At 33.6% G+C, this 61,482-nt stretch overlaps 6 protein-coding genes and 1 long non-coding RNA gene across 9 annotated transcripts; 3 read left to right on the forward strand and 4 right to left on the reverse strand.

The window, feature by feature from the left end:
• Window positions 1-823: 823 nt before the first annotated feature.
• Window positions 824-3,558, reverse strand: LOC122587237 (WAT1-related protein At5g64700-like). The gene is made up of 6 exons (XM_043759349.1): window positions 3,383-3,558; window positions 3,106-3,285; window positions 2,233-2,479; window positions 1,892-2,050; window positions 1,317-1,468; window positions 824-995 (listed from the first exon to the last, which is right to left on the reverse strand). The coding sequence occupies exons 1-6, from the start codon at window positions 3,556-3,558 to the stop codon at window positions 824-826; spliced, it is 1,086 nt and encodes a 361-aa protein (XP_043615284.1).
• A 7,721-nt stretch (window positions 3,559-11,279) lies between these two features.
• On the reverse strand, window positions 11,280-12,664 carry LOC122595164. Its single transcript, XR_006323205.1, has 3 exons — window positions 12,463-12,664; window positions 11,965-12,016; window positions 11,280-11,647 (listed from the first exon to the last, which is right to left on the reverse strand). It is a non-coding gene; the product is annotated as an uncharacterized LOC122595164 (long non-coding RNA).
• A 1,781-nt stretch (window positions 12,665-14,445) lies between these two features.
• On the forward strand, window positions 14,446-18,586 carry LOC122606772 (protein TIC 20-I, chloroplastic-like). The gene is made up of 3 exons (XM_043779631.1): window positions 14,446-14,537; window positions 15,892-16,086; window positions 17,815-18,586. Exons 2-3 carry the CDS (start codon window positions 15,912-15,914, stop codon window positions 18,453-18,455), a joined length of 816 nt encoding a protein of 271 aa, XP_043635566.1. The 5' UTR covers window positions 14,446-14,537; window positions 15,892-15,911; the 3' UTR covers window positions 18,456-18,586.
• A 7,487-nt stretch (window positions 18,587-26,073) lies between these two features.
• On the forward strand, window positions 26,074-30,351 carry LOC122582094 (CBS domain-containing protein CBSX6). The gene is made up of 2 exons (XM_043754451.1): window positions 26,074-26,845; window positions 29,121-30,351. The coding sequence occupies exons 1-2, from the start codon at window positions 26,496-26,498 to the stop codon at window positions 30,028-30,030; spliced, it is 1,260 nt and encodes a 419-aa protein (XP_043610386.1). The 5' UTR covers window positions 26,074-26,495; the 3' UTR covers window positions 30,031-30,351.
• A 1,014-nt stretch (window positions 30,352-31,365) lies between these two features.
• On the reverse strand, window positions 31,366-38,298 carry LOC122582790. The gene is made up of 8 exons (XM_043755231.1): window positions 37,776-38,298; window positions 35,784-35,875; window positions 34,419-35,119; window positions 33,726-33,796; window positions 33,350-33,439; window positions 32,697-32,879; window positions 32,298-32,394; window positions 31,366-31,898 (listed from the first exon to the last, which is right to left on the reverse strand). Exons 1-8 carry the CDS (start codon window positions 38,163-38,165, stop codon window positions 31,732-31,734), a joined length of 1,791 nt encoding a protein of 596 aa, XP_043611166.1. The 5' UTR covers window positions 38,166-38,298; the 3' UTR covers window positions 31,366-31,731.
• A 6,466-nt stretch (window positions 38,299-44,764) lies between these two features.
• LOC122585870 (ALBINO3-like protein 2, chloroplastic) lies at window positions 44,765-52,933 on the reverse strand. Of its 2 annotated transcripts, none has more exons than XM_043757985.1 (15): window positions 52,376-52,933; window positions 51,813-51,919; window positions 51,136-51,263; window positions 50,953-51,024; window positions 50,563-50,664; window positions 50,416-50,475; window positions 50,054-50,119; window positions 49,475-49,522; window positions 48,924-49,091; window positions 48,777-48,832; window positions 48,062-48,179; window positions 47,880-47,969; window positions 47,356-47,465; window positions 46,404-46,593; window positions 44,765-45,078 (listed from the first exon to the last, which is right to left on the reverse strand). In XM_043757985.1, exons 1-14 carry the CDS (start codon window positions 52,858-52,860, stop codon window positions 46,437-46,439), a joined length of 1,767 nt encoding a protein of 588 aa, XP_043613920.1. In that variant the 5' UTR covers window positions 52,861-52,933; the 3' UTR covers window positions 44,765-45,078; window positions 46,404-46,436. The 2 variants fall into 2 exon arrangements, with proteins under 2 accessions (XP_043613920.1, XP_043613919.1); XM_043757984.1 differs by having other exon boundaries at window positions 50,935-51,024; window positions 52,376-52,927.
• A 967-nt stretch (window positions 52,934-53,900) lies between these two features.
• Window positions 53,901-58,207, forward strand: LOC122582177. 2 transcript variants are annotated; one of them, XM_043754539.1, is made up of 5 exons: window positions 53,901-54,331; window positions 54,471-54,521; window positions 56,827-56,960; window positions 57,236-57,336; window positions 57,813-58,207. In XM_043754539.1, the coding sequence occupies exons 1-5, from the start codon at window positions 53,993-53,995 to the stop codon at window positions 58,001-58,003; spliced, it is 816 nt and encodes a 271-aa protein (XP_043610474.1). In that variant the 5' UTR covers window positions 53,901-53,992; the 3' UTR covers window positions 58,004-58,207. The 2 variants fall into 2 exon arrangements, with proteins under 2 accessions (XP_043610474.1, XP_043610481.1); XM_043754546.1 differs by lacking the exons at window positions 53,901-54,331; window positions 54,471-54,521 and adding an exon at window positions 54,676-54,746.
• Window positions 58,208-61,482: the final 3,275 nt, after the last annotated feature.

Here is a 61,482-nt window from a genome sequence, read left to right on the forward strand (position 1 = left end):
AAAAAAATTAATGTATTTCTAAAAATTTACACTACGTGAGTTGAGTGGACCCGTAGCCCGGGCTACCCCTTTGTTAAGTATAGTTCCGCCCCTGGAGTCATGGTTAAGTAACTTAAGTTGGTACTGATGTAGCACGAACATTAAATAAACACCAATGTTTATATAATTGTCACCATGTTATCTAACACCGGTCGCTTGTGATTTTTTATAATTTGTAAAACATTTAATTTATATTAGTTTAATTAATTTATCTTGGGATGTCTGTTAAGCACCTATTCATATTGTTAATGATGAACGATGACAGTAATTTCGACTAGACGAACGAGACTATTAATTGTCTTTAGAAATGCCATAAAATATATTTTAAAGTGACAGATTGAACGACATTGTAGTGTTTCAATTTATGAAGGTTAATTAGTTGATTTTAAAATAAATGGATATATTAAATTATTTAAACTCGCAAGACTTATAAATCCTCTAACTCTGTGAACCACAAACTCGCAAAATGTATCTCTCTTAAACTCGCAGGATTCTAAACTCATATATAAGCTAGCATATGGGTGGATTACTTACTTTTTTGGTATTGATTTTGTGAGAATGTTTTCTTTCACTTAAATTATGTTTATTAAACCAATATGGGCTAAACTTCTTGAACATCTAACTACGTCTTCTTTTCCTTTAATTATGTTTATTAGCCCAATGATTTCTCTTACTTAAATTATTTGTATTGCCTGACCCAGTGACCCATTACCAATTTTGGCATTATAAAAATTCGTAACAAGAATATTGTTAGTGAAACAAAGTAAAAACCTATTTAAAAGTATTAAGGTTCCATTTTATTTAAGTGTTTCGGCGAATCATTATCGTTATTGGTACCAATTTCTGAAGTTTTATCCTCATTCTCAATCTGCTTGTCTAATTCGAAAAACTTGTCTTCACTTTTTCCCCAAAGTACGCAATAAAGTCCAAAAATAATGATCAATGCTCCTATAATGCTGCATCATTGCAAAAGAAGATTGTAGATTAGTAAAATTACTACTAGTTTTATTTTGGGTTTAGACATATTCTTTCGATCTATAAGAAACTAAAACATCTTTTTTAAAGTTGTTACAATTAAGTTAGTGATATGAGAATTACCCTTATTATTGGACTAGTGATTCGGTTTGTAACATATTCATTATATAGTATTTTGATTCTAAACACTTTACTAGTTATAACATATTTATTATATAGTTATTGAGGTGACCGATTATAACAAGTAATTAGCTCGAATTGAAGGTACTAAGCTAAATGTCATTTTATAAAATGGTATTTACCTTCCTATATGAAGTCTTTCGTTAAAGACAATGGCTGAAAAGATTCCGACGATTGGAAGCTGTAATGGCGTGAACATGGCCGCAAACACCGGGCCCCTCTTGCTTATTGACCATAAGACTAGGTAGCCTGTTAATCCTGATACCACAAACCCCTTCATAAAATTTGAAACCAGCCCATACGTTTATCAGTATACATACATTATATGTAACTTGTACAATTTTCCTATTATGTAAAAAAAATTTATTCGGTTCATTGTATTTAATTAACTTACAAATTTACACGAATCGTGTAAGCAATAGGCTACATGTTAATGTGGGGTCACTCATTGTGCCACCGCCATGTTAGCATCAAGATGAGTTTTTACACGAGTTGTTCACTTTTGCATGTTAATTACATATAATGAGCCGAATGATAGTTTTTTTTCACATAATAAAAAGAAGTGTACAAATGAGATATTTAACCCAATACGATAGTCTTTTTTGAGTTATGGGTTGTAGGTTCGTAACACAATCTTGCCAAGATATATGTTTTATTTTGTTCCTAGTTTATAGCATAAAAGCAACAAACAACTCACCCCATATATAATTGTCAATATATTTACATCCCACTCGAGCTTCCACAAAGTGGCATCTCTAGCGAAAAATATAGCAAGGAAAGAAGATTGCAATATTGCAAAGAGGCAAATCATGGTGTTTATAGAAAACGGAGCCGGATATGCCTTGTGTATCAATCCCTACAAAACAATTAACATAATAATATATAGCTAATTAAGTTAGGGAAAATGATCTGAAATGTTGCTGCCTCACAAAGGGGCCCCTTAAATATAAGGGCTGCAGTTCAGATCTTCCAAATAGCAACAGTCCGTACGATTTCTCCATTAATAATAGGCTCTAAAATTTTTTTATGTTAAGTTACCTGAAAGATGAGCCACAAGCTCCATGCCACTTTGCTAGTGGATATTAAGGTTGCTCCTTTGACCCAATTTTGTTTAACATGACCAGAGAAACCATTAGAGTCATAAATGTCAATTAGTGGCTTCTTTAAAATCTCTTTGACTTGGAATCCTCTCCAAAAAGTAAAGACAAGTGTTCCCGTTATGCTTATAAGAGTCCCCAAAACTTTGGCTTGTCCTTTGGAACTTGTAAATTTCACTTTCTCCATTCTATAGTCAATGTTCAAGTTAGTGGAAGTGTAGACGACAAATCAGTGTTTAATACGAGTAAAAGTAATTTCATCAATAAGAACAATTTATAAAATCATTTCAAAAGGGGTTTAATCTTGAGAAGTGAGCCTTCAATATTAATCCCATAAGTATGATGCTAAAGTTGATGTCGATGAGAAGATGCTATCATGGGCAGAGCCACATTGGAGTAGGAGGGGTTAGCTGTCAGCCGACCCCATAACTTTTTCCAATCCTATGGGAAAAATATGGTTACTAAAGAAAGTCAACTTCTTCAATTATACAACGAAACCAGGAACATACATAAATTATATTGATCTTTGTGAAATATGTCACCCTTGGCGCGCTAGAAATTTATGTCTAGATGGTAAACATTTTACGAGATACTTAGGCCCGGCTTTAAAGGTGTTTAACCCGTAGAGAGCTAGAAATTTATTATTGTACACTGTTAGTTCATTTTATATCATTGTGTTAAATCTTCTTTCTTGAAAATTAAACTCGAAGTAGTAGTAAAAATATTTTTTTTAAAAATGGAAAGAGAGGCAAAAATAGTTCCTAGAGGTTGAACCTATCATTTCCCCTTATATAATAAGAACAATTGTAAGTACCTTAGGATAAACGCCATGAGGAAGGTTAAGCTTGGGGTGAGACAATCCAAAGCACTCGCCACCGTTGGAGATGTGTAAGTTAAACCATAACACAAAGCATTAAGATGGATTGTCGCACCAAGTGATGACAGACCAAAAATCTTGAATATCACTCCAAACGTGAGGGCTGGTCGTTCTTTCCTATACGTTGTATCGACTTTCATGTTATAACTGGTTTTTCAAATTAAAATTGAGTGACTAGTAGTTGATTTAGTTGTGAACGAGTTTAATTAATTACCTTTCAAAAACGTATGCAAAAGGACAAAAGAGAATCATACTAACTAAATGGCGATACACCACATACACAAGCTGATGAAGTCCATTAGCAAATCCAATTTTAATTGTGATACTTGCTCCTGCAAAAAGAAACTGAGCAAACACCATTGCAAAGTAAGGCAAAATGTTGGTCTTCATGATATGTTTACTACAGAGAGATCATTGGCCCATCTTTGTTTCAAACATACTAGAAAGTGAAACCATGATAAATAATAATGGCCTATGTGGTTGGAACTAATGATTAACATATAACTAAAAGATAATAAAAAGGTGAATACCTATAAATCATTTAGACCATTAACGTTCAATAGATTAGACGAAAATACATGCGATATGGCAGGGACAATGGTAGTGGTGGTGGTGATAGCGGTGTGGTAATGGCTGCGACGGGTGATGGTGACAGTGTGGTTATTGATATAAAGGTAATTGATATAAAACGGTAATGTAACTTTTGTTAAAGTTGAAAGATAGATGTAGTTAGTTATTTAATTAAAGATATTTTAGATATACAAGTTAAGGGGAAAACATTAATAGTTGTATATAAATTACGTACTTCAACAACTTAAATTCATTAAAATAATTTTGAATTTTTACGTTCATGGTTTTCAGAATTAACAAAAATTAACCCTCCATACACCTTTGTTGTACACATCTTGTGCATAGCCTAGAGATGGCAAACAAACTCGTACCTGATGGAGAAACCCGAACCAGAGAATTTTGGGATGGGTTTGGGTCCGGCTAAACGGGTTTAGGGGTGCGTATGGGGATAGTTTTATTTTTTCTTACGGGTATGAAAACTCGCATACCCGACCCGTATACCCTAAACCCGGTCCCCGTTTACGCGACCCGTATATATTGCATTACATGGTAGTATGTTTATTTCCAATTGTTTGAATAGGTATAAATGCCAACTTACCAAATGCATACTAGTTTAAAAAGATCAAATAAATATTTATAGAAAGTAAATGATTTTCCACATAAAAGGCACGAAGGGTTAGACTGTATAATGAAGTTAGTTTTAGTTCCACATTGACGGACGGTTTCAATGATTTCAGTTAACATTGTTATTATAATCAAATTGTTGAAATGGTTTATTCATACTTTGCTAGAAAAAATCATAAAGCTAGATACAGTATTTATGTTTCAGCGATAGAGGCTATAAAGATAGAAAATCCAATTAAGTTGATTCTTTTGTAAAAAATACGATACAAATCTTTATATAACCAAAAAATAAAATAAAATTCAAAAGGTATTAATAATAACGGATTCCCGATTACTTGTGAGGAAACCCGTTACCCGATGGTTAGTAAATAAATAGGGACTAGTCGGGTCCGGGTCCGGGTTTGAGACGGAGAATATTAATCTTCAAATCATGTTCCATCTCTTTGTCCTTGTCCCTTTTCTCCCTTTCCTTTTCCCTTTCATCCTTTTCCTTCTTCAACCTCAAAATCTTCAAATCATGTTACCGGGATTGATATTGGTATTACGTGGGTTACGGGGGTGCATTTTTACTAATAATGTTAAAGTGGTGTTTATGTAAGAAAATGAGAGGAAGATGGAGAAATTTGATAGTAAAAATGTATGTGTGTAAAAGGGTGAATATAAAATGTATATATATATATATATATATATAAAGGTAAATGGGTATTTAAAAAAGAAAACTTTTTTAAATTTTTGGTCAAAGTAGCTGTTGAAACGGCTAAATATCTTGATCCCCACAAAACTTCAAGGCGATCAATATTGATCGCTAGAGCCCGGTTTCAACGATTGCCGCTCGCCGGAGCAGTGTAGACGGCAACGAATGGGCGGCGAAGGGGGGGCGTCGGGGCCAAAGCCCCCCACTCTGAACAGCCTAAAAGGTATGGAGCGGTAAAGATGGCGGCTTGGCTCCATGCCGCCTCCAAAATAACATGAACACCGCCTCCTAGACATATTGGGAGTAGACGTCCCACACAAAACGCTACCATGTTACATCAATTACATTTAAATCAATATACATCATTTGATGTTGTCACAACCACCAATAGTCGTTGTCATTGCCACTGATCGTCGCCACCATCAGACCGCTGTAACGACCATTGTCGACGCATTGCACGTATACCATGCTAGTATTGTTCCATGAATTTGTACACTATTCATCACTTACATTCACTTTAAAAATTGATTATCTTAATAATAATTAATGTATTAATTAATCGAATAAATTACAATTTATGTTGGAACAAAAAGTGTTTTTTTTTCCTCTATCATTAAAGCTTTCATGTTATAAACTTTCTACAATCTTATTTTGTGAAATTTGAAAAAAATATATATATGAGAAAGATAGGACTATAAAAAAGATGAATAAAACTAAATACAAAATAACAAGAAATAACATGATGTATTAATAAATCCTTATGACATGCAAGTTGAAACGCATCAATATATAACAGAAGTATAAAACTTATGTATGGGAGAGTATGTTATGTGAATTTATAATAACTTTACTGCATCGAAAAAAGAAAATAAAGCGAGACGATCGTACATGCAAAGTCGCTTTATATATTCAAATATAAAAAAAATGTAAGTGAACCAATTATAAAAGTTGATTACCATAGTGGAATATTAATTGTAATTCCACTTTATAAAGGGTTCAATTAGGAGTTGTAATAAGCACTCACTTAATAATACATACTTAAAAATTTCATATGTAAAGATGGATTAGGGATAAGCTCGATTAAAAGACAAGTTCGTATTTAGGAAAGATCAAATATTGAAAAAGTGTAAACCAGGTACGGGATTACAAGGTTGGCCTGATTTCAAGACATAACTCATCCTATTAAATTTGGTCTAATTTTAAATTTTGGTGACTCTGTTTGGAGTTCTAAAAATAACACTAAAGAAGGAAATAAATCGTTTCTAATTTTCAATGTCGGGCCATAAATATAAAGTTGGGAATTGTAAAATTATGGTCCGTGCATTTTGTTTAAAAGGTTTTGCTAACTATGTATATGTGGTTGCTTGTTATCGTTTATATAAGAGATTAATCACGGGAAGACTAATGTATTTTTTCATTTGTACACAGTTGTTCATTATACTTTTTTATTGATGGGGTTTACCTACATACTTTTTTTTTGTACACGGTTGACCAATATTACCGACTATCACAGGTAAACCGGTCAACTTTGGGTCAATCGTGTACAAAAAAAAAGTATGTGGGTAAACCTTATCAATAAAAAAGTATAATGGGCAACCGTATACAAATGGAAAAGTACGTTGGTCTTCTCGTGATTAATCCAGTTTTAATCAACGTTCGTAAACATGTACTTTTTAATCAACACAACTATATATTATATTATCAATCGTTTCCTTACATTCTATCTTCATAATTATGTCCATATTTTAACTATACTCTTACACACAACTCAACATCGTTTTAATATAGATCATTTTTAAACCACACGTTAAAAATGAAAATAATATAGTTCATCCCGGACGTACAATGCACGGGTCTTAAGACCTCGTTACAAAGAAGAAACAAGTTTTGAGGTCGGACACCAACATTCATTATTATTGGGTTGCAATAATATGCAACATCCACAACGTCAAAATGTTCAAATTTTTTGTATTTTGGGTTTCGTATGAAATATTTGGTTGTTAGTCCTTTTTTAGTAAGAAAGATTCGCATGTATTAAGTATGCGAGATCATCCATAAGATATTTTTTTAGCCATACATCACTACTTTGGTTTTTTTTATTAATCACGAAAAGTACTTTTTCATTTGTGCACGGTTGCCCATCATACTTTTTATTGATTGGGTTTACCCACATACTTTTTTTTTTGTACACGGTTGACCCAAAGTTGACCGGTTTACTTGTGATAGTCAGTAATATTGGTCAATCGTGTACAATAAAAAAATATGTGGGTAAACCTCATCAATAAAAAAGTATAATGGGCAACCGTGTATAAATGGGAAAGTACGTTGGTCTTCCCGTAATTAATCCCTTTATATAATTATCAACGAGCATGGTACCCGCGTAATGAGCATGGTACCCGCGCAATGTGGTGGCGGTAGTAGCAAAGGCGGTTTAGACGTTTAGTGGTGTCGGTGATGGTACTATTGGTGGTTGTGGCGGTGTCAAGTGGTGTAAGTTGATGTAATTGTGATAGTAGAAATTTTTAGAAGATAAGGGCTTAAAGTATTAATTATTAAAATAAAAGTTTAGAGTGTAAATTATAATTCATTAAGAATAAAACATAAAAAATTAAAGATAATTCTGATAATTCTGATAAAAAATCCACACATGATATGAGCACCCCGAAGGCTCGAACCCACGTAATTAAGCTTAATTCACATGTGGGCTCAAACTTCATTGGTACCAAACAGAAATCGAAACTAAGACCTTAAGTTCATCAAATATTTTCCTTACTACCAAGTTAACTCCTTGTTTGTCTAAAACTCATTATGCCTGACTAGTAAATCTCTTCTTTTTTTTTTCCAATTCGAAAACAAGTTCTAGAAAAGGGTACATTTTTAACTTTTTTTCCTCACATTTAAAAGGATCGTATTTCAATCTTTCATCACAAAAGAAAAACGACAACAACGTCGCCGCTAGTCTAAGCTAGTTAAGTTGCCAAGTAGGTGGATTATGATTTATGGATGACTTGGTTATTTTCATATGTGATGGTACTGTTTAAAATAGCCAAGTGGGTGGATAACTGGATGACATGGTTACTTTTTTGAATAAAATAAATTTAAACTTGACTAGGTTGATGTTGTTCCGTTTAGACTTTTTCAACAAGTATAGTGAACGATGAAGTTTTATTGCACTTGAAGAATATCGCTCAACTCTGATACTGTGGCTAGAACGTTGATGTCATGTCAACCAAGATATAATAGCCTCTGTAGCTGTTAGTAGCTACTAGAGTATAGGAGGTGATCTTTACACAACATAATTTTGTCATATACAACAATACATGCATCAGACAGTTGTACTGTGCAATCTTTTAATGCATATATTGTTGTGTATGGTAAAGTTGTATTGTGTAGAGATCATTTCCCCTAGAGTATATATCTTAATATATTCCAAGATCCTACATAAAGATTCTGTAAGTAGATGATTAATCTAAAAATAACAAATTCATTTTTTAACAATTAAATTTAACGTCCTAGTGTTCGAACTTAAAGTTAAAAACGATATTGTACACGAATTGCCCTCGTATGTAATTGTCTAATGCTAGTACTCTCTTGATTTAAACATTTAAAACTCCATTTACACATCAGATTTATTACATCTTAGTATCATGTTGTCATAAATATCATACATATAAGCCTTTTGTCCATCTATCAAAACTTTTAAAATAAATACAATACCCCTTTCACATCAATCATAACCGTATTTTTACTGACGCCACCGTCATCTGTCACGGCCACTACCCACACCACCGTCACTATCGTCGGCCCGTCACACTGTCACATCGCACATGCAAATGCTTGGTTTTAATATGTATGGTTTAGTTTAAATAGGGGCCATGTGGTGTTGAAAGGACAATTCATACACTACGATTATCAACGATATGGCTGTTAAAAGATACATACAGGTTGACATAAATGAGAAATATTAAGTGAGTTAGTTGTGACATTTAGTGAGGTAGGTGTGAAGTATTAAATGGGGTAGCTGTCAAACATTAATACAAGGTTTCCTTCTTTATCTTCTTTACATTTCAAATTTTCATTTGCACCATGACATAATCACTAAGGAAACATCCTCATTGGTGTTCATATTTTTTTCTTTACAAATGTAGTTTTTTTTATGAAACCGACCCAAATCAATATGATGAAAGCGATCCAGGTACAAGTGATGGATATGGCGATTAAGATTTTGAGCTTGATTACGACCTTAGAGCATTCTATATAGATACCGCATAAAGTATATGAATTTGTTCGTATTTTTTCTATTTATTACTGGTGTGAATAATATGATATTTTATTTGTGTTTACTATTTCATAAGTTTGACTCACGTGAAGCATTAATGAACTGGGATAAAGAAATGGAAGCGAGCTCGGTTTGTGATAGCAAAACAATGATCTAATAGAAAGGCCAGTAGTAGTGTAGTTTGGAAAGTCAAAGTTTGCTTGTCATGGTGGTTGAACATATGATAAGAGGAAAGAAAAAATAAAGGTTGAGGATCAAAAAAACTAATTGCCCATTTATGCTGGAAGGTCATTTGAATATAAATAATTGTTGGAGGATAAAGATGATAGACCATAGACATAATCACCACCCATTAGGTTACGATGAGGGTCATCCCATCTAAGGCGTATGTCCGTAGCTAAAAAAGAGTTTGTGGAAAGAGGGGTGAGCTAGGTGGTAAACCGAGTCGAATTTTAGTTCGGGTGAAACATCAGAAAAACAAATCCAGAATGAAAGATATATACAACATAAGAAAAAGACGCAAAATGATGGTTGGGGAAGCAAGGGAAACGCCAATGCTGGTTAAGTGTCACTTATACATAATTAGGTTATTTGAAGTGACATGGAAATCTCATATTCTATGCATGCAACGCAGGTTATGTTATAGATGCAACAAGATGCTCAATACATGTATCATTACATCACGGATGGTATATCAGGATGATTGGAGAGTTTATTCTTCGTACAATTATTCATATGTGGTGTAATGATATGAAACGCCCGAGAAATTTTTTTTTTTTTTATTTAAAAAAAACATTTATATTCTGTTATTTTTCTTTTATAAACTGTAACTATTATCGACTAGTGTATAATCTCAAAAATAGAACTTGGTGCATGACTTGTTACTTACACGTGTACCATTCTAATGACCAAAGCTCCAGACATGAGACCTTTACATAATATAAGATGAAGTTCTAAACACAAGACTGAAACTAATGACTCAAGAGTTATGACCAGGGGCAGAGTGTAGTTACCATGTAAACCCGATGAACAGATTTTACATCAACTATTGAAAGACGACTACCACCTGATCTTTGGTAACAGAGTAATTAGTCTACAAACCATCAGGTGGTTTGACATGAGCCAACAATAAAGATCATCTAAAGTTTGCTAATAAGTATTGATTGTAACTAAAAGCTAGATATAATCTGGACAGAAAGCATCAGAAGGTTTTGACATAGACCATCAAATAGTTTCAACATAAACCCCGAATTGAAACTGTAGGAGGCTAACTAATAAAATTCGACTCTTGTTAAATGATCAGGAACTACGATATAATTTGGACAAAACCATTAGTAGAGTCTCTTTGTACAGAGCACCAAAAAGGACCAGAAATATTGAGCTCACTCATGTAATAACACTGCTAGAGAATAAGATCTTTAAAATACCGGACTAGTAAAGACTCGCGGGTTTTGACCAGGAGTATAGTTATATTATGATGTAAACTCACTAGAAAGATTTTTCCTGATCCAATCACTAAGAACAACTACCACCCGACACACTTTAATATGTAACCATTATTATATAAAACCATCCGGTGGTTTAACATTAACTTGAACCAGAGAAACGTATCCAAGCTACCTATATATTTACTTTTCATTTTATGACCAAAAGCCGAGATATAACTGGACAAAAAGCATCAGGTGGTGGTTCTGGACATGGACTACCAAGGGGAAGCTATACAACTAACATATGCAGCTCGTATTTTATAATCAAACGCTAAGGGTATGAACTGGACAAACGATCAGGTAGTTTTTCTTTTGGTTTTGGAGTGACCAAGAAGACCAACCATACAAGTAGTGAATCTGCTCACTAGTCGACTCAACCCTTGGCGTATCTCAGCCTAAAACAAAACATTTAGTACTACTTTCAACATCATATTTACATACAAAATGACGATCCAGGTTCAAGATACATGAGGTTTAAGCTTGACCAAGACCAGGCTGCAAGCTGATGCAAACACTACTTTCTTACTTGTTTCAAAACGACTATTCATACTTTACTAGGACCTGCTTGCAAAAACCCTTTTACAAACTGATATGGATAGAACTACATATTTACTTACTTACAATATGACCCTATATAGTTACCATAATATGTTTCAAAAGCTGGTTTACAAACTGGTTTAATTTGCAACTTTATAAGTTGCACAAAAAGGGCGTAACTAGTATCAAAGGAAGGCATAAGAGATACTCGTTACCCATCCAACGAGCAACACCGCTAGTGCTAAGCTATACCCTTCCCTGGATCTTTTCGGGCTCCACTTGTCTCACCTAAAAAAAAACATATATAACGGTAAGTATAAATACTTAGTGAGTAAACGGGTTCTAGCATATAAAGAATGCATAATCTAAATTCTTTCTGTTGTGATCTGAAACAAATTCAGAGTCACATTCTAGTATGTAAGGAATTCCTGTTCTGGTAATTCTATGCATTCAACATTCATGAAATAAATGGCATACTCATACGAGAGATATCTAGATCAATCCCGTATAAAATAACCTTCTGGTAATGTGATAAGTACATACCCTCATACATATCTAGACGCATTCCGGATATTACCTATCATTCTATTATATCCGTTACTCACCTTATAATCACCGTTAGCTTTTAAGTAAAACTTGGTTGATCTCTTGTATCACCTATACACAAAGCATAATACACGTATCACTTAAAGGTTAAAATACAACTATCTATTCTTTTTGGGCTGTTTTCCATCAGCTTCTAACTACAAAATATCCCATAGCTAATATGACCTTTTTCTGAAAATCGAATTTTCTTTGAGGCTCTACATCAAACACCTTGTCTACATGATTTTATTCACTATAAAAATTACTTCTTTTGTTTAAGTAAACATCCATGTATCTGCTACATCAATTCCAATCAACTTGTTGCAAATCACGAGTAAATTATATAAAGCAAAACTTGTATAATCAAATCTTATAAAAACATATCTTTCTCTTTTTGACTAAAACATGGTGGTATAAGATTACCACACCATCTTTATCTATAATATCTCAACTAGTAAGTTGAGTCTCAGATCTTCTACAAAAATCAAGTTGATTATATCTAGTAGAAAAATTCATACCTTGATTTACTCCTGATTAAAGATCAAAAGCACTCTACTTTACTTTCTAGTTAGCTAAAATCAAGTTTCTCTTTAATCTTGAGCTAGATATCTTCACGAGAGGGACACATACTCACGACACCATGTTTTCACACACTAAGTATATGTCGTGTTTGTAGAAGGAGCTCCCAGATACTTCTGTTAACTTCCCTTTTGTTTTTCTTTCACTTTTTCTTTTAAATTTCTACATATATATCTGTTTGATTAACTTTATCTAATAATAATAAATATGAACTTTACATATATGATACATTAGTCCCTAAAATAACTTATTGTGTACAATAAAGGCACTAACTAGTTGACTGGTACTTTAGGCATATAATAGATATACTAGATATAACTTATATATCATAATGTTTATATTTTAGTTCATATAGATTAAAAATACCTATTTGAATTACCTTAATTTATGGGGTGTTACATGATACACGTATGACCATCATGTGCCATCTAGAACATAACCTGCATTGCATGAATTAAAAAATGAGATTTTCATGTCACTTCAAGTACCCTAATTTAAGGTAGAAGTGACAACTTAACCTAGAGTTTTCCTTGCATCTTCGGACCTTATTTTCCTTATGTTATATATATCAATTATTGTGGATTTGTATTCTGGAAATTCCTGTATTCACGTACTAAAATTCGGCTCGATTTACCACCTAGTCTTACTACCCTTTCCACAAACTCTTTTCAACTACAGACATATGCCTTAAATAGGAATGACCCTCATCATTCCCTAATGGATGGTGATTATATACGGTCTATCACCTTTACCTTATAACCATCATCTTACATCTATATTCAAATGACATTTCAACATAAACGGACAATTAGTTTTTCTGGACCTAGAACCTTTGTTTTTGCTCCCCTTCTTATCATATGTTTCACTCCTTTGTTTTTGCTCCCCCTCTTATCATATGTTTCTTTACAATGACAAACAAACGAGACTTTCCAATCTACACCACTTGTCTTTCTATCAGATCTTCGCTTGTGTATCACCAAAACCGAGCTCACGTCCTGTCTTTGAGCCTAGTTCGTAAGTGTTTCATGTAAGTCGAATGTATGAAATATAGTAAACACAAATAAAATATTTTATTATTCACGAAAAATATCTATGAAAAAAATATATGAACGATATCGTATACATTATACCTTATTTTTATATAATGCTTCGGGGTTGTAGCCAAGCTTAAAATTTGAATCGTCGGATTCATCACTTGATTGGATCGCTTTCATCGTATTGATTCAGGCCAACCTATCATCCTAATAAGAAGAAAGGGGCAAGGCAAAACCTAGTCCTAACAAGTTGCTGGGTTTCCATCAGCCCGAAAAGTAATCTATTGATTCTCTCTCAATTGGTTGGGGTTGTTTTCATTAAAAAAACATCATTTGAAAAAGAATAAATATGAACACCAAGGAGGATGTTTTCTTGGTGTGGATATGATAGATACAGAAGGAGACCTTGCATTAATTTTTCTCACAAACCTCAATTAGTGTTTCACCCTTACCTCGCTTAATGTTTCATATTTATGTCAACATGTACAAACCTTTTAGCCCTAATATTACTTTCATATTTATGTCAACATGTACAAACCTTTTAGCACTAATATTACTGCTAAAGGTAGTGTACGAGTTGTCCTTTCCGACACTTATTTTTTAGCAACGATATTGTTGCTAAACGTTGTATCAGAAAAGATAAAATCGTTGCTAAAGATCGTAGGTAGAAAAGACAAAATTACTGCTAAAAATATCATCTCTGTTAAATGTTGTATAAGAAAAGAAAAAATCGTTGCTAAAGGTTGTAGGCTAAAAAATAAAATTGTTGCTAAAAGATATGATCGGGTGAATAAAAAAGTGATAGGGATTAGGAAGTTCCCTTTGAATAATATGAGGGCTTTTTATGTAAATGCCGCGGGCAACAAAAGTTGTAGACTTGTAGTAATATTTCATTTTACATTATCTTTTTCTGTGTAAAACAAAAAACCCACCTTCAGCCAGGTCCTGCTGGGATATTTGGCCGTCACAACCGCCGGCCGGTAAGTTCCATTTTCTTATTTTTATATCACTTTTAATTATATCGTTGCTTTTTATTATGAGATTTTATTTGTGTTTTTTTATCGAAGTTTCTTAATGTTAACAAATATTATCATTTTAAGATAATGTATTTTCTAATGTACAACAGTTTATTGATTAGTAAGTTTTGTAAAGTGATTATTATGGGTTTAATATGTGCATTGTATAGAAAAGAAAAACCCATGTATTTGGTTGGTAATTAAATTGTAAGGTATTTTTAGTTTTACTATGACAGAGATAAGAGTGAAAATTGAAGTAAGTCGTCATGATTCAACCATAGGTCGTATAATTTATAGAATTCGCAACAAAGATTCGAAAGATTAGGTGTTTTTAAACCACCTGCTAGGTAGCCTAAGTGGGTAGGCGTCCTCAAGTCGTTACAAGAGGTCGAACCTCCCTAGGTAAAATCTTGAGAAAGGAACCCAAAGCTGCCACTGGAATAATGGAATACCTGGTTACGCTGTACATTCTGTGCCAAAAGATTTGTCCTTTTCCGCATAACCTGAATAGGGAAAAATATCTAGCTTTACTCGTTTAATGAATAATGAGGTCTGGTTTGGCCAATATCGAATTTTGGTTAAACTTTTGGCATGATGGGAAAATAGTTTGGTTCTCAATGGATAATAATCTAAGAGAAATAGAGTGAACGACCTGAACTTGAATCGTTATATCAGGATTATTTTTATTTCTTTTTTTCCTTTATTAGGCTGGGTAATGTTGTATCGTTCTAATATCCACTGAAAAGTTTATTTAGGGGGATACTTGTTGAATAACCGTGTGAAATGAGTATATGAGAATAAGGATAAGAATCACTATCTAACAATTTTTGTTAGGAAAGTGTACATAAGGTAAGTTTATTTAGAGGTAAATCTCCTACCGGCATCCTTGAAAGCTTTTAACTGCCTTCATGATTCAGGTCTAATGATATGCATATACAATTTTTATGTGAACATGTTTTTTAGTTTTCCCATATCTTGAAAAACATCTGATGAACTATTTATCTAAGATGCTACGTTCAGTATTTTTCTATTGCCAAGTTGGCATAAGTTTTGTTGAAAATTGAAGACCCATGTTGTTGAATTTAGTACTGCATGCAGTTTGCATTACTTTTTGGAAAATAATGTCTTTTTTGAGATATAATTCTGAAGTGTCGAACTTTTGTTAAACTAAAGCTATGATACTTTAATTCAAAGTGTTTTGTTTAATAATGTGGGTAATTTGTAATGTATTACGTAAATGAACATTGTCAGGTTATTCTCAGTTTTTTTTAGCTTTTATGAATTCTAATACAGCTTTTATTGCATGTTTTTTGTATAGGTTCATACGAAAGTCTCAGTATGATTTTAAATGGTTACTCCATATATGGGGGGCAGTTAGTTAAATATCAGACCTGTAAAACCAAGCCTTTGAAGTCAATGTCTATATGTGCTCTTCGTCCGCAGGCACTCTCACTTTTGAGGGTTAGGAGTTCTTTGAAATCTCATCAGGAGCACAGATCTTTCTCTTCCCTAGGTTTGTGTATCCTCTAACTAGTTTTACTTCGGCTGAAGTTTTGAATAAGTCCATTTGTAACATGCTATATTCATGATCAAAAAATCGATTATTGAAGTTGTGAAAGTAACAAAAAGTGTTTTTACTGGACATAATCTCTTAAAGATTATTCCATACTTGACTTGGACCTTTTCAGTATGAGAAGAACTGTTATCGTAAGAATGTATCATTTGTTCGATGCACGGATAGGGGAATGACTGTCCATATCATACCTCCTCAATACCCTTCACACCATTGAGATTGGGTATTGTTGCTTATGTGGTGATTCAACTAGGCATGTTGAAATCTTCTAGAATTTGAGAAAAAGTATTGTCGTCTATTTTTGTTAGTCCTTTGAGATACCCAATGGAAGGGAAGAACTTGCAATTCTAAGAAGACCCTTTATGCAGTTCATGATGCTCTCAAGATAGTAAAGCATCTTCAGATGCATTCCACTTTTTAATCATGCTGCTTCTGGATTAGGATTGACTGAAAACTCATCATGTAATCAAGAAAAAATGTACTCTTCGAGAAAAAGCTAACATTTTTGGAGTTTGGGCTACCTTAACTTATCGCATACAACCCACGGACATGGGTTTAAGAATATATACATGTTTGTATGTACAATAATTAGTCTAAAATCTTTTCAAATAGATTACTTATTGCTGAATATCCTTTTGCTGTCTGTTTCACCGTTTTCTCACTTAGATCAAAATTGCATCTTGGTATGACAATTTTCCTTGGGAGATAATATTATATTAAACTCTTTGGCCCATAAAACCACTTGTGTGTGTGTGTGGAAGTTCTAAAGATCATATTGTCATGGTGGTGAAAACTTCCTTTAGATTGTTCTCTAGAATGAGAAATGAAAAGGGTGGTTATACATATTCGTAATTTTTGTATTAGAGCACTCTTAGCCGGCTTACCTTTAACCTAACTCTCTAGTTTATGGCCTGGTAAAGAACCTAGTTATATCACTGTTGTGAGACCTTCTCATGATAAAGATGTCTTGTTTCCATTGCTCATAACTGAATCTTATTACTTATTTTTTTAGCAGATAAAACAATACTTGAAGGTACTGTGGTATAATTGCTAATTAGGATTTTTATACAGTATATACATATTAGATGTGTACATAAAAGTTGTAATTGCTAAAGATTATGCTCTAGGATTTATATTTACATGGAATAGTTTTCTGCTTTCCCTCAATACAAATAAATATCACATGAACTTAATAAATCTGTTTTTACAAGCTTATGCCAAAGCATTCTGTTCCTTGAGTAGTGTAGTTGGAATGTCTGATCCTACAACCATGACTAGTTTGATTATTTTTTCTGCTAGTAGTAGCAGTTTTGACTCATTTATGGATAAACAGATCATTGTGGTTACTACTTTTACTCTAAAGGTCAAATGTGAAACATATAGTTCTCAAGCTAAAATGGAGCAGGTCAAACATAACAGAAGTTTACCTCTAAATTGTTATATCTGAGAATCGAATTATCATTTGAACAGCATAGTTTTGTAATCATATTTGTCTGTAAAACAAATGAGAAACAATAGACCAAGTGCTGACTCAAATTGACCCGGTCTAAAATCATCCGATTTGATGTATTGCACTTTTGCCCAACTTGCCTGTTGTGCCACCTCTGGTTTTCGATCAAATCAAGTTTATTTTAACTTTCTTCTTCTTTTTCGACATTTTTGATGCAGGAGCCCCACTTGTGAATCTCTCTGCCGTATCATCTCCGCTATACGGGCATCTAGGCCATTTCACATCCAAAACACCAGCCAGATTGTCTCGAAAACGTCATTCTACTGTCTCTCCACAAGCATCAAAAGATACCGGTGCATTTAGTTACAAATTTCCCCCAATGGAGAAAAAACCAAAATGGTATTGGAGAACTTTAGCATGCTTACCATACTTAATGCCACTTCATGAAACATGGATGTATGCAGAAACCGCCTTTCACCTCCACCCTTTCTTGGAAGATTTCGAGTTCCTAACTTACCCTTTTTTGAGTGCTCTTGGGGGTTTACCAAGTTGGTTCTTGATCGCATATTTCATAGTTGCTTACCTTGCAGTTGTTAGAAGAAAAGAGTGGCCACACTTTTTTAGATTTCATGTGGTAACGGGGATGCTACTGGAAATTGCTCTTCAAGTGACAGGAACTGTATGGCGGTGGCTGCCGGGTGCCTGGTATTGGGGTAAGGTTGGAATGCATTTTTGGACGGCTTTCGCGTTTGCTTTCCTGTTCACGGTTTTGGAATGTATTCGGTGTTCTCTTGCTGGGATGTATGCTGATGTTCCATTTGTTTCGGATGCAGCTTATATTCAAATCCCATATGAATAAGGTGTCTTGATCGACGTTAATCATGTTGTTATTGTTAGTACTTGACAATTCTCTCCTTTTGGTCCTTTTTAGAACTATGAGGTGCTATTTTGATTCTCTTGGCTAATGTAAGAAATGGTTTGAGTGTTGTACTGCTGTTTGTACATTTAAATTACAGCATACATAACGTGATGCTTAACCATGACTTCCTTACAAACAAATAGCAAGTTGAAAAGTCTGTTGGTGATCTAAAATAAAATGGCATAAAGTTACAGCATGTAACATGGTTATTCTAGTAGTTGCTTATATAGTATACCTGATTACTCTTTGTTTGCTCCACCAATAGATGCTCAAGCATAACTACCACCTCAGCAAACACATCATTAAAAAATTATAGTACATTGAAGTATTCAGCTCATGTTGCCTGAGTTGTCCACTTTGCGGGGTCCTATAGGTAGTGTCACCAAGGGTTTGCCCCTGAAGGACTATAGACAAGGATTATCCAAGAACTAATTCTGTAAAACATTCTCAATGTTAAGACTAGTCTAAGACCCACTACTAATACCTTAAACATTCCACCTACACTTATTTATTGCAGTGACGAGTGGCCAAGGACGAGCCCCACTTAATGGTGTTGACTCGTCCCTGGGTTAAGGACAAAAGGAACGAAGAGCGTTGGGCACCTCGTAACCAAAAGTTCAATAACTTGGTATAATGGGTAACTAACATTGGCTTACTTTTTTTGTGTGGTGGTGGTCACTTTGGAAACATAGGAACCATGTCATTCACCAAGCAAGTGAAGAATCAGGCAGTGATGTGTTTCAGTTTATTGTATCTCTATCTTATTTTTTGGATTTCAACTCGTGATAATGAATCTAATATATCATGGTCAATTTGGGCGATGAGTCCATCTTTTCTTTTGTACTTTGGCACCATGCCGAAACTTTTTTTAAAAAAACTTCAGTTGTTCAAAAAAAAAAAAAAACATTGGCTTACTTTAAGTTTCTAGTTTCCTAACATAATGATTTTCTTGTTTCCTAATATAATGATTTATTGACAACGAAGGAGGAGAAATTTTCATAACAATCTTGGTTGAAATATTATATCTGGTTTTTTTTTTCTTTAAAAATGACAAAACGGTTTGAGTCACCTGGTCAACTGGGAACCATACCAGTTTTTGGAAAACAACTCAAAGGAAAAAAAAACGAAGACAAAAAAAAATGACCTGATTGAACTTGTCTTCAACCATGCACTGATATAATGGTTAGGTTGACTTAGGTTATAAACATTGTTTCACGATGATCACTGAGTAGATTAGTGACTGCTTTGATCAGGGACTCCAAGTTGATCAGCGACTATAATGACTTTTGCCTATTTAGTTTTTTTTTTTTAAGTAAATTTTACCTCAGACGCGTATGATGTGTGTTAATCGCACAACGAAATGAGCCCGCACTAAATAAATTTTACCTGAGACGCCTATTTAGTATATTTAACTAATTGTAATCCATGAAAGATCATTTAATCTATTTTGAACTGTTGTATCTTGCAAAAATATTGAGTTTTTAAGATATATATATGTAATACAAACACAAATTTTAGGCTCTCTTGCAATCCGATTTTGTAGTTTGCAGGAGTATGCGGCTTTCAACTTTTTGTACACCTTGAATGTTATTATTGGGTTCAAAACCTTAACCTCTAAGTGGCTCTAACACTTGTTGTTTTTTAAAAAAAAAATTTGAAAAAATTAAAAAACTACTTCTTGTCTCGATATGAAACCCGTACAATTCATACATAACAATATAGTTTATATGAGTTACATATCATCATCTGAATATATCTATTGATAAAATTTTAATAAGTTATTTTAGTAAATTTTTAAATGCCGTTCAAAGAAAATATAGCTATATAGAAATATCTTTAGAGTCTAAAAAAAACTTAGGAGAAAACCATCTCACATGTTAATTTTTTAATTCAACAAGAAACAATAACTATATAACAATATTCAAGATATATTAAAAAGTTAGCATAAGAGGGTTTTTCACCCGACTTGTATAAAACAACATCATTCTCACTTTCCTTATAATTGAAAAAAGATTTTTTTTTCCATCCAAAAAGGTTACTTGGAAAACTTATTATCATTGAAAACAATGAATTATTTCACCAAAGTTTTTGCTTTTTTCAAGTGATGGAAAGTTTAAATTAAACAACTTTTTTTTGTTTTGTTTGTTTAAGACTTAACGAACTTAATAAAAAATACCTAATCTATTAAGTCAATCAAACATATTTGTTTCTTGACTTATAAAATAAAAAATAACTATATTAACTTAACCACACCGACATTATATATTCAATCGGTCACTTTATCCATTAATTACTTAATGAATAAATAAACAAACGGGTCTTAGATAACTGTTTATAAATACGGTTAGGTTAAGATAAAGAAGTTAAAATTTCAAAATTGTTTGACGTTTACGTACATTATTTATTTAAAAATCCTTTCATTTTTAATTAGGTACATAATTTAGAGTTGAATAATAACTATTTTTGATATTTTGATGGTGATGCATGGTGACAGTGGTAGTGGTGTGATTATTAATGTAAAGGTAGTTAATATAAAAGAGGATAGTGTAGTTATTTTTAAGATATGAAAAATGTGTGTTGTAAATAAATTTATTAAGGTATTTATAAATATATAAGAAAAGATATTTAAATTAACGAATAAGGTAAGTTGAATATTTTAAAAGTTTAAATATTAAACAAGAGATTGATCAATGGAGTACAACAGATGTGCATATTTGTTCATCACACCATCAGCATGGACATTTCATATAAAGGACAAGATTTTTCTAAAGGGATAAGTATCCTGCAATGTAATAAACTTTGGATGAATGTCTATAATAGGAAATAACTAAAGTTGTGTGTATTGTATGTAAACAACTTTAAAAAATGTTTTTTGTATGTAAGAATACATACGTGGCAACCATATAGAGGTGTCACTTGTCTAATTTTAATTGGTTGAATATATTTTCTTACATACAATAAACATTATTTTCGAGTTGTTTACATACAATACACACAACTTTAGTTATTTTCTACTACAGACATTCGTTTAAAGTTTGTTACATTCCAAGATACTTATCCCTTTTCTAAATTAATGATTAATTATTGGGATAAGTATCTTGTAATGTAACAACTTTGAACGAATGTCTATAGTAGGAAATAACTAAAGTTGTGTGTATTGTATGTAAACAACTCGAAAATAATGTTTATTGTATGTAAGAAAATGTATTCAATCAATTAAAATCAGACAAGTGACACCTTTATATGGTTGCCACGTATGTTTTCTTACATACAATAAACATTTTTTAAAGTTGTTTACATACAATACACAAAACTTTAGTTATTTCTCACTATAGACATTCGTCCAAAGTTTGTTACATTCCAAGATACTTATCCCTTAATTATTTCGTCAATAAGCTTATGAAATTTAATTAAAGTTTAAATCTATTGATTGATAATGATATAATACTCAATCTAAAAATAAAATAGACGAGTGGAATGATATTTAAAAATGACCGTAAAACAACAAGTAAACAGAAAATTGAAACGTGGATGTGTATAATGTTAATATTAGACAATAAAGATCCACAGGCATACAGTCTTTCTCGCATTTCATGTGTTCATTTTTTAGATTTTAAACAAAAATATTTCCATCAATCATGATTTTAAACATGATCAACGACTTACTTTTGCAATCAAGGTAATCCATTACATAATTTGCTACATATACTATTATGTAATCACTTTCCTAATTGGGGTTACTTAGGCCTATACTTATAAGGAACCACTTCTAACCCACTTCTAACACTATTCATCACTTCCAGACACACCAAAAACACCCACTCCTTATAACTTCCACTTCTAACCCATTTCTAACACTATTCATCCATTATTATATTATTTCATTTTTATTTTTCACAAAACTAAACAAACGCATTTTATTATAATTAAAACACATTACATTACTTAAAAATAAAAGATACTACAATAATAAAAAAGACAGTACTGGAAAAAAAAAAGAAATACATAATAATGATACGGTTACTCTTCGTCGTCTTTGATTAACATTTTTCCGATTCAACGGTGAACCGTTTCATTGGCCCACCACTTGTCGTGTTCTGGACATTTCACTTCCCATGTTGATTTGCCTTCACCGCAGTTGTCGTGAAACGATTTTGCCCAAGTGCATTGGTCGGTCAATGTATGACCGGCCTTAAAAACATGATTGATTGCCCTCTTCACAATTTTGCTCTCCGCCTGCAGATAATACGAATATGTCTCTTCGTATTTCGAGACCGTGCGACCTGGTGCTTCCATTTCCTGAACTTGTTGGTCGCATAGGTGTCTCTTCTTCCGTAGGTAAAGCAGTTCCCTAGAGAGTTCATTTTGAAGGAGCGTGTCCTCTTTGACATGTTCCAGGATTTGTGCTTTCATCTCCTCTTCAGTAAAACGAGGTCGGTGAAGTTCTTTTTTGATGATGATGATGATGAAGCCATTTGGAATTGTAAGTGAGTTAGCAGATGAAACAAGTTTGAAGATTAATAATGTGATAATCTGATGAAGCCATATGGGTTGGTATTTATACATGAAACAAGTAGGTAGCCGTTAAGGGATTTTAAACGAAAATTTTTGAATTTTTGAAGGACTATAAATGTAAATATTTTTTTGGCTGTTGGAGGGACTGTAAATGTAAATATTTTGAATTTTGAACGTTGGAGGAGCGTCTGTGACTTCAGCTATAAATATTGTCTCACTACCAGATAGTTCATTTCAAAACTCACACTTTAATACATCTGCAATGGCTTCTTCATCAAATGCCCCTAACCTAAAACCACAAATGACTGCCGACCAAGTGAATGACAGTATCATGGCTGATATCCTCGAAGACAACCTTGTTGAAATTGGTCTAAAACTTCAAGCGAAAAAAAAATGGTGTGCAGAACAAATCAAGTATATACAAACAAGGCATTGCACTGAGCTTGAGTGTCAATACTTTACCTATTTGCAGGGGAAGTTTGACAAGATTAAAGAAGCTGTGGAAGAAATTGCTTGTGCAGTCATGACCCTGGATGAGTCCATCAACATGGCCAGAGCAGTTTATGCCCAAAAGAAATAAGTAGGTTGTTTTAATGTTATGTTGTACGTTTTTCTTTATTTCCGTTTGTAATGTTTTTAAAATTATGAATAAACTTATGCTCTGAATGTAGACTTATTTTATTAAAATACTTAAAAACATTACAATAGTAGTAGAAAGAAAACACACAATTCAAACTGCTAAAACACACTTAATCAAACTACAAAGTCTACTTAAAAATCCAAAACAACTTAAAACGCAACAAAGATAAGCTACCTGGAAGACATGCTCGTATCTGAATCCTCTGCCATGCTTCTCCTGATACATCCGATGCGCCCTTGCATATTGTTCCTCATCGTCTTCGTTCCTCACTTGTGCATTTAACTGCATTCAAATTACCTCAAACTCTTTGCATTCCCTCCTCATCTTGCTCCAGTGACCTTGCAGTTGAGCTTTGCTTTGTGGTCCTCCATTGGTCTCCTCGTTGAACATTTCAGTAACATCAGTCCAAAAGCAGTTGCTGGGATTATTCGTTTCAATCCTACCCGTAACAGGGTCGGGTCTCCTCGTCACCCAACATCTTGACAAACAAAGATCTTCTTCTTGAGTCCACAGAGTTCTAGACATTCTGAATGGTTTATGGAAAATGGGTTATGAAATGGTTTATTGAAGTTGAAAAGGAGAAGAAAGAAATTAAGTTGTGATATGAAATGAAAGTGTGAAGTTGAGAATAAATAAGGGTTTAAAAAAAAATCATTTTGAAAGTAGCCGTTGAATTCAAAATCTTGGATTAAAAAATAGTTTTTTTTTTCGAGCTCCACACGCACTCCTTCTCTGCGTCTAATATCAAACGTAGTAGCACCAGACGCGGATAGACGCCGCTGGTGCTACTAGCATCTTCTTCGTTTTGTGCGTCCGACGCCGTGAAGACGGCTTATAAGTATAGGCCTTAGACAATGACACTAAAAGAGTTTGTTTGATAGTGCATGATCGGTAGCAAAATTCAATTTTGGATCTTATACAACTCCATCAATGATAGTCTATCCAACTCAACTCAATAATTCCATATAAAAAATGAAAAATAAATATGCTCAACATTGATAGTTTGATAATAATAATTTCCTAGATGTGCTTACACATGGATGTGAGAATTTTTATTAATAATATTATCAGTTTGAAAATTATCAAAAATATATTATTGACCTTGATTACATATAAATTAGTATCAATACGAAACCAATACTGTATAAATACATTAATTAGCATTTTTTTGGTAAGTCAAAAAAATTTTGGTACCCAATAATCATCAAAGGTTAATATAAATTCTAGGCTCGAATGAAATTATCTAAAATATTTAATTTTATAATTAAGATCTTTTAAGTTATTCTTAATAAAATTGAAGATTTTAATCATTAAACTAAAATTAAAGATAAAGACTCAAAAAGTATTGAAATCAAAGAGTCAAGATGTCTCTGACTTTATTGGTAAAGTTAAAAACAACTTAACAATTTTTTTTTATAAGTTAGAGCAACTTTAATTATCACAAATCGTCCATGTGGTTTGCACGATTCGCATTTTCGTCCCTCGACTTTTTTTTTATCACTGATTGTCCCTGGGCTTTTCCATTTTATTACCAGACGTCCCTGACACTAACAATCGTTAAAAAAGCCCCGTTAAATCCCTCAAGTGCCATACATGTGAGTGCCATACACGTGAGGGTATAATTGTCCAGCCTCTTTAAATCAGAACCACAGGGACGAATCTCATCTTATTTATCCCCCAAAAAACTTGTTTTACCCCATAACACTTTATTCCAAACACCTAACTAAATTAAATCTCTATCTTCTTCGTTTCTAACTCATCTCTCTTCTTTCTTTCTAACCCAACAACCATCAATGGTTTATTGTTTTTGTGGTAACCCAACAACACTTCGAACATCATGGACACCTCGTAACTCAGGTCGAAGGTTCTATGGTTGTTATTGCAAGGTAAATGGTTGTGGGTATTTCCGATGGGTTGATCCTCTTATGTGTCAAAGAGCTGTCGATATAATCTCTGGTTTACTAGGAGCAAAAAATAAGATTTGTCCCTGTGGTTCTGTTTTAAAGAGGCTGGACGATTATACCCTCACGTTTATGGCACATGAGGGATTTAACGGGCTTTTTTGACAACTGTTAGTGTTAGGGACGTCTGATAATGAAATGAAAAAGTCCAAGGACAATTAGTGATAAAAAAAGTTGAGGGACGAAAATGCGAATCGAGCTAACCACATGACGATTTGTGATAATTTCTCTTAAAATTAATATAAAACCTCAACATTTAACTTTTTCTTTTAATCTAAAATTTTAATCTAAAAGTTAAAAGCTTAAAAACGTTTAATACAAAAACTGGACTAAAAAACAGAATTTGGGAAAAATTTGATGTCCCTACTTCTCCCTCCGTTCTCCTCGAAACAAAACAAAACAAAACCGTGAGACACACACTAAAAAACACACACTAACCTTATCATTCTTGAAAAACCACACCTAAATTTCCATCTAACAAAAAAAAATTCAATCTTTTCATCATTTCATGGGCTTTCTTTTAAACCCAATTTGTGCTACTTCATGGCCAATTCTTTCACTTACTCTCACTTCATTTCATCTTCTTCACTAAAACCACTTCTCAAATTACCAATTACTGCTTTCCACCTTCTTTTAATTTTCTTGCATACCCTTTTATAACTTTAGGCCAACTTTGACTCAAAATTCCCCAAAGGGGTTTCTTGATTTCAAAACAAATCAATAAAATTCTCAAAAGGGTCATCAAAAGTTTCAATCTTTATAATCTGGGCCAAATTTGACTCAAAATTCCCAAAAGGGGTTACTTGATTTTAACACAAATCAATCAAATCCTCAAAAGGGTCATCCAAAGTTTCAATCTTTATAATGGCATCAGTGTTTTTGTATCATGTAGTTGGAGATCTGACTGTTGGAAAGCCAGAAATGGTTGAGTTTACTGAAAATGAGACAGTTGAGGCTGCAATAAGGGCAATTGGTGAATCAACAGATTGTGGGATTGCAGTTTGGAAAAGAAGATCAAATGTGCAAAAGGGGTTGTTTGAAAATGCAGAAATGAGACATCAAAGATTTGTGGGGATTTTGAATCCACTTGATATTGTTGCTTTTTTGGCTAAAGAAGATTGTTTGAATGATCAAGACAATGCCTTGAAAACACCTGTTTCTGAAGTTGTTATTCCTGATAATACTTTGTTGAAAGAAGTTGATCCTGGCACAAGGTTAGATATATATATATATATATATATATATATATTTGTCTTTGTTTTTTTTACTCTGGTTAGGTAACGGGCATTTGAGTAAAAAAGGCCGCCTTTCCCGGGTAACCTGAATTGGAAAAACCTCGTTTGTTTACATGTTTTTCTTCTTGTGTTTTTGTATGTTTGGTGTTTGGGATAGCAATTTTTTTATGTGCTTTATTAAACTTAAGATGTAGGTTCCGAGTTTTTGGATGAAAAAGAAATATCAGTACTTTATTTTTGCTGATTTTACTTTGATCAAGTAAATTTGAAAGTGGTTAAAAATAAGCTTTTGTTATATAATATGCAATCACAGTTGATCTGTTTGTGTGAATTAGTTGAGTCGATATGAAAAGATTAGGGCTTACGTGTATCGTGAATGGTATGAATTAGTTGAGATTTTTAATATATGTTTTACGTGTTTAGATGTGTTGGATTTAAGGTTTGGTAATGTGAATTGTAAAATTTGCTTATTAATAGTGATGGGATTGCTTTTAATTCAACTTACTGGAATCTAGTACTTTAGGATTTGAGGGATGTATTCTTTCAGGCTTTGAGTTGAATGGATGTTCTTTCTGTAGAACATAATTACGTTTTTGGCATCAAAAAGGAAAATGCGGATCACTGGAGGTAGTGTATTCGAGGAGTCGAGGACATCATGCCACCGAGACTAGATCTGACAAATTATTTAGTAATAATAGTCGGACATTTTTGTAAAATGCTCTGAAGACCGTGTAACTTTTCAATATTAATCCGTTTGTTAACTTGGTCCATGTGTTGCCCTAGATCTGTCTGTGCCTATTTAATTAGATCTGTGTATATGTTTTGTTTTATATATTGGATTTCTGTGTTTACCTTTTGAAATTCAGAGGTTGGAATGTTAGTCTGTTTATGGTAAAACAGGTTCATTAGTATATTTTTACTTCGGGTCGAACTAGTAAAGGGGTTGATAACTTTATTATCACTAAAAGTGTATTCAAAAGCTTAAAACATCCTACTTTGCCTGACATGTGTGAATACTGAATAGCATATGGTTTTGCCCATTGTTGTAAAACTCGTCCCTGACTCGTAGTCTCGAACCTTAGGGTCCAGCCAAAGCGATTTTGATATGCTAGGACTAAAAAGTCTGTCAACAGGTCAAACTCGGAAGAATCGGAAAAATCGAATCAGGTCAAACTCAAGTCCACCCTTCTATTTTATTTTTATAAAATAATGAAATCTCAATAACTAATATTTATCTTCGATATACCAATGTGTTGAAGTATTTGAAGGATTCTGTTTATGTTTCTAAACAAGTACGGTAATGTTTCTAGCCTATTTTGCAACCAAGGGAAGTCCGAGTTGTGAATTTTGCAACCTTGGGTTAACGCTAATCATTGATAAGAGTCAATTATTTATGAACTTATATTAGTTGGACAAAAGAGTAACGATAGGTCATGCCAACCCAGATGTTTCTTATCCAAACCGTCATATTTGCCACCTGTACAATGGTTTGATTGGTTGGTTGGAAATATCTATGCTTGTGTATTTGTCACTTGGTTCACGAGTGAATTTAAGTGTAATCTTAGTTCCCTAGTGTTGGTTTAATTTGTACTGCTGCTGCTGCATATGTATTCCATACTATTTCTTGGATGTTGTTACTTTTCAAATTCCGAGGTGGCAATTTCAATTTGTTTACTTGAAGACAGGTTGATTTGGGTTATTATTTGTGTTCAACGGGTCAAATGGGTAAGATTCCAAAAGCTGGCCAAAATATTAAACCTGTTGGCCAAGGATCAAGCCTAGTGGTTACCACAGTTTATCTGATGAAACCACCAATCAAATTTAACATTAGAGGTGGTAAAATTAGCTTGTCAGGTGAGTTGCCTAACGGGTCAGGCTGGGTTGTTTGTTCATGCCAAGTTGCCAACACTTTGTATCCATTCTTAAAAGTTATTTTACAACTAATCAATCTTGTATGGTTACATAAGTTATATTACTAGGAATGATGCTAAATATACAACTAAAATCATCTACATTTGACCTGTTTACTGTGAGCTATATTTGTTTTATTTTTTGACCTGTTACTGATAAACCATAAACCTGAACTACGCAATCATAAGTTAATGGGTTTAAACTCCACCTTATCTCTAGGTAATCAATGATATATGTGTATCCTTTAAGATTTCCAGGCTTTTCTTTTTCTTCATAAAGACTGAGGACACCACACAAAAAAGGATGAACAATCTAAATTAACGAACATTTGTTATTATTCTAGGTTAATAGATGCATTAGAGATAATGAAGAACGGGGTGAGGCGTCTTCTTGTTCCAAAAAGCATAGGATGGCGTGGCATGAGCAAACGTTTCTCAATTCTTTACAACGGAAAATGGCTCAAAAACATTGACAGTAATCCAAACATCGCCATTCCCAATATTAACCGAACTTCATCTTCTACACCCACCACCATAATCCGTGATAAATATTGCTGTCTTTCAAGAGAAGATGTTATCCGCTTCTTAATTGGTTGTCTTGGAGCATTAGCCCCTCTTCCTTTATCTTCAATCACATCCCTTGGTATAATTAATCCAAACTACTGCTCCATTGAAGCATCATCTCCAGCAATTGAAGCCGCCCTTAAAATTCCCCGTGAACCAAGTGCATTTGCAGTTGTTGAGCCGACACCTGATGGTCAACAGAAAATTCTTGGAGAGATTTCAGCTTCCAAACTATGGAAATGTGATTATTTAGCTGCTGCTTGGGCTCTTGCTAATCTTTCTGCAGGTCAATTTGTAACGGGTGTTGAAGATAATGTCTCTTCAAGGTCACTTCCCGATTTAACGGCGGCAAATGGTGCAAATTTAGCCAATGGCGGTGGTGGAGGCCGGATAAATAGGCAAAGGACTTTTAGTAGCAGGAGTATTGGGTTCTTTAACCTTAACCCTTCAAGTCAAAGTTTTGGGACTAATAGGAGCATGTATAGGGGTAGAAGTGTCCCTTTGACGTGTAAAGCTACAAGCTCATTAGCTGCAGTTATGGCACAAATGTTGTCTCATCGTGCAACACATGTTTGGGTGACGGAAACTGAGAATGATGATGTTTTGGTTGGGTTGGTTGGGTATGCTGACATATTAGCCGCAGTGACCCGGCCACGTACCGGCCCTTATCAAGAAGCTCAATCGACTTAGAGTCAAAAAGGTATAATGGGTACATGGTATTTTGGAATGCATCAAGAATATGCATGCTAAGATAATTGGACTCATCGAATCAGGTGTTCTTTGGTTCTATTTTTTGCTCGTGTCACTTCAGTTTTGTTAAAGGTCTGTTTGTTCTCGTGTCGGTTATTGGTTGGGTTTCTTTCGCAGCAGTGTGAGTAGGTTGTACAATATGTTGACCTTTACTTGGTATTTGTTGTAGATTCACAGTCATAAATGTATGTATACATATGGAGTTTTAAGCTGTACATTGTCTCTTTCTGGAGTTATTCTTTTCATTGACGTTTTTGCAAACCTGCCTTGGTGAAGTCCCTGAATTTAAATTTGAATGCCTCAAATTTTTAACAAAATGGGAATATATATATAGGGTAAAGATCCGAAGGTTCTTAACCAGAGAAGGGAGAGAAGTTCCGTCTTTTATTTATTTTAGCTTGTTTTTTTTTGTTTTATTTTTTCATTCTTTTTTTAATTAACTCAATCCATTAAAAATATTTTAAAAAAGTAAAAAAATTTATAACCTGAGTTAGTGAATTGTACGTGTAAGGATACGATACGGGCTTCACCCTTAAGTATACTAATGGGGGTGGAGGGGATCTACTTAATGAGGTTCGCCCTTAATCATCATGGTTTCGCCTATAGCTTACGGGCTACGCCCTTTGAGAAAAAATATCTGTAATTTTTTTTAACGAGTGTTCTCTCTTCTCTCCTAAATGTACCTTCTCATTTGATCTCTATCCTCTATATATATATATATATATATATATATATATATATATATATATATATAGCATGCAACAAAGTACATACTAATAGAACTAATCCAACTACAGATTGGGTATATCCAAGCCAAACTTTCTGTGTTAAGTTATTACAGGTAAACAAATATTCAGGTTTTTTTGGGATCACGAGATTTATTTTTATTCTTTGCAATAACAACAACAACATATAAAACATAAACCAAGATATAAAAAGTTACATCTTTGGTTTTACAATCTGATTTCTTCAAATATTAACTTTTTACATTTTGGTTTGATAGTTTCTTTGAATTATTGCAGTTATATTAAATTAGGTATTTATTTATTATTAGAGGGTCAAAAGAAGTAAATGACTAGAATTTTAGTAAGTGGTAATCAGACATGGCTCAGGCCTAATTCAGTGGCAGTCCAACCCGTCCATCCAAAAACGACGCTCTCCAGATTGAGCTTATATAAGACGACATCGAGTTTAGGACATTTGTGAACTGGGGTGATCTGAATACAGATACGGAACTCACAAAAAGACAAGCATTCTATCTGAATATAACAAACATAACCAATAATCTAATATGGATTAATATGGAGCAAACAGTACAGTTTGAGTCGAACACTAACATTTTTTTTCCACCAAAACTCCGAGATGGAATACAAAAGAAAAAAAGAATGACCACGCCCCATATTTGGGGGTGTGGTTAACACTATAGTCACACCATCTAAGTTTTGGTGTGACATTCATCATCCACTAAAATTTACATGCACCAAACATAAAACAAACTTTACAAAGCAAAATGCTCGATGTACAGAACCCACACGCAAAATTTCATTTCTTTACCCTTACGGAAATAACTACTCCAATGACTAAGATGAATTACAACATCTGAATCCAGCAGCCTAGCAGTATTTGATAAGAAAATGATGGCTAATTGTGCCTCTGATCTGATGAAGATTCGGAAGCTTTTGACGTTAGAGCATTTATTGTAGATTGAGTGATAACCAACTTCTCGTGAAGCATCACGTTGTATTCATAGAGGTTCTTAAGGTTTTTTTGGATTTCGGAAATGCTAATGTCAGAACCAGGCCTGATTTCTGCAACACAAAGAATTATGCAAAATTAAAGGTAGCAATTAAAATTTAACTCAAGGTGATATGAGGTTCACCTTTCAGAATGGGTCAAAACGGGCCTAGTCATGTAGGGTTTACCACATACACAACGTTGTCCATTTCCAATTAATAACAAAATATTTAAAAACAAGTTTATTACAGAACAAAATTAGTGTAAATAGATCCGAATAGAAACGAATGACATTGTGTGCATTTGAAATAAAGTTGGGTGACTTCCAATTTCTTCGACCCATTTGACTCCTTTGGTTAAATATTTTGATTTGACCCTTTTGACTTGTTTACCAATTAATAACGAAATGGGTGAAAGTAGCCGCCACTTTTACACATTCAACATGCATTGATGGCTTAGAATTTAAATGTTACCTAATGACGGCGGCAAAGGTATATCAGCAGCAACTGTATCTGCATTATTAGAATGCATATGATTGTTTCCATTCTTTTCTTCTGCATGTTTCACATCCTGTACCACCCGGAGTTAAAAAAAAAAAAAAATTCAGAAAGTTGACTCATTGGTTTTCCAGGAATAAAGTGAATGTCTCTGGTTAACTATAATAGTTCATGTTAGACTACTGAGTGTCAGTCGTGTTTTACTTTTCAAGAGACAGTTGAGTAATATTTTAATCTCAAATTTACACATATGACAAACACAATTACACAATTATAGATGTGCTATGTGCGAATGAATATGTGAACTGAATCCAAAAGGCAAAAAGTTTTTGAAACAAGTAGCTACAAATGAGAAAACGAATTGCGAATCTTTACCTTTTCACTTGGGGTGCTAAGTTTGTTGTTCAAATTGATATTATCCTTACGTATTTGTTTCCTAAGCGATCCACCTTTCTGAACAGGAAAACAATTGCAAGATGCTGTATCCACAAAAGTCAAAGATACATCTTCATACGGCAACATTCCACGGCCCCAAGTAAAGCTTACATACTTTCTTAGCTAGTCCAATAAATACAAAAAAGACGAGAAAAAATGCAGTTAATACTCACATTAAATTGGTTCCCCGCTGCTGCAATCTTTCAAATTAGATAGGTAGGGGCATTTGGACGTTTTGTTTTAAACTTTATTGAGCAATTTTTAGCTAGTTCTATCTAATCTTTATTCATTTGTATTGAAATCAAGGTGCGGGGTTGTAATAACAGGATTAATAACATGTTTGAGTGTTTGGCAAATTCTGAGTTCTTAAAAAAGTAATAGATAGAATGAACAAAAAGTTCAGAGAAATGAAAGTTAAAGTCTCTCAAATTAGGTTTATGAAAAAACTGATATAATTTATCCTTGCAAAATCATTTCAGCTACTCATTTTTGGCACTATTGCGGAATCTAAAAATATTTTATTTATTAATATAATAAATTCCAAGACAAAAATCCAAACACCCCCTTGTACTCGCTAAACTAAGACAACAAACCTTATTCCAACGTTCTTGGGCTCTCCGGCGACTTCTAATACTTCTCATCACACTATCCTCGTGACGAAACCTCTTGAATCTATATTCAAACTACAACGATAAAACATTAGAACGATCATGAAATATACATTAAACGAGCTAATATCAAAACCGGAGCTGAACAGGTTTCGTTTTATATCTTTTTTAACTTAATATGATGATGTTGTATCTTAATTCTTCAACTGAAATCGAACTATCTGGTCATAGTATGGTTTGTGACCATAACTACTTCTGAACTGCTGCCAACCAGCTTATGGATCAATTTAATAATACGTTTCATTTATTTGTCAGTCAGATTCTGTTTAGACTTTTAGCAAACAAGAAATAAGAAGCATACTTGCACCAAAAAGTAGAAAAATATGCCGATGCTAATGCAATACAAGCCACCAAGATCAGCTAGAAAGCCCACTGCATAGTTAGAAAATTAATGTACGTTAGATCACTATGTTTAACCCTAAATAGCATTATACAGTAGTGTCTGAATATCATTGTAATGTAACGTCTAAATTTCCCTTCAAGACAGCAATTACTTCCCCAAACTTTTAACAATACAGGATTTAATAAAATGGAAACTGTTGCAGTTTCTATGTAAGAACTTTATAAAAATTCAATCTGTTGAATGAAGTTCCAAGAAAAAATACTTTAAGATGCATATAATCAAGGGAGTATTTGGATAGAATTTTGAAAGTAATTATTCGATAACTAATAACCAGACCAGATCTGCAATAAATGGTCCTTGCAATAAATGGTCCTTAAAAATAAGACAAAATGGAAATGGAAGTTCCTGAAATTAAGTTTAATAAACCAGTAAATAAGTAACTTTGCTATAGATAAAAAGTTCTGCTGCAGTTGGTAAAAATTTATCGCCCAGATCTAACTATTTGACGCATATTTAGACGCAGAATTTGTTTTTTACCAAATATAAAAAAAACTGATAGCCATAATGCAACTCAATTATCAGTTTAATATGAAAATCTAAAACATTGCTGTACTTGAGAAGAAACAAATCTAATATTAGGAAAGTACTCACCAGGCCCGAGAGTGCTTTGATTGTCAACCTCCACAATGTAAGAAGAAAGGAAATTAATATACAATGTCGTATTAACATTCCCATCGTTAAATTTCTGAAACGAAGCCTGCAACCGATTCGCGTCACCAAAAGACGAACCCGGGAGGAAATCGTGAAAAAGAGGCTGTATAAGCCTAAGATCATGCTTAGTGCGGTATATTCTCGGGAAAAGATTGAATTGCAGGATACTTGGATCGTTTCCTCTATAAGTAACAAACTTTGCACTATTTGTGCTTCCATTCTTCAAGGTACCGCTCACATAACTCACATGCTTTTTGTGGCGGCGGTCTGTGGCAGTCAACTTAAACTCGAAACCAACAGCGGCCGCAGGCACATTTGGGATATCAACAAACTGCCATGAAATGTAGATATTGTCGTGAATAAACTGACAATCGTTACATTTAATAGTTATGGTGGGACCCTTTGTGGTGTTTTCACACGAGAAGCTGCCAAAAGCGGATAGTGGTGCGGTTCTATAGTCTATGAAACCAGGGTTTCCAGCGACTATATTACTGAGACCTTGTAGATTAGAACAGCTCATGCTAGAGACAGTTGTTATATTGAATTCCATATCATTATGGAAGGTTTCTAAGTCGGGTGCATTTGATGCTATGACACTGTGTATCTCGATGGTCCTCATTGATATAACTTGGTAAAGTAACCTGTGATTTTGAATAACCAGAATAAGATAATCACTTTCAATAAACTAGAATGGGCCATAGAAGATAATGTTTGGATTTGATTTTGTTACTAAAGAGATTTACATTATTTGATAAGTTAACACATAAAAGACCAAAAATTAACACATCTTAAATAAAAAAGATACATTGTGTGATATGAAAGTAGAACCTTTAATCTTATTGTAAAGAGGGATCAATAAGGTGAGTTTATTTGTCCTTTTCAGAAACAATTTTAGCGCAGAAAGCCAGAAAGTATGAAAAGGATGGGGCAATTATACAATTTGAATAAAAATTTGGTTATGCATAGGTTATGAACTGATTATTCCGAATACAAATTGCAATAATTAATCTATTTCAAAACACAAATCCATATACTCTCCAAAAAAAATTATTGCAAAATAGAAAAGTAGATATTTCAATCATATTACTAAGTCACCCTACTTTTACACAGATAGTTTCAATCATATTACTAAGTCATGTTTGCTAAGTGCGAATCAAACTAACCAACATAAATCAGGAATAACAGTTAAGACAGTTAATATTTCAGCTCACTTGAATCCTTTCATGTTCAACTATGTAAGATTGTGTTTGTCTACTTTTATAGAAATGAATTTTGGGATCTGGATATGAAACTTAGGCAACTTACGCTGCAAACAAACCAATAAAAAGAATCCAACTTGCAATTGAGAACGTTCCACCAAGTTCTGTCTTTCGTTTTTTGACAACCTTTTGATCATCCTACATAAAATAGAAAAATATATTATATCCAAATTACAGAAAATCACGTAAAATAAGCACCAAATATTACTGAAACCTAAATGCCAATACTGATATATACTTATGTATGGTATAGCAGTATAGGACAAGGATTTATTGCACAGAACAAAGATATTAACGAGGCTACACATTTGACAAAACATAATGAAAAGATAGTAACCAAACATTAATCTTATCAATATTTACCAAGATCAACTTTCACTGACATGAATCCATTGTCAAAAGATTATAAATCATATCCCTAAGCCCTATATGTAATTCCCCTAATTAACTCAATGACAAAGTATTTATGGTCCATCGATAATAATCTCGTTGTTAACAAGACTTTATTAAGTCTCAAGTATTTCAAAGCAATCAAACACTTAGCTCAAATGAGTCTATAAAGTCAAAATATGGAACCCAATCTAACATAACACCCGACCAAAAAAAATGCATGAAGATTCTGATTACTAAGACTGATACCAAACTCAATCTCTTCAATTGACAAACCAAAAGGTGAAACCCAAAATCTTCAACATTTTTTTCATTGCAGTTTAATCTTTATATAGCATAACTTAGTGATCATTATTTCTATACAAAGAAAGAAACTATACAATTTTGAAAATAACGTAGACACCTGACATCTAAAAAGTCAAAACATGGAACTATATCCAACATTGAACAACAAGAATAGGATACAAACAATGCCGCCCTATGGCTCAACTTAGTCATCATTCATCCTACGCACAAACGAAACAATTCATTCCCAATTTCAACATGTCACCTATACCATTATATAGATAACAAACCCAATTTGCGAGGGTATAATGAGCATTAATAGGCCAAATAATCTCCCGATAATCTTCCCTCATAACAGTCAAGTACTTACATGACCAAGTCATCACGAGTCCTTTAATCACGTTTGAAACTCCCCATTGAATAGGTATAAACAGTTATGGATCAAGGGAAACAATCCAGCAAAGTCACTGGTCACCTAGCTCACCAGCCACACTCGCTAATCAACTTGGTCTCAAAACAACCAAGGCAGTGACCCGGGTATTGAGCCCTGCTCACTGAAGTGAATCAGCAACATAAGTACTAACAAGACCTCCACAACTCCACAAGGGGCAATTCCACTGGGACCCAAAGGGGGTATGGCCCCCTTGACTTCCACAATTTGGGTCCGGGATGTCATTGACTTTAATGGAAGTATACACTCCATACCTCCAACCCCATTTTTCTACTTGTAACGACTACATCCCTCAATAACGCTAAATTACTACAACCGTTTGTAACCTCTCACCCCCACCACCTATTAAAAGTACTGTCACGTCAGCACCACCTCCTTTTTTTCCCTACAACCCATCACCTTCAGATTTAACCCCACTATATCTTACAATATACCCAAAATACCCAATCAAAATAAAAGAAACAAAAAATAAAATCCTCACAACCGACCCCCACCACCTGCCGTTACCACAGCTCTAACAAATGACATTAAATCTCAAAGTAGGATATATACCATAGATACTCTTAAGAGGGTGTTTAGGATTGCTTATTTTTCTTCTTATCTGCTTATTACTCTTCTTTTAAAAGCAAAAAAGCAATAACAAACACTCTTTCAAAAACTGCTTTATCTGCTTCCATTAGTAGACTTAAACACTTTATTATCATCAGCTTATAACACCCCCTAAATTAAGTGGACCTAAACCTAAAATACTATATCTAAAAAAAGGATTAGCAGCGCAGCTTATTGTCCGTTTACCTCTATTTCCATGTAAAACATATATTCATTAATAAAAAAAATATTGATTATTATATAGAATATACAAAATAAGAATCCAAAAAATTCAAGAAAATTTTTTTTTATCAAAAACTATACCAGCCAATGTCTAGTAGCAAAAGCAACATCCAGCCGACTAATCCACCATCGAATTCGAAACCAAGAATTAGTCCCATCACCAAGCTTCCCAACACACCTAACAAAAACACAAAACAAGAGCCAAGAAACAAGCATCACAACTGTTGTTTCAAGAAACACTGCCTGTGACTGTGTGAACTTCTTTATAGTATCAAATGCAAATATGTTTGCTGGTATGTTTATTGAATAGTCAACCCCTGACCCCACAAAGAATTCCCCATCTGATGAAGTTGTTGTAAAGGGTGTGCAGGTGTTGTTGTTTGTGTTGTAAAAGAAGCCTGGATTGCAGCTGCATAAAGTTGTATTGTATCTGAATGAATTAGTCCCTGGGCACCCCTGCCCCTGCTGCATTTTTATTTTTTTTTGGATTTTTTTGTGGGGGGATTTCTGACAGATTTTGTGAATCTTGGAGGAGGAGGTGATGTGTGTAAGTAGAGGTGAATGTCAATGTGAATGTTTGGCGTGTTTTTGCCAGAATAAACAATTTGTGGGATTTCCTTTTTTGGACTGCCTATGATCTATCTTACTATATTTAAAAGATAATTAAAAAATATTGGGCAAAATTATCGTGTTGTTGTTTTAATCTTTATTTAATTTTGTTTTTAAAAGTTGTAGATTGATATGTTATAGGTTCGACTAGATTTCTCCAAGTGAGAAATGCTACAGGGGCTCAAATTTTACAAATAATTTTTTACTAGCTTACGGAATAATGATATGGAATTTCCATGTCATTAAATATTACTTAAATAAAATTGACCTAGATTAACAATACACTAATTTTCCCTCTCACTCTACAGTATCACGTAAATCATATCACACTTTCCATCTGATCGTAACTTCCGGAACACAATTTTCTCCTCCACAACACAATTAATCTTACAATATGAATCAACTCCTACTTTTTCTTCTCCATTACGTGATGAAAAGGGAATATCAGATTGCTCGTCCTATATTTCCTCTCCATTAGATGATGACGGGTTGTCATCTGGTTCTGATCACGGGATATTGTCGGGCACTGATCAAGGGCTCTTAACAGAACAACCGTCTAATCGAGCATTACTATCAGATTCGTCATCAAAAGCTAAGAATTTCGAGTATAATGAGGAATTAAATGAGTATGTTTATCTATTATTATAGGATGCTTAATTAGTTACATCTTGAATTATTATCAAAAAAATAAATAAATACAGATTAGCACCATTATACTTGTTTTTATCTTATGCATAGTAATGTTGTAACATTGAATAGTTATAAATAGAAAATAGCAGATTGTGTTCATTTGATTAGAATTTGATTGTTTAGTTCTTGTTGATTGTAGACATGATGACAATGGTATAGATAAAGAAACCAGTTGTGATATAAATTTGGATGAAGTGAAACATCATGAAAGTGTGTCATCTCAAAGACAGGATAACAACAGTTCTAACTATGATGACAATATTGAAGAACCAAAGATTGACATGACCTTTGACACCATTGAAGAGCTTGCTAGATTTTATGCAAATTATGGGAAGAAAAAAGGATTTGGAGTCTATAAAAGGTCTTCGAGAAAGTCTTACACTAATGATGAGAAAAGGTATGCAACTATTTCATGTAATCGGGTTGGGAAGTTAGTTTCCAAGTCTAAAAATATTTTGAACCCTCGACTCGTTTCTAAAACAAATTGTCCAGCAAAAGTAAATGCAGTTCTTAGAATCGATAAAAAATGGAATGTGTCAAAAGTTGAGCTCAAACACAATCATCCGTTTAGTCCAAGGAAAGGAAGGTTTTATCAGTGTCATAGGTTCGTGAACCGAAATGTCAAAAGACGACTTGAGATATACCAACGAGCTGGAGTAAGAATGAATAAGGGTTTCAATACCTTTGTCGTGGAGAATGGGGGGGGGGGGGGTATGAAAATTTACCATTTACGGAAAAGGATTGTCGTAACTACATTGATAAAGTGAAACGATTAAAGTTTGGAGAAGGTGATGCTGAAGCCATTCAAAGTTATTTCACAAAGGTTCAATCTTCAGATCGTGATTTTTTTTACACATGGGAATTAGACGACAAAAATCGATTGAAGAGTTTGTTTTGGGATGATGCGAGGTGTAGGGCAGCTTATGAAGAATTCGGGGATGTTGTCACATTTGATACTACGTATCTTACAAATGAGTATGAGATGCCAATGGCTCCATTCGTAAGAGTAAATCATCATGGACAATCCATATTGCTTGGTTGCGGCTTGATTTCAAACGAAGATAACGAGACATTCACATGGCTATTCCAGTCATGGTTTGCGTGTATGTTTGGACGTCCTCCTAAAGCCATTATAACGGACCAGGACCAAGCTATGAAGAACGCAATACAAAATGTGTTTCCCGATGCACGTCATAGGTGATAACTATTTTCCTTTCTAACTAGCTAGTATACTTGAAAGCTTTATTTTCTTATACTTGAAAGCTTTATTTTCTGTGTCTAAATCTAATTGTTTCGTTGAATACTATTTTTATTTTTAGGTGGTGTTTGTGGCATATCATGAAAAAACTGCCTGAGAAGTTAGGTAGCCATAAGAAATACAAGCTAATTAAGTATAGGCTTAAGAAGGCTGTGTATGATTCTTTTATTCCTAGTGAATTTGAGGATGCATGGAATATACTGTTAGAGAGGTACCGACTTCAAAAAAATAAATGGTTGACAAATTTGTATCTAGAAAGACATAGATGGGTCCCTTGTTATGTGAAAGATACCTTCTGGGCTGGGATGTCTACTACACAGCGAAGCGAGAGTATTAATGCATTTTTTGATAAATATGTTAACAAAAAAGCAACCTTGAAGCAATTTGTGGAGCAATACGAAAAAGCATTAAGAGATAGGGCAGAGAAAGAAAACAAAGAAGATTTTAAATCTTACAATACACAATATCCACCAATTACCCGCTATGCAATGGAAGAACAAATGAGAGAAATTTCACCCACGCTAAGTTTAAAGAGTTCAGTGAAGAATTAACAGGAAAAATGTATTGTGGAATAGGTTCTTTCAAATCACAAAATCAGATTTTAGAATATGAAGTAATTGAGGATGTTATGGTCAACGAAAAAATAATAAAGAAGTCATTTGTTGTTTCGTTCAGAAAGGGTGATTCAGAAGAAGAATGTGACGTGAGATGTATTTGTTGCTTGTTTGAGTTCCGTGGGATGTTGTGTAGGCATGCACTTACAGTACTTATCCATGAGAATATATATATATATATATATATATATATATATATATATATATATATGGTGCCAAATAAATACATCTTGCGAGAGATGGAGAAAAGATGTCAAGAGGAGACATACTAAGGTTAAAGTTACTTATAGTGACTGGATTGATTCAGATGTGGGTCGTCGTTATGATAGAATGTGTAGTGCTTTCTCACAAGTAGAGGACTTGGCATCTGAATTAGAAGAAAAATGCAGTCTTGTACTAAACCGAGTAAGTGAAATAATGAGTGAAGTTAGGGGTACAAAAAGTGTTCCTAATAGCTTCATTTGTACCCAGGGGCCTGGTACTTCTTCTAAGAGTAACACAAAGATTCTTGATCCCTTGATAGTTCGAGGAAAAGGACGTCCTCCGAGTAAGAGACTCAAGTCCAAAGTTGAAGCAATCATCTCAAAAAAGCCAAATAAGAAGAAGGTATGTTAGTAGGTTATATGTTTCAGTTTATTAAAAGAATGATAGTAACTTTGGATTATGCTCAATTGTGATTTCAGAAATCGACGAAAGCTGAAGACGAGGAGCTTGGTTGTGAAATTGATAATAATTTGCCAAAGAAAAAACATCCGAGGAAGGAAAACACGGTAATTATGTTAAGTAATATTTTGTTAAAAAGTTGTGTGTTTAGTATGTTTAAAAATTAAGAAATAGATGTTTCAAGTATATGGTGTGCTGCTTTTCTTGTAGGAAATTCAGAATGATAAGATGTACTCTGTTTCGAGTGATATCAGTAATAGCGAGTATCTTAATTTCGAGCCTCACTATGGTGGATCCTTTCCAAGTTATCATATGCAACATTAACAATCTCCAGGTTTTCCTATGCAAGATCATCAGTTTCGATCCTTTCCAAGTTATCATATGCAACATCAACAATCTCCAGGTTTTCCTATGCAAGATCATCAGTTTCATGTGCAAACTCGAGATATGTGAAAGTAATTTTCTCCACAGTTACAATATGTAAGCGGATTTCATGTTCAAAAATCATCACAAGTGACCTTTCCAGATGCGTCATTAAACCCTCCAAATACAACAATTCGCCCCACGAGATACAACACTTAGCTTTCATAGTGAGTTTTATTTTTTTTTGTTGTTGTTCACGTTTTTATTATGTTATTCATTATTTGGTGCATTTGTGTATGGTTTAGAAACTGGAGTATTGTTTGAGTAAAAGATGGGACATTTTTTGTGAGATATTTATTTTGTTTGATTATTAGCATGTGATGGTTTCATAATGAATTATTTGATTTGGTTAACACTAAAGTCATTTTCTGTTGGTTTTTTTAAGAGTACTAGTTAAAGTGTTGCTATACTGTTACCGGTGTTGAAACGTTTCCAAAACTGTTAGACGAAGCATTGACTAGTAATAAGTTGGGCTGCAGTTGACTGGTAATAAGTTGGGCTGCAGTTGACAGGTATACAGAAGGCAAATAGTCAGCATTGAATGGTTTTGGCTAAGCTTGAGAAGATGCCTCATACAAAGTCTGAGGCCTTGGTTTATGTGCCGAAGGAAGAAGGTGGTAGGCGTTTACCTTTTTTTGCCACAATTTTCTGAGACCGGTGGAAAGACCGTCAGTACTGGTGTTATTCAGTCCATTAGCGCGTGATTTCTTTATCTATCTTAAATTTGTGTTGTCACTTTTGCGGTGTTTGGAGATTTATATTCACTTAATTTTGCATTTTTATTATATCACACAGACGTGTTGCAACTTCATTTTTTTTTGAATATCTTATATTCTAATATCTTAGCTTAATCATATTATTGCATATATGATCTTGGTTTGATGTGTAGCTGTATGCAATTTCTATCTTTTTCATTCACCACATTATTACATTTCGTTGTAAATTGTTTGTCAAAGGCTACAACACCCACTAATAAGTCCTTAATATATATGTCACACGACCATGTAATTATTTTTGTCGAAAGTTTGTTAAAACACACTTTTTACACCATATTTCTCATATTTACCCACATGAATGAAGATTGATCTCAAAAACATGCTTTTGTCATACTTACATTTCCACGATAACCTTTGGTTGTTACCCACTGAATCTTCACTAATGGGTAAGAATAAAAGTTCTTTAGTGTTTGGTTAGGCTTATGGACTTATGGCCTTTGGGCTTATAAAAGTCATTTTAAAAAAGCCATTGTGGTATTGGTTTTAAAACAACCGGTACACACGGCTATGCGCTTCGCACAATGATCTAACAATTTCAACCCTCATAATCACGTTCATTATGGTCATGAACATTAACCTGGTTTTACGAGAGCTCTAATTGTGGATCTCTAATTAATTCAATTACGCTTTCATTCATAAAAACTGCATGCTATAAAGTTTTTTTTCCAAATTAATATAGTGGGAAAACTTTTTAAAAATATTTATCGTTTTAGTTAAATCATAATTAATTTAATTTAACCTTAAATTTATTAGATTGAAAAATAAAATTAAAAAATCTGTAGTCACCCTTAAACTCTTTGCCTTCTTCAACCTTCAAATTTTGTCTGATTCAACCCTAATCTCTATCTTCCAGGTTAGTTTTAAACCTTTTTCGCGTTTTGATTATTGTTTTGTGATAACAAAAACTAATAACAAAAGCTTATATTACGAAACACGGAAATATTAAGTTCAAGATTTATGTTGCTTCTTTTTTATTACTTACAATCTATTTTTTGGTTATTGCCCTGTGATAACAAAAGTTAATTACCTATCTATCTAGCTATCTTTGATTGTGCACACATATATCAATCGAAGATTTATGTTGTTTTTCCTTATTATTTATGAGTATGTTTTGTTTTTTATCTTAAACTTGTGTTTGTCTTTGTGTTTGCTCATCTTTGTTATGATTTTTTGTTTTCATCAGCAGTTAGCACAATGAACCAATTGAATGAGGTCTTTCATATGACTCAAAATGAAGATTTCAATATAATATCTCAGGCTGTGAACAATTTCGATGTTAGTAATGCTTTAGATGATGAAATTAGTATGGATAGATGATGCTTTTGAAGAAGATGGAATTGAACATATAATTTTTTTTGCACTTTGTTTTACATGTACTGTTGTTAAAACTTAATGTCATATTCTGCATTTTGTTAAAAAAATTTGATGATGAAGGTCACAATTTAAGTGCATTTTTTTCCCCCATTTTTGGTTGTTTTTATTGTAATTATACCCATCTTTATTGGATGAAAAAATGGTTGGGAGTGAACAGGTGTTGTTACCTATGTGTTAACATATCATTTTCTTTTATTGTTAATTTTATGTTTAATGTTAAATTAAGATTTAACTTAAATTGGTAAATATTTTGAGAACTAGTTTGGTAAATAAATTTTTCCATTCAAAAAACTCGCTTTAATCTTATTGAACTTTATCACTTAACCATTCCATTGCGAGATCCGAAACTATTATCGTTTACCTTCTCAAAGTTAAGCAAGATAACAATTGTGGAAATAAGTAATTCTACTGTTATTGTAATAACAACGATATTTATAACTTTTGAATATAAAATGATTATAGTATCTTTTTATTTATTCATTACTTTAGAAAAAAACGCTGCAATCATTGCTAAACTTGTACAGAGTGAGATTAACATATATGACTTTGTGGTTTCTTCTTTTCTTCAAGATGAAAATTTTGATTACAGCGCTTTTTTCATTGAAATTTCGTTATGATAACTATAGTTATATTACACAACTAAAAAATAAATGCATCAACAAATTCAGGAGAATCTAAATTGCATCTTCTTCATGTGACAATCTCACAAGCACTATTTTGAAAAATTAAGGTTTCTAATTTATTACAGTTACCAGCTCTCGTAAGCAAACGATGCCGATCTAGCAAAAAATGTATACCCGTTACTTTCTTTTTCCTTCGTTGTTGTGGATGGCAAAAAATACACATATTTGATCAACTTATATATAATGAACCTCTAAATTTGTCTTGATACATTACCCTGTCCGGCGCCAAACCAGCAGCAATCAAGGATTTGAGTTTGATATATAAATATATTACAATTAAGTCAGTTGCGCTATCTGCAAGAAACCAGAAACAAATATGAGTTCACTTTGTATGTCACATATAAACCAATAACTAGATTCACAAAATATATAGGTTTGGATTTGTAGGGTCAACATTTGGATTTGGATATAATAATAAATCAACAGAATTAAAACCCGTTCTAGTTTAAGGTAACAAAAGCAGGTACACCGTGGGTGAGTTTAGCCAATTTGCCTGTTTCCTTTTGATATAACATCCATTTGCAATAAAATTTTACCCATTTGATTCGCTAAAGATAAAGATACACTGTGCATCACTGTATCTATATGTACGAGATAACAACCATCGGAAGTATAAAAAATGCACAGGTGTATAAATATACATGCACCAGCTTTAACTCATTCAGGAGTAAATTGGGCAAACCTGTTAAGCATAATCAAGAAGCACTGTGATACAAATAACTATAATTTGACTTTAAAAGTCCAACAAGATGCCTGTTTTACTCACGAAATGTTTTGTTTACATATTTTTTTTAGAAGTATCTCAAAAAGAAAAACTTATATGTCTATGCAGTTAAACCCATCCTATTCCAAAGAAAATAAAAGGAAAATCATAATTTACGAATATTAGTGATAGAATTCCATCTTGAGTTGTCCTACATACTACCAAGTGATATATTTTCTTATCGTGTATCCTTTTTGCCTTTTTTTAACCATTTAACTTATACGTCTTATAGTAACAGTTACTTCACTTTCATGTTCACGTCATATTGTCCTACAACCGAACATTCAAACTGGGGGTAACAACTTCAACCCATTTGTCTCACAATGGGTTGATTTGGGATTCAACTTAATGCCAAAAGTCAAATGGGAATATTAAGAAAGCTAATTAAAACAGGTAACAGGTAATAAATGGGTTAATCAGGTTTAAATTACACTATTGCATATCATTTATCTACTACCAAAATTTATTAATTCAAAATATTGGATAACTATTGTAAGAATAGCCTTTTGTCTCACAATGGGTTGATTTTAATGCCAATAAGTCAAATGGTAATATCAAGAAAGCTAATTAAAACAGGTAGCAGACTAGCAGGTCAAATATGGGTTAATCAGGTTAAAAATTACACTATTGAGTATCATTTATCAAATACTGCAATTATTATTCAAAAGAATTGGATAGCTATTGTAATGATAGCATATAACCAAAGTTGACATACCAAGTTATGACCCAACCCATTTTCAATCCATCAAAACATTTGACCTATGATCGCCGCCCCCACCCCCTGGGGTTTTGCAACATTAGTCTAAATTGTTTGAAGACAATGTCAAAGAGATGATGGTGCTTTTATATTGCATACCTATATAGATCGAATGTATTTGGTAAAATGTGCTTAGTAATCTTTTCTTCTGCTATTCTCAAGATCATTTGCAAAATTGCTATCTTCACCTTCAATATCCTTCAAATATTGGCCATAAGCTGGATCATAAGTAGTTAAGATGCGCAAGTATTTTGCAGCCTCAACATCACGCCCTAAGCTTGCTAAAGAACTGGAATTCAGCTTGAATGTCAGTATTAATGTGAAATGTAGATCTTTGCATACAAGATACATTAATGATGTCTAATTTACTAAATTTAAAGAAAACTTTGAAGTGAGCCGTTCAAATAATATGAGATATACTCCTTCGGTCTCAAAAAATGCAATGTTTGACTTGGCACATAATTGTGCTTGATGATTAGCCCAATATCTAATTGACTCTGAGTATAACTAGAGGCGGCAATTTCGACCCATCAACAAATAAATAGGTCGATTCAGGTTATGCTTTATCTCTGAAGAGTCATGTGGGTAAAATAAAATAAAATTTAAAGTGGAAATTTCCAAAAGGTAGCAAGTCATCCAAAGTGTGTTTTAATCCATAAAACCTTTCAATCATTTGAACACATTGAAATAACATAAGTTTTGTAATCATATTGAACACATTGATCACATTTTAGAACTTCAGAAAAATAGGAGAAAGTGTTCCACAACAACTGACCATGTCCATATCCATTAACCCAACCCACCCATTTTGCCACTCCACATTTTTCTCGATAAGAACAAGATGAGCGATGAATCTTATGGACTAAAAACAATTCTCATATGTAGTATGGATTAAACAGTAATCTGGAACTAACCATGAATCTTATGGACAGAAACAATTCTCATGTGGTATGGATTAGACAGTAATCTGGATTTAGTTCTTACCATGAAGGATATTGTTGTATATAAATAGAGGGAGTAATTTTCAGGTCAATAAAACCAACATCATTACCTTGAAAGCATAAACAAGGCATCACAATAATGGGTTTTGATTTTCGAGTCCTCTGGCGCTTTCATATTTGCTATTTTTTCTAGGTGGACAATTCCTTCTGCAACTTTTCCCTGCCCATGATCAGAAATTTGATGTAAACAAAAAATCAAAAGTGTAATAAGCGGATTTTTGCCATTCACTGATGCAAAAAGTACAATTTGACTTCGAAGGTCAATCAAGTTGTAAACACTAAACTTGCAACTTATTGTATCACAAAGCTATGAGGTAAGTTGGCCAGAATAAATCTGGAACAGGCATCACAGACTTGTACCTAGCTTATGACTTGATGCAAACCTTTTATGGGATGGGTACGTAGCAGTGACTGATTATTGCATGTTAACAATTTTTCTATCAATCTCAACAGATACAAGACAGAAGTTTTCAATTTAAACCACACTTAATCACCACTCCCACTCCAATAATAGATAATTGGTGCAGAGGTTTGAGGTCAGGTATAATAAACAATATAGACAAGAATGTTTCACCTGCTTTGCAAGGGCCACACATGACCATGTAGATGATAGTATCAAATAATCTATCTCCTCAATGTCTTTTGGATAGCCTGCCACAAGAAGCTGCCAAGAGAAGATAAATTACAGGAAATTTGCTTTAAGATAATGGACACCTAACTAACTGAATATCAGTATAGGAAACTCAGAGATCATACTTTAGAGATTGCACGCTCGAAATATTCAATAGCCTCAGCTAATTTTCCATCCTTCATCAATATTTGCCCCATAACAAGCAATGCTCTAACATATTCAGGATCCCTTTCAAGTATCAGTCTGTAAATAATTTATAACAATCAGAGGGAAAATAGAAACTGAATATGGATTAGTGGGAAAGGAATGCTAAAATGAAAAATGTAAACTAGAAATGGCAAAACGGTCTGGAGGATCATCGATTTATCGAAGGATCAAGCCCTCACCCCAAACAATCTCAGTGGGTCAAGGTGGGGAAATGGCAACTGATGAAAATGGGTGAGCTTTAGTACAGGTCAAATTAGGTTGGGCCGGATTGGGTTGACCCAGACCACTTTTTTGTCCATTTACAAAGATATATGATGAAATAATGTTCAATATCATTACAACTATCTATACTTCTACACTTCTATATCTATACTTCTACACTATATTATAAAAAGAATAACTCCTTATTTTTGGAAAGGGATAAGTATCCTGGAATGTAGCATTCGATGAGAGTCTGAAATAAAGCCATCTAACAGATTGTATGCACTAAAAGTAGACTTTGAGCACGGTCAACCATTTGATCCATTTGGGATGATAAGTAACCCACATTGACCCATTCATAAGTAAATGAGCTAAATTATTTGGTTGTCAACTCTAACTAAAACTATAGAAAGCTGCAAACTACAGTATTACCTAAGAAGTGGAACTGCTTTATCGTTTCTGCCCTTTGATAGGTGTGTGATAGAAAGCTATAAACAATTGACACGATAAAGATGATTAATAAGAACACATTAATAAATTAACAAAAAGGATGTAGCCTAAAACGAAAAGATCACTTACGTTATAGAGTTCTAGTTGTGATAGTTCATGGATAGCTTTTTTACCCGCAGGCACTATGAATGTGGCTTCTAGACCATCCATTTCATGAGTTTTTTCAGTATCCGCAGGTACTAACTTGTCAGGTAATCCTAACTTCTCCCGAACAAGTGGATGCTTCATAGCCAATTGCTGGAGATGATTTGAAAGCTATAATAAGAAACTTACTGCATGCTACTAATTGATTCGAGAAAATTCATTGGTAGATGTGGCAGGATGGGTGGGCCGGGAAGGCTGGGTTGACCTACAAACACTATTCTGTCCATTTTCAACTATTATAAAATAAATAACGTGTAACCACCAGTCTACCACTCGAAAAGAGGTGACTATAATGATAATCTAAATCACTGAAAAGAAAGATTTGACGACTGTAATTGTTCATTGGATGTTGCATGTAGTGCATGGGTTGTAAAACTCGAGTTGGCAGTTGGCACTCTGCCAATTCACCTGTTTTATTTGTTTATATATAAAAAAAAGCTAACCAGGATAACCTTATACCCAAAAAAAAAACCAACCTGAACAAGGGTTAAGGAGCTATTTGCGGCCCAGTATAGCAAACTTCCCTGCAAAAGAATTAATAATTTTAGGTTGACAACATCCTACCAAAGATATAGTGACTTTGATGTTTGACATCCAACCACATGGGAGCACTTGCAACAATAAACTTAAGTAGTAGGCCAAAATAACTGAAGGCGCCCTACAATGGGATGATAGATATTGAAACAAGAAGAGTATCAAAAAGGCAAAGACATCAACCACACGGTATGATTGTTAATGAAACTTATCACTAAATAATGATAACTTGGCATCATCATTCATCATAAGTAGATATGGTCTGCTTAATCACTAGCAATTAGCAATAACATATGACCACCAGTGCTATCTTGTTTATGGATGTTCAAACTTAGATATGTCAATAGCAATAGAAGCCATTATTGGAAGTGGAAGTCTCTTAACTAATAGGCAGATTCTATGTAACACTAATAAAGTCAGCAACAAGAAGAAAAATGACACCATTTCCAAAACAAAATTCAGACTTTAAATGATAAAACTTGCAAGCTTGTCAAATACAAAATATGGGAGCTTCAATTTACCTGAGGAAGATAAAATCCAACAAAAAACATAGGGATTGTGAGACAGTGCAAATAGATCCGGTAATACTGCAACAAAGAGGGGTGGGGGGATATGTCAGAATACATGTCCTGCATTAGGAATCAAGGATACAGAGGTACGAGCCTATAAAAAACATATCCTTTTCAAGTAAGGTGGTACATGTCCTGAATTATCAAACAAGCATAAGTTAACACAGTATATAACGTGATACACAGCGATTATAAAAGATTCTCTAAATGAACCTCAATATTGCAAAGAGGAAGACCACATAAGCTCCTACCATGAGATACCATTCTGACGGTAAAAATAATAGAGCTCAACTTTTCACAAGCATATTTCCTACCTTAGCTAATTTGCCAATAACATTTGGGAGCTTCGCCAAAGAAGACTTCTCAAATGATACCTGATTGAAATAAACCATTAATATAATATTACATTTATAAATATAATTAAGGAAAACTGAGCAGTGAGCATAAATTAAGGTAATTACCCGAACATTAATTAGATGTAGTGAAGCTAACAACAATGGGAAAATAAAACCTGAAGCACCATGCGACATTTCAGTCAGATTCTGGAACCAGAGAGTACCGCCCTGAATTGAATTTGACAGAATAAAGACTTCAGAAATCATCAATGAGATCAAATGCCTAATCTAATTGGTACAAAAATTAAAAATGAACAGGCATAAAGTTGACTTTTGGTTCACTCAGATCAAACAATCAAGTTACCCAAGCTCATATTCATTTAGATTCGTGACAACACAGATGGTAGACAAAAGATTAAAATCCAAAGATGTTGGTAACCAATATAAGCCAAATAGCATCCGATCTATAAGCCAAATAGCATCCGATCTATGCATTACTGAATATTTTCGCCTTACAGTTTCGAATCCAGCATGATGATTCAGCGCCATTTGTCGGACACTTAATGTCCCCAAAAATAAGAAAGGAATCTGCAAATGAAAGTCAAGTGAGAGGCTCTCACATATGCAATTCAATCAAAAACTGACCCAATTAATACCTAACTCAAAAATTTTAACATCTACAACTTAAGGATGACTAACCTGAATAGATGGATACGCTAACATCCATAAAAATGAAGGGCATCCAATTTCTATCCTTTTTTCCCGAAAGCGTTTGTACTGCTCTATCCAACTTTTTCCCGAGAAAGGTGGTGGTATAGGTGGAGGCACTTTAAGAAAATCAAAACAAGGGTAAGTTGAATAGTCAATCTCTTTCGAATCATTAATCCTATAGTCCTACTCATAAGTCATAACTAGAAGCAGAATTATAGGAAAATTTAGATGTTCTCAGATAACTGTCATGATTATATTCTCATAACTCTCACATTAACATATGTTGGCATTGATCTTAGAATATTTCTGACTTGGAGAATTAATTTAATTATTCTAATACAGATAATGAGAACCAAGGTTGACTAAGAATAAAAGAACAACACTCACAAGAACCATTAATGTACCCTGAGTAGATTTTTATTATTTTATTATGTACAATGAGTTGCTGTGTGCTGTTGTAGTACAATGTTGTTCTTGAGAGTGCTTATTTCCCCATAGAGTAGTGATACTTCCATATGAAACTTTGGCATTAATCGTTTCGATGTATAAAGAAGTCGAGAGATTATAGTTGTGTTAATTTGTTATTTGTACTGGGATATCAGTTTGTATCATAACACCTATCCTGATTACCACATTCTTGGTCAGAGCAGAAAGAGAATACTAACATTGAGGTGCCAACATAGCAGTCTTTTTCAAATTTTGTAGTTGCGCAAGAAGCACGGGAAGTATAGCAACTCTCAGAGCTAGCGTGGAGACAACAATAACCGCCCACCTACAACATCAGTCACAAATTATAAAACGAAAAAGGATAAGATTAATTCAGTCATTATAAATAAATATAGTAAGTTACAAAATGTCACTGCAAAAACAATAGGTGGACATGGTATGCTACTACGCAATGTGTGGGAAAGAAACTAAAAAAAAAACGATACTTTTGACTTATGGATCTGTAACTATCTTGACACCCACAACTTCGATTAAAAACGGTTACTAGTTATCAAAGTTTTTTAACCACTTGTTTTACATTTAAATTCATAATGTATTTTTCAAGCCAAGGAGCAAACCTAACTAACTAAAGAAGAACAAATGTCGTTTCTAAATTGGCTATCCGAGTAGTACACCGTGGTCTCCATTATATATATATATATATACACACACACTATATATATATATATACACACAAAAAACAGGAAAGAAAGAAAAGAAGTATATAAAGAGGGAGGGTTACCAAGGCAAGGCAGTAAAGTAATGAACTTTATCAAGGAACCAAACAAGACATTGTATAGGAAGCATGACGTCATCACCGGAAACCGGAAGCGCGGCGACATCACTAGCAATGTCGTGATAATCGAAATTGTCATTGTAATCATGAAAAAAACCATCCATTTCAGACTCAGGAGAGGAAGTACTAGTAGAATCATCATTATGAGAAATAGGTTTTTCATCTCTATTGGTTGAAAATGACCTATAATAATTATAACTATGATTCAAATATCGGAAAGAATTATAATGATGATGATATTGATATAAGGATGATACAGAATGAGGTTTATTGGTATTATTTTGATGATGATGTGATGATAATGAATGAATTGAAGAAATAAGTCGGTGAGGAAGAGGAGGGGGAGGAGTGTGATGATGTTGAAGAAGAAGAAGTGAAAGCTGGTGCGGCAGCTGATGATGTTTTCTCCTCCTCATGATTATTAATGCCATAATGGGTGCTGATTATTGTGCTTGTTGAATTAATGGAAAAGGAATGGAGGCGACCCAAAGGGATTTGATTTTTTTGGTTAAATCGGGTAATCATTCAACTATCCGGATTTCTTAGATTTTTCAAAAACATTTCATTTATTGTATTTAATTTTTTTTTTAATCCAGTTATGTATTCAAATTTCGAAGCTTGACCTCGGTCTCGATTCGATTACTAAACGAGTCAATATCTAAGCTCGAATTCGACTTGAGCTTTTTACAAATTAAACTCGAATAATTCTTGAGAATAGGTAATTGGTCTTGTCAAATCTTCTTTTGTTATCATTTTTATAATCAAACACAGGTAAATAATTGTGTAAAAGTGTAAATTTAAAATTAGGCAAGTAGATGGTTGAAATCGGGATAAACATAAATGCGTAACTGTAAAAACTTAAAAGCGAGAAGAAAGATACATTAAGAAACTCGTGAATATAAAAATAGTTAATTTAATGGGAAGAAAGTGAGATCATTTCCTTCGCCTTGTGTTCTCAAGTTTTTTTATTTAAGGAAAAAAAAAGAATGGAGAGGGAAATCAAACTTTTTTATGTTCTTTAGTTTTGTATAAGAGGGAAAGGAAAAGAATGGAAGGGGTTCCAAAGGATCTAGCAATAGACTTTTCTTTCAATATTTTTTCCCTAAATTTAGGCTGATTGTGAAGGAAGCTAAATAATATACATCATAATTATTGTAAAATGACAAGTATACATCATAACCATTGTAAAAAAACTTTATTATTTTGGTTATTATGGTTTAAATTAAATGTTATATCATGTTTTAACGGATTAGATGGATTAGCATGACACAACTGAAATTTGCTTTCATTTTACGACTCAAAAAAATGTTATAGTGTTTTTTCACTTATTTTCCTTTCTTTACTTCAAAAACTCAAAGAACACATAAAAAAAAAAAAAAAAAAACCTTGCTTCTCTTCTATTTCTTTCTTTTTATCTTCCCTACCTCTCATTTCTTTCCCTTTCTTTAAAAAGAAAAACTCAGTGTCATCGGTGGCTGGCTACCACCGTCCACAACCACTTCACCACCATTTTAACTCCCTTTGACTTTCCAACTCCCGATTACATAAAATTAGTTTATTATAATGAAACCAACTTCCATCCATCCTCATCCTCTTATTGAACGCACACTATTATTCTTATTTAACCCCTCCTCCCCTCAATACCGCCGCCCCTCCCTAACAGTTTCTTCTTATATCTCTTCTTCCTCAATTCCGCCCTTTTCATCTAAAACTTTAAATACCAATAGTAATAGTAATAATAAGACATCCCCACTTGTAAAAAACAACATTGTTAATAACGATCATGTTTCTAATTACTACTACTTTGAAGAAGAGGTTCAACCTACAAACCCAACCCCCCATAAACTTAGTGTCTCTTCTTCTGATCAGGCTTTCTTTCTCTTCACCTTCATCGCTTGCACGGTCCGGCCCCTCTTCCTATATATATATATATATATATATATATAACGGCAACTGTTAGTAGTTAGTTCTTATGCGCCACTGCCAGTAGGAGCTCATATTTAGATATAAATATATATTCAAAATTAATTTTTTTTTGTAGGCCACAGCTTCATTCACTGGTTTTGTCATGGCTGCTGTTCCTACACTCTTTGTAACTTCCTTTTTCTTCACTCTCATTATCTTTCTAATCCAAGATGATTAAATTTGATTATGTGGTTGTATAATTTGAATTGGATGTCTTATTACTATGCATATCTTGATATATAATCCCCTCTTGTTTAGTTTTAATTATGAAAACCGAGATGGATCCCTGTTCAGTCTACCCTGAGAGACTTGAGACGTATCCGGTGTCTTCCCAATGTGTTTGCCCAATGAGGTACGAAACCGGTCTCTTCCGGTCCTCGTTACCACTGGGCCACCTTGGAGATGGTTTCCGAATATGACTAGCTAGTTTATTGTATTTTAATCACAGCAGTAAACAAGTTTTATTTTGGGTTTTTTATGCCAAATGACAAAGTTGAACTGTAAATACCCCCTTGCTAAGGAGAGTTAATGACAAAGCCTTTTACTATATCGAACCGATTGATAACTCATTGATAAATAATGAATCAACCAACTCAAATGAAATTCGACAAACCTTTGGATACCATACATATTCTGATATGTTGCTCTAAGCCAAGTGTCTTGGTAATACTTTCTGTTACTAGTATTAGACTTTATAAAAATGAGTAATTATGTATTGGAAATCAATTTTGTTTGTAAATCTAACTTTTTTAGAAATTTATTAACTAGCAAGGTGCTAGAATACAAACGCAAATAGTAAATTATAACAACACTTAGTAAATAAAAACAAACTATCGTAGGGTTATCATTCCATAGCTCTCAGACAATCTTCGGATTCTTTTTCCTACTTAGAATCCAACATCATGTTAGCCTCTTTGCCTCCATTAGAACATTGGATACAACAAACTGATTTAAAGTGAACATCTTGGAGTTTTTATTCCTTCAGATGCACCAAATTCTAACAAAAGTGACAGCGTCAAAGCACTTTACGATATTCCTACTATGAAACCATGAACCATTTGAATGAAAAAAGAACTTGGCTATTGCCCATCGCTCTTTCAAGATTTATTATGTCATCATTGTAAGTTCGGGGGATCTCTTTTATTTTCATTTGAAATATTATGATCCTTTTGTTGTACTAGAACCTAGATGTCATGTACTCTAATTGTATGCCATAATAATACTTGTTTTTAGAACTATTAGTAACAATGTTATGTGATTGCACTTATTTATTTATACAAACTGATGTTGCATGAAGTGTGTCTCTTTTTCTTGGTGGTTAGTTGGTGTTGCGTTATGGGGAGAGAGGCCTCATTGTAGTGTATTCTATTAGGAAGTAAGATTTGGGTTGAGGGGGTATTATGCTTGATCTAACATAGTAGGGATTAACTGATAACAGTTAAACTGCAGAGTCAAAGTATTTTGCTCCTGGAAGTGGCCTTACAGATACTTCAATAACACTAGGATTATGCCGATCTTCATCAAATATGCGGTTGCCATAATTTATTTTTATTTTTTTTGCATTATCTTCATCACATTCTTTAAAAACTGTCTATGCCTGATACTTTAAAAGCATTATAACTTACCCTTGCTTTTATAAAGGTCCCACAAGTACCATTCTTGGTGTTTTTCATTTAAATATTATGATCCTATTGTTGTACTAGAATCTAGATTCTCATGTACTCTAATTGTATGTCATAATAATACTTGTTTTAGTAGCAATGTTATGTGATTGTACTGTTTTATTTCCACAAGCTGATGTTGCATGAAGTGTGTCTCTTTTTCTTGGTCCTTAGTTGGTGTTGCACTATGGGGAGAGAAGCCTCCTTATAGTGCATTTTATTAGGAAATAAGATATAGGTTTGAGGGGGTAGTTTGGTTGATCTAACATAGGCGGGATTGGCTGACAGAAAGTAAACTGCAGAGTCAAAGTATTTTGCTCCTTTAAGTAGCCTTACAGATGCTTTAATAACACTAGAGTTATGCTGATCTTCATCATTTATGCGATGGCCATCATTTATTTATTTTTGCATTATATTCATCACATTTCTTCAAAAACCATCTAAGCATGTTACTTGAAATGGATCAAACATCTAACCCAATGATTTTACAAAGCTCCCACAAGTGCCCTTCTTAATGTTCTTCATCAACGGTATTATTGACCATATAAGTTGTTTAGAATGTTTTGATTGAACTATAAAGTGCTACTCTTTTGAGGCACGGTTTTTTTTTTAATATGTTTTATCGAATACATCGGATGCAGTCCTGCACTTACACAGCAGCATGTACATAGTTTAAGTTGTGTTTGCTCATGAATGTGTTTGATCCATTACGTTAAATATTCGCAACGTTCTTTGTAAGCCTAAATTGTGGAGTTTGTGTTTGTTCCACAGGCTATGAGCAGAACTGCAATTGCTTTTGCAAAGTTGGCAGATACTGCTCGTGAGGAACTTCCTAGTACAATGGCTGCAATCAGGCTTTCTGGCATGGAAATCAGTGATCTTACCCTCGAGCTTAGTGACTTGAGGTTAATAGTATATCTCACGCTCTCTTATTGCTTGCCCGTTTCTTTGAACCTATTCTTTTCAAAAGGATTATAATAATTTCCATCTTTGAGATATCCGAGTTAATTCAACATGTCGTATTATTGAATATATATATTTCAGCAAACATTACCTAATTGCTGAGCATTGTAATCAACATTACACGTCATTGATTGTATATTTTTTGGTATCAGCCAAAAAATGCCATGAAGATATTAGCATGAAATCTTACATTTTCTTTCATCATCTTCTATTTCAGTCACGAGATCTCTGACGGGGTAAACAAGTCTGCTCAAGCTGTGCAAGCAGCAGAAGCTGGGGTTCGACACATTGGTTCTTTGGCTCGACACAAAACTATGTGTATGCTTTATATTCCTTCCATATGCACTTACTCAATGTGTGTATGCATTTTATTCTAGAGGTTGCAAAATGGGCGGCCTGGGTAACTACTCAAAATGGATAACTCTTTATATGGTGTGAAACTGGTTGGGTTGGCTGAAACACTTCATGTCCAATTATTTTATTAACTGAAAATAATTATTTGTGCTAAACATAGTTACAAACTTATACTATTAAAGTAGTAGTTATCAAAATTTGCGAATGAAACGATTTAGTAGGTTGAATGCATGTTAATTACAATTTGGGCAACTTTCGACACATTTTAATTAGCTAGTTCTTTTAGTTTACTCTCTTCATTCTTTAGAAGGCACAATCAGAATTCCCTTCTAAAAGTAAATAGGTCGAATTGGCAATCTCTATTTCCCTATCTTTGATTGAGAATTTAGCTACTTGTGTCTTTTTCCCCTTATTTTTTCATTATTATTATTTGTAAACAGCCATGATTGAGGAACGAGCAAACCTTCCTGTCATCTCAATACAACCAGTTGTTGCTGGGGTTGCAAAGAAGACTTCACAGGCTGTGGGACATGCCAGTAAAACCTTTATGAATATGATATCTGGAGGTGACTCCGATGACTCCACTTTAGAAGATGGAAGACCTGCCCATGTTGATACCTTAGAGTCTTAGAAGAAAAGTACATAATACATGCAGATCAGCAGTTCTGCTATGCAATCTTTAACGCATAGACGTTACTCCTGGAATATGTGTTCTGATAAGCATAAGTAGGATGTATTCATATTCATAGTTAATAATAGCTTTTTTCCCTTTGTACTTTTTTGTATTACACTGGTTCTCCTAACTGAAAATTTATTGCTTACTTTTAATCTCACATATCATATCCCTATGAACTTATGCAATGCATCTTCATTCAAAATTTCTAAAACTTGGTTCGAAGCTTTTGTAGTCAACATTTACGGAGAGAATTATGTCCATCAGAATGATTGGATAGTACCAGGGAGCAGTTTGTAGAAGAGGTGAAATACGCAGGCCAGATGACAGTTAAATCTGGTAATCGTCAAAACAGACCAAGTGGAGTGAGTTGAAACATCTGTCCGACAACTAGACATCCACAGTAGGTTTCATAAGTTTTATAAAGACTTCATAAATACTTCAAAAGCTATATGTCCAAGGGGGTTCTTACACCTTATTTGACTAGGTTTCATAAGTTTTTATAAAGACTTTAATGTCTAAGGGGGTTCAAAGGACCACTGCTATATAATGGATACGTTACTAGTTGAGTTGTCTGAGTTATTAACATTTTATTCTTGAGTTTTTATTAAAAAGAAAAGAAAGGAGAAGATTGGATAGGGGAAGAAAGGATAGAAAATTACATAAAAAAGAGGCATTTTCGAATTGAAAGAAAAGAAACTTGATAGTTGAATGTATTCTTGAGTTAGAAAGAAATGAAAAGAAAGGGTAAAAACATGCAATTTTACATTTATAGCCTTGTAGTAATTAAAACCTTTATATAAGTTTGAGGGGTATAATAATAATTTAACCACTTTTCCTTCCAAATCTTGCCAAAAGTGGCAAGAAAGTTTTGGGATCAAAACACTCTATTTTTCCCTTTCTTTCCCTTCCTTTTCTTTTAAAACAAAAACTCAAGAATACAAAAACTAAAAATTTCTTACCTTTTCTTTTCTTATCTTCTCAAAATAAAACTCAAGAATGGAGCCTAAAAGTATTTATTAAGTGTAACCGAGACAATGTACATGTTTTGTGTTAACTTTAGCAATGACTAGCGAGGATGTGTTTTACTATTCTAATTTCATAGTGCATCATTGAAAGTATTCGGTTCTTGTTTTGACCTCAATGATTGACAAATCACAACAAATATATGGTCCAATTAGCTTATAAGTCGATCATGAAACGTTACAAAATGAATATAATTAAAAGATTAAAGAAATAAGTATTAGTGGCTACAGTTACATAATATTCTTATCATGCACAATAATTGTTCCCTAAACCCAATAAATGAGAAATGCATTTGTTGAACACTGTTGAACATAGGTGAAAATCATGCCTACAAAACAATAAAAAACAAAAAAACACTTAAAAATTTCATTCAAAGTACAAAACAAAAACCATTCTTTCGATCTTCATTCAACCCAACTTCATTAATGGGTTATCAGATACTACTGCTGATTGTTTTGGGGCTTTTAATTTGCTCTAAAACTCAACCAACAATTTAGTAGTCGTGTAAGACCAAGCATCTAAAATTACTTATAGGGTGATGTCAGTCACTTGTAACTCTAAATCATTGCGACTATGAGTGAGACATTATTTATGATGTTTCTCGTAGCTCTGTTACAAATGTATATGATTAAGTATTTATTTGTTAATCAATGGTTGATCAGCTATTTTACGAGCCACATTACACATTAGACAATCATTACCATTTAAGTGACTTAAGTTAATATACGTCCTACAGCTCAAAAAGTGGCTTAATATAAAAGCAACAAATTATTCGTAAAGATTGCACTTTACATGTTCTTAAAAAGTTTAAAAGTAAATAAAAATAAAAACTTCACATTTATTAAAGATAACTACTTTTAAGTCTTTTAAGATATCTTAGTTAGGGAGACAAAACATGAAAGTTTGTAATACTAGGGTGTTGCCATCACCACCATCCACCACTCATTTCCAACCAATCACATTATGCTATTTTAAATCCACCATTCACTTCCAACCAATCACATTATGTCACCTCAAATCCACCACTCACTTACCACTCACCCAAATTTTGTTGTCATTGTCATCACTCACCCATCACCCACCACTCACTACAATTTTATTTTTATTTAAAGTAAATTAAAACACTTAATATAAAAACACATAATAAAGTTTGGTCACAACATAAAATAAACCTACAAACTACACGAACACCCGTGTTTCGCGCATAACTCGCGCTTACGATAAACTCTTTGAATGTCGGGTCGGTGAGATGCTCGTGAGGATTTTTTATAACGAACTTCATGTCACGATTGTACTCTTCGCCTTCAAGAAACCTGAAATACTCATCGTCTTTCTTCTGTTGAACCTCAAATCGCTGCTTTAGTAGACTCGTCTTTTCTGCCGTGTAACTTGTCAACGTATTACACACTGAACTTCGACTTGAATCTTTACTTCCCACCTTCTTCTCACCCTTGGATTGCCTTAATGGAACAGATGGAGCAGGATCCTCATTCAGACACGGTAACGGAACGTCGAAAACCAAATCTTCATTCTACGGTGTTGGATTTGGAGTGGATGACTCAGATGACTTTCTTTTTTTACTTGAACTAGACGATTCTGCAGGTTGACCAACCAAAGGTTGTTGCAGCCACTTTGGTTGTTCCTTGACAATATTCCACGCCTTTAAATGGTTGAGCGGTTTTTATATTGTTTTCCAAAATCGTCACACGCCTTTTGTTGGATATTAAGGTCGTTACACCCGCTTTGTTTCATACGCTACAATACATATAAACATAAAACAAAATCAACGTTTGATTGAAACATACATACATACATTTACATACATTCGTTTTCGAAAATAAAACAGAGCCAACATACATACATACATACATACATACATACACACACAGAAAGCATATATATATATATATATATGTCAGAGTATATACGAACAGAAACATACATACATACAAACAGAAACCAACATATATACATAGATACTCGATTGAAACAGGAATATATATATATATATATATACACACACACATACATACCGCTTGAATATAGTATCCGTTAAATCCTTGCATTAGGTTTTGATGGTAAAGATGCTAGATTAAGAGGGAGAGAAGATTACATTTAAACATTAAAAAAATAGCCGTTGGAGGCTCAACGGTTGAGTTTCACGCATGGTTCAATCTCGTGGAAGTTCCACCTATTTTTGACCACCTACGCGTGGACACCTATCGGCGGCGATGTTCCACTTGTGGTGACCACCAACCACGCACCTTTAATCCGTACGATGTCATCACCGTAAGGAACACCCATATGGTATTGACTTTAATTTTATTTTTATTAACAATAAATTATAATATTCTTATTTATAATATATTTTTTTTTTGAATGACATAATATATTATTAAAAAAACAGAGAG

Source organism: Erigeron canadensis, chromosome 1 (genome assembly GCF_010389155.1).
Source record: "Erigeron canadensis isolate Cc75 chromosome 1, C_canadensis_v1, whole genome shotgun sequence".
Taxonomy (NCBI): domain Eukaryota; kingdom Viridiplantae; phylum Streptophyta; class Magnoliopsida; order Asterales; family Asteraceae; genus Erigeron; species Erigeron canadensis.

Coding starts and splice junctions, on each gene's coding strand:
- LOC122582790 (XM_043755231.1), bottom strand. CDS start 38,165: ATGCAGCAGGGGCAGGGGTGCCCAGGGACTAATTCATTCAGATACAAT. Junction 35,876..37,775: donor TTGCTACTAGACATTGGCTG/GTATAGTTTTTG, acceptor TATTTTATGTAG/GATGATCAAAAGGTTGTCAA. Junction 33,797..34,418: donor TCAAAGCACTCTCGGGCCTG/GTGAGTACTTTC, acceptor CTAACTATGCAG/TGGGCTTTCTAGCTGATCTT.
- LOC122606772 (XM_043779631.1), top strand. CDS start 15,912: ATGATTTTAAATGGTTACTCCATATATGGGGGGCAGTTAGTTAAATAT. Junction 16,087..17,814: donor CAGATCTTTCTCTTCCCTAG/GTTTGTGTATCC, acceptor TTTTTGATGCAG/GAGCCCCACTTGTGAATCTC.
- LOC122582094 (XM_043754451.1), top strand. CDS start 26,496: ATGGCATCAGTGTTTTTGTATCATGTAGTTGGAGATCTGACTGTTGGA. Junction 26,846..29,120: donor GAAGTTGATCCTGGCACAAG/GTTAGATATATA, acceptor TTATTATTCTAG/GTTAATAGATGCATTAGAGA.
- LOC122587237 (XM_043759349.1), bottom strand. CDS start 3,558: ATGAAGACCAACATTTTGCCTTACTTTGCAATGGTGTTTGCTCAGTTT. Junction 2,480..3,105: donor CTCATGGCGTTTATCCTAAG/GTACTTACAATT, acceptor CATTGACTATAG/AATGGAGAAAGTGAAATTTA. Junction 1,469..1,891: donor TATTGACAATTATATATGGG/GTGAGTTGTTTG, acceptor AATTTTATGAAG/GGGTTTGTGGTATCAGGATT.
- LOC122585870 (XM_043757984.1), bottom strand. CDS start 52,860: ATGGCATTAATAATCATGAGGAGGAGAAAACATCATCAGCTGCCGCAC. Junction 50,665..50,934: donor CTGTAAGGCGAAAATATTCA/GTAATGCATAGA, acceptor AATTCAATTCAG/GGCGGTACTCTCTGGTTCCA. Junction 47,970..48,061: donor TCGAGCGTGCAATCTCTAAA/GTATGATCTCTG, acceptor TTCTCTTGGCAG/CTTCTTGTGGCAGGCTATCC.
- LOC122582177 (XM_043754539.1), top strand. CDS start 53,993: ATGAAACCAACTTCCATCCATCCTCATCCTCTTATTGAACGCACACTA. Junction 54,332..54,470: donor TCACCTTCATCGCTTGCACG/GTCCGGCCCCTC, acceptor TTTTTTTTGTAG/GCCACAGCTTCATTCACTGG. Junction 56,961..57,235: donor CTCGAGCTTAGTGACTTGAG/GTTAATAGTATA, acceptor CTTCTATTTCAG/TCACGAGATCTCTGACGGGG.